General features: G+C 39.5%; 2 protein-coding genes across 2 annotated transcripts in view; both read right to left on the bottom strand.

The window, feature by feature from the left end:
• Nucleotides 1–12,179, bottom strand: part of LOC109842627 (plant intracellular Ras-group-related LRR protein 1-like) — a 15,149-nt gene extending 2,970 nt beyond the window's left edge. Inside the window, exons 1-4 of the mRNA XM_020411478.1 lie at nt 11,918–12,179; nt 7,558–7,727; nt 2,642–2,720; nt 1,543–1,694 (exon numbers count right to left, since the gene is read on the bottom strand). Coding sequence (XP_020267067.1) covers nt 1,543–1,694; nt 2,642–2,720; nt 7,558–7,727; nt 11,918–12,076 — 560 coding nt within the window. The 5' untranslated portion in view covers nt 12,077–12,179. The remainder of the gene's footprint in view (nt 1–1,542; nt 1,695–2,641; nt 2,721–7,557; nt 7,728–11,917) is intronic.
• LOC109841364 (calcium-transporting ATPase 8, plasma membrane-type-like) lies at nt 35,882–60,703 on the bottom strand. Its single transcript, XM_020410302.1, has 35 exons — nt 60,553–60,703; nt 60,236–60,465; nt 58,691–58,807; nt 58,565–58,607; nt 49,516–49,625; nt 49,300–49,431; nt 49,123–49,212; nt 48,185–48,254; nt 46,246–46,316; nt 46,059–46,149; nt 45,891–45,970; nt 45,743–45,814; nt 45,075–45,158; nt 44,901–44,983; nt 44,706–44,814; nt 44,573–44,628; nt 44,425–44,467; nt 44,253–44,336; nt 43,957–44,094; nt 43,129–43,194; nt 42,945–43,043; nt 42,020–42,130; nt 41,751–41,918; nt 41,536–41,595; nt 40,710–40,874; nt 40,418–40,534; nt 40,214–40,312; nt 39,985–40,122; nt 39,523–39,623; nt 38,491–38,536; nt 38,226–38,360; nt 37,869–37,976; nt 36,567–36,658; nt 36,198–36,289; nt 35,882–36,122 (listed from the first exon to the last, which is right to left on the bottom strand). Exons 2-35 carry the CDS (start codon nt 60,428–60,430, stop codon nt 36,082–36,084), a joined length of 3,306 nt encoding a protein of 1,101 aa, XP_020265891.1. The 5' UTR covers nt 60,431–60,465; nt 60,553–60,703; the 3' UTR covers nt 35,882–36,081.

Genomic DNA, 64,871 nt, shown 5'->3' on the forward strand with positions numbered 1-64,871 from the left:
AAGCATAGTTCTGAAGTGCTCTCCTTACATTTCGCGTAATGACTGTGACATCAGGACAATATCATAGTGATTGAACAGTCACATAGGCCTCAGCATAGACATGGCGTCAACTAAATCCTGCCTTGAGTTGAAGAATGCGGTTATATTATTTGCTTAGCATCATCTCCATCCTTGCGTGATTCTCCTGTTGCGAGCTTTTCAAGTCATCATTGACCTCATCCTCGAGCTCAAGCAGCCTCATCCCTAGAAAGACAGAAAAACCATCATCGCCAATAGAATTGCCTGAAAACATTCTTAATTGTACAAGTCGCTACAACTAATAAGTCTGTTTAAGGGAGAAACGGTCCTATACCAATGTTTCACTGAACGCATGAGAGCACAAAGTAACAATTGTTCTGCAGATAATCTAATAATACTCGAGAAGCCTCATAAACCAACGGACATAAGAACTATCCCAATATTCCAGATTTACTCTTAGATACAGTTATCATTGATAGTATGTGGTTTCCACCATGCCAGCCGTACACACACATGCCATCAATATTAGCCCAAAACTTCTAAATAAAGTGTATTTTTTTACAACAAAACCAACAATGTTCGCGATATTAAAAGATTTTCTTCAAAAGCTAAACACAAAATCAAACTCTACTGGCAAATGTATACTACATAAGTATTCTATGCACGTATATAGATTGCAGAGATTGAAAATGAAGTATCAAAATCATCTAAAAAAGAGTCCAACTACTATGACAGTATTCAAAATCATCTAAAAAGAGCCCAACTACTAAAGCTTATAGCTCATCCCATCAACTACGTTAGATGAGTAGGCCCCATTTCCTTCTATCTCCGGTTTTACATTGTTCATGATAGCTCACTGAATGCTCTTTGTTGTTGCCGTATGAATTAGCCTTTCATGTTATTTAACTTTCTCGTTAAGAAGCTTGCCATGCTTAGAAGCTACAATAAAGGTCGTTAGTCGTTTCTGCCACAAAGCGGCTATGCATAAGCACAACAACGGCAAGGAAAGCATATACTTTACTTTAATTTATCATAATTAAAAAGCCGTTCCAATTACATGTATTGATGCACAGTCATGTACATGCATCCTTACTGATTACTCCTGTATAATTGAATACAGCATGCATGCATGCCTTGCGAACAAGATAGGTTAATGAAATGCCCAAAACTTAGATAGAATATTGGCATCACAACCCAAAGTAAATGGTGCTATAAAAATCAAGACATGCCCCAGCACTAATGAAAGAGAAAAAAAATCTAGCCTATTGATGCAAAAAGGCAGCCGCGTTCCCTCTTACCTACCTGCTCTTCAGATGATTAGAAATCAATGAGATTCATCTGGTAGTGTTTGTGCAATGAGAAAACTGGTTACGGCTTGTGCCATTTAATCTCCTGGCTGTTCCTCCCTGAATTGCCTTATCTAGCTAGCATCTTTTGCAAAGCCTGACGAACATGACAGCCAACCAAATCTCCTAACTTCATCTCCGCTGTTGCACAGCCAAAGCCTAACACAAAGCACAATACCTCTCATACGAATCATTATCCAATTGGGGTGGGCGGAAGATAAGGATTGCCCTAACTGCAGCCACAGACACCATGATCAACAAAGCACCAGCAGCCCTGCTTGTTTCACTTCGGCCCTTCGATGGCTGAACCTCTTCCAGCCTCAAAACCAACTATGTCAGGGTGCAAGCAACAACAGCTCCTAAAAAGAAAGTCTCCACTCAGGATCAAAGATCTCAAGTCTCCCTGTGCAAGCCAAAGCATCCAGAAACAATAGGCAGGAGCTGAAATTGCACTTTCAGATGCAGACACTTTGGGTAGCATACAGTCCATCGCTGCGAGAACAGCGGCTTCGAAGAAGAAAACAGTGACTGTATGAGTTCAACTTGGTGAGGCCTCTTTGAAGCCATCATTCCGCCTCGCCTTCCTCAGCCTACAGAATAGAAGGAGAGATCGCCCAAGGCATTGCCTTAATGCGCCTTTGAGATCCCACTCTCCACTTCAAGACAAAGAAAAGGCAGTACTCCCAATGATCCATAGCAGCACTAGAACGAGACCCTCGCCAGCCCGAATACTGCATAGAAAGTATCCAGCCAGCCTGTAATGAATCGAAACCTAAGCTTCGGGTTGGTCTCAAATGACATCTCCTCGCCACAAGTAGCTACCACATCATATAGCCAGCAAGCCACGTTGCTAATACCTAAGAAATCCATCAAGAGATGAACGACGCGCTGCTCCTACCTCAGGGCAACTTCATGCGCACAGGTATGAATAGCGCTTGCACAAAGCATTCTGCCCTATACTCCCCGTTTCTTCTCCACTCGGTTCGCCACTCTGCCGCGTCTTTTGACAACCTCCTTCTGAGAGCCTAAGAAACAACCTCATCAATATTCCTCGGATGTGATCAAATCAAGCTACTGATAGCCAGAGTTTTGCACGGCGCGATAGTCAAGATTCGCCGCTTGACAGAGATCGAAGCACATTCCATGATCATCTCCATCATGACCTCCCCTATGGGAAGTCTTGCAGCCTCATTGAGCCGATCAAGCCACAATCAACTTCACATTCGCTTGTCGCCTCTGAGAGAGCAGAAGCTGCCAGTAAGTGGCTAGCAGCAGACCTGATCGCCGACGGAGCCAGTACGAGGGCTCGCAGAGAAACACGAGTGCAAGCCCCAATTCAAAACCACCGCACGATGGCTGCTAGTGAGAAAGAGAAACGATAATCTAATGGTACTTCCCCTTTTCACGCGGGTGTTGGATCTGCAAACTTTTTCTGATCAAATCAAGGAACCACCATCTGCAAAAGCCTCATTCATGGCGAACCTGGATCCACAAGCGGAGAGCAGTAAATTCACCGCCCGTGTCTCTGCGCCGCCAAGGCAACAGCATCAAGAAAGCGTTCCTCTTTGCCGACGGATCTTGCCCTCAGAACCAACGCTTTCTCGCACAATTTCAGGGGCATTCAGCAAGCAACTGCTCCCCTTGCGGCAACTTTGGTAGATCGACATAATCGCAATATCGCGTTCCTGCGGATAAACGGTGGCCGATGCTCGAGCATCTCGAGAGCACCGACGGAACAACGGCCCGCCATGACGCTCGGATTCCGCAGCATCTCGGCAAAGGAACCTGAGAGTAACTCCTCTGATGTACTCATTAGGATGCTCGGAGATTATTCTCAGTTCTGGCAGATCAGGCATCATCTCGGGGAGGCACCCGGCCTTTCCCGTCGCGTCTTATCCGATGCATCTCGACCGGTACAAAAAGAGCAGCCTTCTGAACGCGACTGTGATTCCCTCTGAGGGAGAACGTAGCCGGACGATGGTGTGATGAAAGAGCCTGGGGTAGCGGCTTTTCGCCCGTTGAGGAGGAGCATGATGCGCCTTCTCATGGCAGTCGACCTTCGCCTACGACGTCGTTCCCCTCGAGGACACGGCCTTGATCTCGTTGCCGAGCGGCGGGCAGTTCCCTGTCGAGTGGCACGAGGCAGCCGCCTGCAGAGATTTCTCCATCGCAATCGGGAGACGCGGACGCGATCTCTAGACCTGGATCTGAATTCTGGCGAGACGGAAACCCTAGAAAAGGATTTGGCAGGGTCGTTCGGTGCCCTGCCTAACTCAGATTCGCGCATCAGATCTGAACGATTATTGGCCGAATTGATTGCTGAAATTTTCAATGGAAAACGAAAATTACAAACCCCTAGATCAGAGCGGTACCTTTGAAGAGTCATAAAGCATTGCTGGCCGATCTGAGATCGCGAGACAACGACATCACGCCGACTCAGCGAGACGAGAGGAGCTTCAGAGCTTCCTCCTCACTGCTTATATGAGGGATGCCGACAAGGAACAGACTGAGGAGAGGCGAGCGGCGGAGTGGGTGGCGCGCACCACGTGGGCCCGCGGGTGAGCTGGGAAAGGCGGGAATGCCTTCGTAACGGGTTTGCGGGCTTGCCAAACGTCACTTGTGTCGGCGGTCGCCCATTCACCGCCAAGAGAATAACGAGCCTCCTTCGAAACACAGTTCAACTTAATGCTGACTATAATTCAAAAAAAGATAAAAATCAAACTCAAAGAGAAAAGGGGCGGATACCTGTGGGCAGGTTCTAAAATGCTCCCGATGGTCTTGGTTTCTATCCTATATTATACTATATATATATATATATATATATATTATATATATATATATATATTATATATATAGTATAATATATTATATTATATTATATATATAATAAAAAATAAAAAAGGAGGCCAGCCGCTGGTACTTTGCGTCATTCACTAGCTCATAAAACGATCGCATAGCAAAGACCCCAGAATTCATGGATATATAAAATTTAGAATAAACATAAAAAAATCGGTAACATAAAAAGCTTCACTAGGTAATAAAACAAGGCCAAAAGTACTAAACTAGCATTTCCGAAAAGAAACGATCTTCTCGTAATAAAAAGATTTTTCTAAAAACTCAGAAACTAAAACGAATTCAACTCAAAAATCTGCCGAACTGAAGAATCACCCTCTTTCTTGAACCGCCTCGGGCTCAACTACAGAGATTGGAGGGAGTTGGCAGCTGTTTGTGCCGTCCCAAAGTCATGCTACAAAGGCTAATAAAAAGTAAAGCCTACCGGCTTTCCTTTTTTTTTGGTTTTGTTTGCATTTCAGCTAGGTCTTGACTCTTCTTTTTTGCCACCGACATTTTCTAGCTAGTTGTTATATAAAAGCAGACGCTGGTTCACAAAACACTCCCGAGAAAGCGAATTCATGGACTCGTTTAAGTCATTTAACGCTTTACATAATCCCCTCATTGTCCAGAGGCCTACAAAATTGGATTTCTCAAAACATGACAAGACTTCACTTTACAAAACCATATTAAGCCCTTCAAAACACAGAAACGACGATATCAAGTATCAACTCAAAATTTTACGAAATTTCCACCTGAATTATCCGCTGCAGACAATAAACCAATCCAAATCTGGCATCAGCACAACTCCACACTTGCCAGAGTCTGCATTCCTGTTTACACGTTTTACCAGTCTCAACATTTTTCTTATTCTAATTAAATATTTTTGCCAAACCAACAATATCGTCTAACATTTTACAGCCCCGCGCTCGAATACTAAGCGGGGGTTGAAAAAAGAAACAGACATCTCTCAAACTGCATTACCTTCTGAAACGGAGTTCTCTTCGCCGACAAAATATTCCTTCTCGCGCGGAACAACATCCCTGCGTACCTTGCGACGTCGCAAGCCCGCTCGATGACCGCATAATCCGAAAAGCCAAGAATCCATCCATTCTCATCAATGAATCCCTCGGCTAGGAACAAAGCCTGCTAGAGTTGAACGTCCGAAACTTCACCAATTTCTTGAACCACGACTGTCTTCTTACTATTCGGCGCTCATCTTCAGCTCTCCAAGCGCCGTTCATCCTCGCGCTTCAGATACTACTCCTCACTGCATGGCACGCTCTCTCTACAACCTCCATCGGCCTGGGAACACAGCGGGTTTCCTTCTGCTTGAAACTTCATGAAGCTTCGTCAAACATCCAACAGAGTTTGGTAAGTGGTGATGATTTTTGTGGTAGGCTTAATGTTCAAGCTCCGGTAAGCGAGATGCAGGAGGCCGATGGAGTAAGCGAGCAGATTCAAGCCGTAGTGGAAGTTCTTGGCCTGATGTTGAGCGCACCTCGAGTGCGGATTGAGATTCTCGAGGTCTTCAGGAGTAGGCAGCGGATTGCAGCTTGAGTGCGCAGCCGTCGAGCGATTCTGGAGGCAGCGGTCATGTGGCGAGGTGAGTAGGCGGAGGAGGCGAGCCGTTGTTGCGAGTTCACGGAGAGTTTTGCGCAGGTGAAAGCTCGAAGCCCATTGCTGTCGGCAGTCTCGTGAGCTTGTTGAGTTTGCGTTTAGCCTCCTCTAATTGCCTCTGTAGAAGATCAAAGAAAGAACAGGCTTGTCAGCATCTCTATGTTTAAGAAACTTCAATTGATTTATCCCTATTTTCTATCATTTTTCTGATTGCCAAGCTTCTGAAAATAATCAATGAGAGAGATCTCTCAATTGGTTAAGAGGCTATATAATTATATATATATATATATATATATATTATATATATATATATATATAATATATATATATAATATATATATTATATATACTATATATATATATATATATATATTATATATATATACTATATATTCATCTTTTTTGCAAATTTGTCTACTTTATTTTGAAAGAACGGAATGCAATCTTCCATTAGGCTATTGTACATACATATCATCTTTTTTTGCAAATTTGTCTACTTTATTTGAAAGAACAAAGCCAAAACTCGTGGATATATCTCAGTAGAAAAATTAAAATTTTGACACTAATTAATTGAACAGGAGGTTCAATAATCAATAATAGCGAATATAACAGAATAAAACTGAGTCAAGTTATAAATCATACCATGTTTATTATTTTCATCTCTAGGGAAATCATAAATGCTTATCTTTCTCAGCCAATGATTACTATTATTTTTTTTATTTTTTTAGGAGAATTAATCTCAAGGTATTATAAATTCATAAAAGAATCTTACAGAAATATTATTCAACAATTATGCAAAATAAATTACATCTATCATCATCCAGAGATTCTTCAGCTGAAACCCAATTTTATTGCTTTGGTTTCTTTCCCAACATTTTCAGGACAAAGAACCCGGGCAATAAAATGGGGAAATGGATAAGCTGCTCGTTTCAGTTTCAGTGTGTCAGTAGGTTAGGATTGTAAATGAGAGCAATATGTCAACCAACAGTACAGTATGACTTAATCATAGCAAGTATCTGTATTTATAAAAGCAAAGCTCAAGCCACAGCTGCTCACAATTTATTAATAATCAGAACTCGAGCTGCGTAGAGCTTATTTGCTTTGCTGATCAAGGTGCATGTCAGTGTGCCGGGATATAGTTACAAACAGAAATATTTTATGTGTCTTCACATTGATTGATTTTCATGTTTCTATTCAGTTAAAGTTTACTAAAACTTAGACGAGCCAGATTAAAACGTATGAAGAAGATTCTACATGGGCATCTAGCAGCGATTTAGACCATTTCCTAGCCTGCTTGATCTTCGAATAATGTCAAAAAAAAAACCTTAGTTTATATTTATCAATATTTTATTGCTAACAATATTCAACCTTCCATGATATCAGATCAGTTTGATTTGTACTTTTGGAAACTCGTGGTATCATATTGAGGAAATGCTCCTGCAGATGTCTAAATTAAGAGCATAATTCATATATATATACACAAAAGTAGATTCATAAACATGAATCGCAAATGCTCAAACAGATGGTACATAACACTTTCCGAATCATTTTTTGCATCTGAAATTAGTGGGTGCACTAGCGCAAACAATACAGTCAGTTAAGCTAAGAAAAGTAAATTACCTTATGAATTTCTATGCCGGTTTAGTTTATTTAACTTGTTTATGTACACTATATTCATTTCTAAAAATAAAGACTAACATCTTAATTATTTCTATTAGGGAGGGAGCCATAAATAGCGTACCTGCAATCTTCAATGGTCTTAGGGAGGGACTCAATAAGGTTTCCAGATATATTGAGGACCTTCAGCTTTGACAGACACCCTATTGAGTTTGGTAGCACCCTTAGTTGGTTCGAGTGCACATCGAGCACCACCACATTCAGCAGCCGAGCTGTCAGTGACTCTGGGATCAGCTGTTCATTAGCACGTTAAACTCATAAGTAAGATTTCAGAAAAGGAGACACAGAAAAGTAAATTAAATACATGTAGATCGAATAGAAGACTCATGTCAGAAGCTATTCCCTATTTTTCTATTTAAGTGTTTACATATTGCAGCAATTTGCAATGCTAGCTATTTACTTTGAGCTATAAATTCATGAATTAGGGATCATAAGCAAAATATACATGGAGTTAACTAACAAAAATAATACACATAAATTCCTACTTGCTGTGAATAATTTTGAAATACAACATTTGTAGGATTTCTTAGAAAAAAGAAATTAAACATTTGCACTTGTTCGAGAGGATTCAGATCCTCTCGTCTCCAATCTAATCTCAAGGGATGAGATTAGACCATGTGGAATTTCCATTATTACGATAGCATTGGGTTTTCACCAGTGTTTTTCAAGATAATAGTGGTTTTCAAATCAATAGTTGATGTCCTCTATGACCTAGTTTCATCTCTTTAAAATTAGAAAGAATTAATCTGTATGTAGAAGAAACAAAAGGTCAACTATAACAAATCTTTGATTGTGAACACAAAGACCTGTAGGGTATCAACTCAAACTCCAAATTAGTATAATGTTTTTAATTCTTTGTAGAACTTCATGAGAATTAGATAGGGTTAGAGATCTATCATGATTTTAATTCTTTGTAGAACTTCATGAGAATTAGATAGGGTTAGAGATCTATCATGATTAGGAGTTTGAGTTCCATCATGATTAGGAGGAGATCTATCATGATTAGGAGTTTGAGTTCCATCATGATTAGGAGTTTGAATCTTATTCTAATTAGGAAGGTATGCTAGAGTTAGGGTTTTGGTTTTCCTATATATGTCCTTCTATTGTTAGAGGAAAAAAGAAGAAGAAGTGTAGAGAGAAAAAGAGAGATGCTTTGGCAGTTTTTGTCCGTGCAAAAGATTATAATTTGGAGGTGATAGTGGATTGATTTTGATCCTGTGGTTTTTCCTTGTCGAGGGTTTTTCACGTTAAATCTTGTGTAATTTTATTTGCTGCGTTTGGTGGTTTTTTGGGGGTTTTTACAAGATCTAGAAATCTCTACAAGTGGTATCAGAGCGGGGTTCAATGGTTCGTAGAGGTTTGATCGATGCACGATTCGTGAAGGCGTCAGTGGTCGACACCGAGGGGAAAAAGTTACTGTAGTGATGCCACTGTAGTGGGTACTGTTCACACAGATCCAACGATTGAGGTTGATTTGTCTTTTGATCGAGGATTTAGAGGCGGATTTTAGTGATCTAGGAGTCGTTCCTAGGGTTTTTTGACGCGCTGAGTTCGTTTTTGACGTCGGTTTTATCAAATTCAATCTCTGGCTGATTTGAATTTTGATTGTGGTTAGAGGATGATGACTTCTTCGGGTCCGAAGTTTGATATTCCGTTATTCAATGGAAAGACAAATTTTGTAGTATGGCAATGCACGGTTCAAGATATTCTTGTGCAGCAGGGTGTTGATCAAGCTTTAGAGGATAAGAAACTTGAAGGATTGAAGGATGCTGAATAAAGTTCTATGCAAAAGAGGACGGTTAGCACAATTCGTTTGGCACTCGCCCCCGAGATCAAGTACAATATTATGCAAAAGATCACACCAAGAGGGCTGTGGGAAAGGCTCGAGGGGATTTATACGTCAAAGTCGATGACCAACCGATTATGTTTGAGGATGGAGCTTTATTCATTGAAGATGGAAGAAGGTACGGCAATTCAAGATCACATCAATATCTTTAATCAGCTAGTTTACCAACTTATAAATATTGATGAGGAGATTAAAGAAGAAGAGCAGGCGTTACTCCTATTGTCTTCCTTACCGAAGTCATACAAACCGTTAGTTCAGACGATAATTGCAGGGAAACAGACGTTGAAGTTCGATGATGTGACAACACTCCTACGTGAGAATAAAAGAATGATGGGAAAGAAGAGCGCATCTAATGGTGGTGAGAGTGCACTAGCTTTTAAAGATTCTAATCGAGGGAGGAGTACGAGGAGATGTGATAGTTATCAAGGAAGGTCAAAATCTCGAGCCCGAGACGACATCAAAAAGGAGTGCTATTATTGCGGAGGGAATGGTCACATTCAGTTCAGATGTTCACAGATGCGTGATGATTTGAAGAGTATTAGACAGATGAAGCTTCAAGAAAATAGGAAGAAGGCGGACTCCTCGGTGGTTGTGTGTGATGAATATGTGATTTTATTGATGCAGAGTACAAGTACTGATACGAGTAACACTTGGGTGTTAGATTCTACAGCCTCTATGTACGTTTGCAAAAAAAAATTTATTTTAACACATTAAAGACAGATGAAGAATTTAACGACGTGATTGTTGGAAACAACATGAAGATGAAGGTTGAAGGTCTTGGAAGTGTCCACCTCAAGCTTCACACTGGGAAGGTCGGAATTCTTGATCATGTGAGATATGTGTCGTCATATGGTGCTCATTTAATTTCATTGGGTGAGATGACATCACGTGGGTACAAGTATGTAGGTGAAAAAGAGTGGTGCAATGTGTATAAAGATTGTGATTTTATCTTACGAGGGAGGAAGAATGGCAACCATATTTGCTATTTAGATGGACGATCCGTTAATAGTGTAGATTACTCTTCTCAGACTCTTATCCATAAGGGAGAGGTAAAGAACAAGAAGAAGAGAGTCAGTTTTTCTGAAGCCGTTGAGACACTTGGAGATTTTTCGTCGAGGGAAAATATGCTGGGTATCAACTCAAACTCCAAGTTAGTATAGTGTTTTTAATTCTTTATAGAACTTCATGAGAATTAGCTAGGGTTAGAGATCTATCATGATTAGGAGTTTGAGTTCCATCATGATTAGGAGTTTGAATCTTATTCTAATTAGGAAGTTAGGCTAGAGATATAGTTTTGATTTTCCTATATATGTCCTTCTATTGTTAGAGGAAAAAAAAGAAGAAGTGTAGAGAGAAAAAGAGAGAGATGGTTTGGCAGTCTTTGTCCGTGAAAAAGATTGTAATTTGGAGGTGATAGTGGATTGATTTTGATCCCGTGGTTTTTCCCTGTTGAGGGTTTTTCACGTTAAATTTTGTGTAATTTTATTTGTTGCGTTTAGTAGTTTTTTCGAGGTTTTTACGAGATCTAAAAATCCATAACAAAAGGTCAACTATAACAAATCTTTGATTGTGAACACAAAGACCAAGGGGAATATAGGAACTGTTAGAGAAAAGCTACTCTTCTTCTGAATTTTGAGTTGGTCAACTTAAAATTTGATAATTGAGTCAATGGGTCATTCGAGATGATGTGTATACAGTTCATCTCCTACCATTCTTCCCCTTACTCTTCACGTACAGTGTACATGTATTTTTTTTTCTAGTGAATAGATTCCTTCTTTGGGCATCTTGTCCCAGATTTCTTTTTAAAAAATGGTTCAGTTCATCTCTCTGTTATAACGCTTGATGTTAACTAAGAAGTAGGTAAAGCTGTTGAAACAAATTCATATGAGACATAAGGTCTTATCTAATATTATCTTAAGAAAATTCAAAAGCGATTCCCAAATTCCCTGCTTTCTGCGGAAATTTTTGCATGAACAAATGAAGGTACAGGGTATATTTTCTTTCTCTTTAATTAATAAGGAATGAGAATAAACCCAAATGCTTCCTTCTTACGTGTCCTACATTGAATTGGGAAAACAACAAAGATATTGTAAAATTTTTAATATATAAATATATACCCACATATTGTAGACAAACATATATTAAGAGACAAAATTAAGTTCCCGAAGCAAACTTGTAAACAGAGCAAGGACATGGAATTATTAACCAGAAGGAACAAAATTCGTCCATCTACATTCTTAATAGATACAGAATACAAATCTTGAAAAGCAAAGCAGACAATTGAATTTCTTCTCGCATTTTATCAATAAAAAATAACTAGAAAACAAAAGGAAAACATAACAGGGCTAGAAAACAAAAGAATTTTTATTTTTATAGGTGAACATAATTAAAGATAAGAACAGTTAACAAAGCCAATCAAAATTTACAAAACAATGATAAAAAATAAAAATAAAAAATCAACTTTTTAAAGTCGTTGTGCAAATTAAACAAAACCCATGACCAATCATTATTTGCACATATAGAGAATTGAGAAATATATGTTGGGAAAAAAAATTGCTGTAAAAAAAATTTGAAGTACCTCAAGATTGTTATTGGAGAGATCGAGCTTTGTAATGGCAGCAAGATTAAGGGAAGAATTAGGGAGAGAATCGAGATATAATCCGCTCAAATCAATCTTTTCGGCTTTCTGATGATCCTTCTGATCCATTTCCTCTCTCTTTGTCTCATTCATCCTCATCTACCACCCAACAATTCAAGCAAAAACAATTTGAACTGAATTAAAACCACAAAGAAAAAAATGTTAAAGAAAATAAAAGCGGAACCTTTGTTTGGGCTCTCTCTCTCTCTCGAAAAATAGGGAAAAATAGGAGGTGGGGCTGAAGAGAGAAACAGAGAGCTGCATTTATAGAGAGAGAGAGAGAGAGAGAGAGAGATGAGAGGGGCTTGGTTTGGCTTCCAGGTACGTACGGATGTACCGTGCGAAGAGACACGTGTGCATGACGACGGTGGCACGTTGGTGCCTATTGACAAGTCAACGCCCGTAACTTAACGGCCGTCCTCTCTCTCTCTCTAAAAATGGAGAATGTAATCTCGCCTAAAAAGCTATAATTAGTTAATTACTCCCTCTCCCTCTCTCTCTCGCGAACGCTAACTCCTTTTTCTCCGTAGCTATTTACGATGGTGCCCTCCATCCAGTGCCAGTGACTCAGTCCACAGTTTCTATTTTTGGGAAGCTTTTCTTGGAAAATTCTGTTTTTGGAAAACTGTCTGCATTCACCCTGCTGCTGCTCACCCGTGTGGGCCTTGCTTTGTAGTGAGATGTGGGATTTTTGGGACCCATGTTGTGCTTTGGAGAAGGTACATCCAATTTAAACTCATTTTAAGCGCTTGGAGTATTTCATTCAATACTTTTGGCCATGCGCTGGAGGTGCCCCCACAGCGTATGGTGTCCGAAGGATCATGGTGAAGTTTTCTCGCTAAACCTAAAAAATAATTCTAGAAGCAGAACATTGGCTAAACTACAATATTTTATATATTTTATTGATCCGTTGTACCAACTTAGTGTATTATCTTACTTTGGTATTGACAAGGTAAATATAGCGGGACACGGTGACAACAAGATCTAGAGTTTTCGTCCAGAACGCTATTTTAGCCACTAAACGTCACGTGGCTTGTCACGTGATACTGATGCGTGGCTTCCTACAGATTGTCGCGCTCATTCATTTGAGTGTTTTTTTCTCCTGCAAATTAAAGCTCAAAGAAGTAAGGATTAAGTTAGGATATTCTTCTTGCTCCTAGGATTAAAATAAGGTCAAGATAATTGAAAGAAGAGGGAAATTTTGGGTTTTTCATAAAGGTTAGTTAAAATCCCGCTTAACATTCGTCACATATATATATATGCTCAAATAAGCCACGTAAGACACACGTGACGAATCACGTGAGGTGATCTTGTTGAACTCTTGCTCTAGCCAAAAAATAGGCATTGTTGTCACCATGTCCCGCTTTATGTATCTTATCGTTGTCGGAGTATGAAAATAGACCAAGTTGGTAGTTAGGATCAAAAAAATATACTAATCTAGTCATTTAGTCTATGAACATATATACAACTTACTTAAGTAAAAACAAAATGGAGAGAAAAGATCATTATCTCATCAAATTAGTCTATAGGTGACGCAACGCGGAAGTGATAACCTCAGAATCCACCAAGGGTGTTCTCTGAATTAACAAAGAACGATCTCTGAATCCACAAAGAGAATATTGAAAGAGTAATTTTATTGATGAAAATATGTTATTCTCCTTTGGGGTTACATGACTCTTCTTAAATAGAAAAACAAATAAGACTCCTAGTAAGACTAGAATTACAAAGAAATAAAAAGTATCAAATTCTATCCTAAAAAGACTTCTTATAATAGAGGAAACAAATCATGAATCAAAATTGAATTTGTTTCCCAATCTAATTGGAGTTCAATATTAAATTTATTTCCTAATCTAAATAGACTCCAATTTTATTACTAAAAATAAACTAGAAGCTGATTATTTTCGGATTCAACCAAAACTAGGTATTACTGATAAGATTTTAAAAATCTAACAATCTGGTTGGCTCCGTCTCATCGAGATAGGCGATTTACATATATAATATGTCAGAATTCGTCCTTCGGATTGAAAAATATGATTGTTTCTTTGCGGAAGTTAATAATACGTGTAGCTCGTGATTCTCCGAATTCTTCATGAAATTGTCTGTTAAGCGTTCTACATCAGTCTCCCCTTGTTGAAAGAAACTCGACCTGAGCTTATATTTGTTAGAATAGTAGCTTTATTGATAAATAATTTTTTTATTTTGTAATGATTAGCATCCGTCTTGTATTTAGTATTTATTTTCTTCATTTGTTCTTTTACCTCCTCTGCTAGGACTTCTTTTGTATCAAACTTGTGTATGAATCTTTTCCATTATATGTGTATGTCACTGGCAGCATGTGGCACTGTAGTCGACATGAAAAATTCCTCCAAATATTTTCCTTGCTGCTTTTCATATTCTAGTGTCAACGGTATCATCTCACCATTGTTGAAATTGTTGATGACTATTGCTCCCAAAAAATAATTTTCTTCCTCATACTCCATACACAATTCTTTCTTCTCCTTTATCTCAAGCTCTCCACCAAGCAATGCACACATACCATCAATTGCTCTGCTCTCTATTTTATCATTCTCCTCCATCAGGACAATATCAATATATGTAACATCACTCACGATATCATGTAGAATATTCATCTTCATTAACATATCATCATCAACATCAGAAACCTTAGAATGAATCTTGATGGTGGCAAAATCTTCCTTTTTAGGGGTGAGCGTCTTGTTGTTTGCCACTAGAGAAGCCTTCTCCTTAGCAATCTCTGTCTTAAATGTCTTAGGTTCTATGATTGACATAATTGATGAAGTCTTTATTGGTGCTTCCTCGGTGCTCTTCACAAATCCAGACTCTTTCTCAGAGATGAATTGAGGTTTCTTAATTTTCTTATAATCATAACTAGTTTGATAACTCTCTAAAAACATCCATGATAAAGGTCGCATGTCGTTCTGCTCAAGTTCTCGCTCCACCTTCTTTGCTAGACGGACTGTAGCGGCTAAGGTAAAAGAATCTTTTAAAGACATTTGACATTTCTTGTAGTTAGAAGGTAAGAAACGGTCTCTCAATAAATTTCTTCATCTTTGCCCACGTTCAAACCGGATCCTTCCCTTGATGGTATCAATTTATTAGTACTTCATCCCACCATGCAGATGTTTTTTCTTTAAGGCTGTAGACCACTAGTTTAACTTTACAATCTTCTGAGATTATCTTATACTTAAAATACTTATCCACTTTATCAATCCAATCAAGGAAATCATCAGCATGAAGCTTTCCATTGAAGGATGGCATTTTTAATCTTCTAGCGTCATAATTGTCATGTCTTTGGTGGTCTCTGCGATCATAACCGTAGTGTGAGGCTTCATAGTCATCACTATTGAATTCATCACGTGGAGTCGGATCACGTCGTTGGCGACCATCAACGCGATTTCGAACTCCTCCCATGTTCAGACGCTCCACTGTCGACGCAAGTCATTCTATGACAGTCTTCATCTGATTAACATCGGTCTTCAGCGCGTCGAACTCAGTTCGAGAAAAAGGGGCTTCATCACCTGCCATCGACTCGAAGAGACAAGGCTCTGATACCAATTGACACTATGCGCAAGTGATAACTTCGGAATCCACCAAGGGTGTTCTCTGAATCCACAAAGAGCAATCTCCAAATCCACGAAGAACTTCGAATCCACGAAAAGAATATTAAAAGAGTAATTTTATTGATAAAAATATGTTATTCTCCTTTGGGGTTAGAAAAACAAATAAGACTTCTAGTAAGACTAGAATTATAAAGAAATAAAAAGTATTAAATTCTATCCTAAAAAAGACTCCCTATAATAGAGAAAACAAATCATGAATCAAAATTGAATTTGTTTCCTAATCTAATTGGACTCTAATATTAAATTTATTTCTTAATCTAAATAGACTCTAATTTTATTACTAAAAATAAACTAGAAGTTGATTATTTTTGGATTTCAATCAAAACTAGGTATTACTGATGAGATTTTAAAAATTTGACAATCTGGTTGACTACGTTTCGTCGAGATAGGCTATTTACATATATAATATGTCAGAATTCGCCTTCCGGATTGAAAAATATAATTGTTTTTTTACGGAAGTTAATAATACATGTGGCTCGTGATTCTCTGAATTCTTCATGAAATTTTCCGTTAAGCATCCTACATAGAGTTCATTGCATCCAAAGAGATTAATGTATTTGTCGTGGACTAGGCCCTTCAAATCTGGAAAGACATAAATGCGATCATCACATTAGTAATTCCAAGTCCAAATTCGATGAGCTTTAGATATGTTTTTTATATAAAAAACACCTAATATATCTAGTGGACCTAAAATTATTATTCAAATTCAATTATTCGGATCAGATTCTCGGCGGGATAATGAGTTAATGACCTCCATAGAGGTATCAACATTCTAAATGATAAACATAGCTTTAAGCTAATGAATGGATGGTATATTATCTTCTTTTGCAATTTTCTATTAGATTAATTCTGGCAGTAGAGAATCAGCACATTACTAATCCGATTAGTAATTTTAATGTCATAATCAAGTTCTTTTTAATCTTTTTCTCAAAGATCAGTTCTTCATTTTTGTTTCTCTCTTCTTCTTCGTCTGGATATTTATCCTACAAAACAAAATATCGAACTTTTTCTTCTCTAAGGAGAAATACAAATGACATGTTGATTAAATATTCTAAGCTCATTTCTAACTAAAGAAATGAAACATTCTTTTCCTTTTGCTTTCTCAAATTATAATCATACATGACACAGTTTTTAACTTTAATTTTTTCTCCTTTCCCCTCTTTGTTTTGATTTCATGCTATTATGCCTCTTCATTTGTATGAGTAGACATCTTGTATATTTCCCAGCAATATTTGCTACTTTCATTCAAAAAAATAAACACGAATTTTGAAGAAACCGCGAGAAGTTTTGATGAAGAACTGGCTTTTGGGATGCAGGTGTCACTTTGGAAGTTGCACGGTCGACCGCGGCGCAAGGTCAGTCGACCACGATCGTGCATGGATCCAGGATTTGTGCCTGGACTTGGCGCGATCGACCGTCAGACCTTGTAAGTGATTTTAGGCTCTATCGTTGGTCGCGGTGATGTTTGTATAAATACCAATACACGTTCTAGGGTTTCTTAAGGCAAGAGTTTGGGATATTTGGAGCACAGAAAAGATGTATTTTCTGAGCTATTTGATTAGGGTTTAATTGGAGAGATTAATAGCTTTGTTGGTGAGATTAGTTTGTTCCTTCGAGTGATTTGTAATCTCAAGTTGTACTCTTCTTCTCTATTAGTGGAAACTCCATCCCCTTCTTGCCCCGTGGACGTAGGCAATTGCCGAACCACGTTAAAATTGGTGTTTTATTTGTGCATTAATTTTGGTTGGTTTTGGCCCTCTTTGATTGGCGTTTGGTTTGGTTCCTCGACACGGTTTTCAACAACAATTAGTATCAGATCCTAACAATTGATATCAGAGCTCGGGCTACGCTTGGGCTATTTGGAGGAGTAGATCGATTTGGGAAGCTCGTCTAGGGTTTCAGTTGGTAAGAAAGGTGGAATATTTTTGGTAAAGCTTCTTTCTTTTCTCAGTTTTGGATCTATTCTTTGTTTGTTTCCGCAGTGGTTGTTGGTGTGTTGAGGATTATGGCCGAGAAAGAGGGAGTTGAGGGTGGTTCTTCAAGTGTGAAGACTGTCCAAAGTTTGAGTATCCGCTCAATGAAGATTAACGTGGAGAAGTTCAATGGCACTAACAATTTTGGACTTTGGTGATGCGAAGTCTTGGATGCGCTCAATGCGTAGAATTTGGAAGATACGTTAAAGTTGGGCGGGAAACCGGACGACATTGATGAGAAAGTTTGGAAAAAGATGAATCGGACAACGTGTGGTGTGATTAGGTCTTGTCTCACTCAAGATCTAAAATATGATGTGATGAATGAGACTTCTGCGAAGAAGATTTGGGAGGTCCTAGAGAGCAAGTACTTGACGAAGAGCGTTGAAAACCGCTTGCATTTGAAGAGAAGGCTTTATCGCTTCTAATTGAAGAAGGGGACATCCATTAGTGATCACATGAACCACTATACGAAGCTTCTTGCAGATTTGACGAATGTAGATGTCATTGTTGAAGATGAGGACAAGACGTTGCTATTGTTGAGTTCCTTGCCCGACAAGGAATATGAGACGTTTGTCCTTACTATTATTAATGGGAAGACATCTCTTTCATATAGTGAGGTCACCGCTGCATTAGTAAATTACCAACTCGGGAAGAAGGACAAGGAGACTTCTATTGAGCCGGTAGCGGGGGCATTGGTTGCAAGAGCAAATGGTCCAAACCGAGGTAGAAGGTCACATTCTAGAGGAGCACATCTTAGAATTCGTAGGAATTATTGTGCTTTTTGTAAAGAAGATGGACATTGAAAAGCTGAATGTCCAAAGTTGAATGATCAAGCCGGGAAGAATAAGGGGAAAGCTGTACAAGCTTCAGAGGTGAATATTGTCAAGACTAATGACAACAATTCAGATTCGGATTCTTCATGCTACTCATTATCTGCACTGCTGTCAGTTTGTGTTGCCTACTCTACAGAGTGGATGTTGGATTCGGGCGCTACCATATTTGCCCTAGGAGGGATTGGTTCTCCAGCTTTCAGGAGTTGGAGAGGGGATTTTGTGCTCATGAGAAAAGATCACAAATGCTCTATTGGTGATATCGGTACCGTTCGGATTAGGATGAGTGACGAGGTGATTTGGGAGTTGGTTGGAGTGAGGTTCGTTCCTCAGTTGAAGAAGAACATCATTTTACTTGGAGCTTTGGAGGCAGCAGGCTATAGGGTGACCTTGGCGGATGCACGTTTGAAGGTTACATTTGGGTCCATGATTGTGATGAAGGGCGTCAGAAAGAGTAACTTATACTATTTGCTTGGGAGCACTGTGATTGATAGAGCTCTGACGACTTCATTGGATTTGGCTAGATTGTGGCGTTGTTTGGTGCTGGGGTATTTGATTGGTAATACCGTGTATAGGTTGTTGAGGAGTGCTTTGACCTGCGATGGAAGTCCTTTGAGCACATTGGGATGAGCAAGACCGATGTGGAGTTTGGCACTCCTATCCATCGAGCGAGGGGTCTTTTAGGAGATGTTCACTTAGGCATTTGGGGGTCTTCCAAGGAGCCATCATTGAGAGGTAATCGTTTTGTAGTTTCCGCAGTTAGTGATTGTTCTAGACATTATTGGGTCGCGACCAGTTCCCCTTGGTGTAAAGTCCTAGAAGTCAACAACAATTGGAAGAAGTGTATTGGCAGCAAGGTAACTGTTTGCGTAAAAAGTTGCTGTATTCATTGCTGCATTCATTACAACTTTGATCGTTACAATGAAACAAAAAGATAGTCTTTTTATAAGACCGGTACACAATGAAAACAAAAGAAATGCAACTCCTTTCAAACAAACGCAAGAGCTGTTTGTCATCTCTTGCTTGCGTGGGTCTTTTGCCTGTGACGGGGATGTTGATATCCGTGGACCACCGGGGCACTCAGATCTGGTCCGGATAAATCGGACAGAGTTTCGTTGATCCGCGTGAGATCTAGAAACTTCTGATCCAGAAATATCGGACAGAGCTTCGTCGATCCGCGTGAGATCTAGAAGCTATCAGCGTATACCTCGGCTAAAGCGAGGTAATAGCTCTTCTTAGTATTAACGCTAAAGGCTAATACTAAGGCTCGGACGGGTGATGAAGGCTCTGATCAAGAACTTTCCTCCTCTTGTTGAAGCACACGGGCACTCTTCACTGCAGCAGGGCTTCGCCAAGCTCTCCAAAAATCATCCCCCTCTCTCTCTAGCCTTGCTCCAAGACAAAAGAATTCCAGCCCTTTGAATGAGGACCCAAGGGGTCTATTTATAGTGTTTAGGGGTGAGTGGGGGTAGGTAGGGGGTGTGGACACCCCTGGTGTCTCGGCCATGGCCGAGACACCCTAGGGTGTCTCGGCTTGGCCGAGACACCCCTGGGGTGTCTAGGCTTTTCCTAGACACCCCCGGGGTATTTCGTCATGCTGGGACTCCGTTTAGGTGTTTTAGTTGTTTCCCCTGTAGATTCTTCGTCCGTACTCGGATTTGAGTGATTCCGGGTGCGTTGGATGCGCGACGAAGAGTTTGACCCGCTCTGGTGATTGGATTATCTGTAGAGTGGTCGAGGCATGAAGGGCGTTGTCCTTTTTGTGAACAGTGCCGGGCTTCCCGATTGGTCCGGGTCTTCGTGATTCCGAAGTCCTATCCGCTCATGTAACTCGTCGATTCACTTCAGTCGTTCGTCGACGTCGATTAGGCTCATGTGGATTGGATGGTGACGTTCATCGTCGCTCGTTAACACTGAACCGGTTGTGGAGAACTATAGGCAATTTTTGATGCCTACAGATACCCCCTCCAAAGTGTTCCTGACTCGTTTCTTTTATAGAAGAGGCTGGAATACTTTGGATGTGATTGATCTGGCCTTCAGTCGGCGTAGTTAGCTTCAACTCTTGACTCTTTCGATTTTCGATCTATCCGATGCTTTGACGAATAGCCGAGGTTCTTCCGGCGCTGCGTTTATCGCTTGGCCGTCGTCGGAGTCTCGAGTGTGCAGCTGATGAATTGAGTTTGGCTCGTGTCATTGAGTTGACTTTGAACTACCTCCGCCACATCGTGCTGGCTTAGGGTTTCGGATCATCGTGTGTTGACTTTGATTGCAACGCGTTGACTGGCGTTGACCTAGGGTTACGCGTTGACCGGCGTTGACCATTAGGGTTTCGAATTGTCGAACGTTGACTTTTGTTGTAACGCGTTGACTGGCGTTGACCTAGGGTTACGCGTTGACCGGCGTTGACCCTTAGGGTTTCGAATTGTCAAACGTTGACTTTCGTTGCAACGCGTTGACTGGCGTTGACCTAGGGTTACGCGTTGACCGGCGTTGACCCTTAGGGTTTTGAATCGTCAATAACACAGTTTATACTCGTACGTTTGCCCTAGGGTTTGAATCGTCGAACGTTGACTTTTGTTGCAACGCGTTGCTTGGCGTTGACCTAGGGTTACGCGTTGACCGACGTTGACCCTAGGGTTTACGGATCGCCATTAACACAGTTTATACTCGTACGTTTGCTGGAGTATACACAGTTTAAGCTCTTAAGGTATTGGAGCATCGCGGTCCCGAATGTTGGGGCTGCAGGACCAACTGTTAAAGCTGATTCATCTGCATGTGTGGATTTTGTCCCGAATTTGTTGGGTGCTCGAGTCACGAGACCAACTAGGGGAGTTGATGCGTCAATGACTCGCAGTTATAGAATTTTTGGCAAATCCTCAGCCATCAACGGATTTGATGAGCCTTTACCGACTACCGTTTGAGTCGGGCTAGCATGCGGATTGTTTAAGTCCGTTCCGCATGTGACGTCGTGCTAAGAGAGTTAACGCTCTTAGTGCTACGATATTGAATACGTAGACTTCGTCTTTCTCACGGGAATAGACTACCCGGCAACGCGTGTTAGGCGTTGACTTTAGGATTTTTGGCTAATCCCCAGCCTTCAACGGATTTGATTAGCCTTTACCGACTACCGTTTGAGTCGGGCTAGCATGCGGATTGTTTAAGTCCGTTCCGCATGTGACGTTGTGCTAAGAGAGTTAACGCTCTTAGTGCTACGATATTGAATACGTAGACTTCGTCTTTCTCACGGGAATAGACTACCCGGCGACGCGTGTTAGGCGTTGACTTTAGGATTTTTGGCTAATCCCCAGCCTTCAACGGATTTGATTAGCCTTTACCGACTACCGTTTGAGTCGGGCTAGCATGCGGATTGTTTAAGTCCGCTCCTATGTGACGTTTAAGCTAAAAGAGTTAACCCTTTTAGTGCTACGATATTGAATACGTAGACTTCGTCTTTCTCACGGGAATAGACTACCCGGCAACGCGTGTTAGGCGCTGACTTATCCTTACTTAGGATTCAGGATAAAATTCCCCGTGCGTGTGAGGCACGGATTATGGTGTTATTAATAACAACCTGCCACAATGTTGAATATGTGGTCTTTTGTCCTTTTTACGGTCAAAGACTAACCGGCCATGTGTGTTAGACATAGGCTTTGGGATTTTTGGCAAACCCCCAGCCATCAACGGGTTTGATGTGCCTTTACCGATTACCGTTTGAATCGGGCTAGCATGTGAATTATTAAACCCGTTTCACATGTGACGTTGTGCTAAGAGAATTGCTTCCCTTAGACTTAATGCTATGATTTTGATTACATAGACTTCGTCTTTCTTACGGGAATAGGCTACCCGGCAACGTGTATTAGACGTTGACTTATCCCTACTTAGGCTTCGGGATGAAATTCCCCGTGCACCGAGTGCCCGGATTGGACAATCGTGTCTTTTCTAAAAGCAAAGACAGATTGAGAAACGGGAGAGGAAGAATTTTATATTCTATCTCCCGGTGCTGAAGATGAAGAATTTTATATTCTATCTACAGCTGGAAAGGAAACTTGAGGTGGGATCCCCCAGAATCCGGAATGATGAACTGGGAGTGGGTTCTCCACTCCGAGCATCGGAAAGGTCCGAGGAGAGGAAGAATTTTATATTCTATCTCCCGGTGCTGAAGAGGAAGAATTTTATATTCTATCTACAGCTGGAAAGGAAACTCGAGGTGGGATCTCCACCCCCAGAATCCGGAAGGATGAAACTAAGAGTGGGATCTCCACTCCGAGAATCGTAACAATTCGGATAACCCTAACTGTCGGAAGGTTTGATTACTCGATTTGAAAGTGGACCTCTCGTTCATTGGGGGAATCGAGAGGAGATTGGATTCTGGCTGTAGTCCTAACTGTACGAAGGTTTGACCCAGCAGGAGTTTGAGATGACCCTAACTGTAGGAAGGTTTGATCACTCGATTTGAAAGTGGACCTCTCGTTCATTGGAGGAATCGAGAGGGGATTTTGGCTTTGGCCCTAACTTTTATAGGTTTGACCAGAACGCAAAGAGAGTGGAATACGGGTAGCAAATAAAGTGTCAACTCGTATCATCACTCAAAGGGAGACTTTAACGCTAGGCGTTTAGGACCTAGCACGTTAAATCTGAGACATGCCAACGACGGGCAAATGAGAATGTTGGTGGATCCACTGTCGTTTAATTTGATCAGCGGGTGGTTTGGTGAGGAAAGATTAACCTATCAGAGGATTGGATCTCATCTCACAAAAATAACTCATAAGAGTTAGAGAATAAGAAGAGACATTCTGACATTCAGGGTTCGAACGTGAATTTCTTATTCACCAATTCCACAATGATTGGGTTATCCCTAAGAATACCCCTGTGGTATTCTTCCGGGAACTTCCCGATACATTGGATTATCCACCCCCAGCTTCTTTCTTGGAACTGGGTTTGACTTTGTTATCCGACCGGGTTATCCTTAAGAATATTAGCGTAATATCCTCCAGGAACTTCCCGTAAATGGTAGGAAATAGTTTAGACTCATATACCTCTTGGAGTATCGGAGAACAGTTTAACCTCTTATACCGGTCGGAGGATTGAGAAACAGTTTATACTCGTATACTCTTCGGAGTATTGAGAAGCAGTTTATACTCGTATACTCGTCGGAGTGGTAAGAAGCAGTTTATACTCTTATACTTATCGGAGTTTTGCCGTTTTCAATTGGCTTACCCTAGCGTTATAACGCCGGCTTCAACCAAGGTCTGGATGCTATTCTTGAGAGCAAAGCAATCCTTGGTGGGATGGAGGATCCTCCTGTGGTACTCGCAGTACGTTGGATCCGTAGAATCTTCATCTTCCTCCTGATGCGTGATAGGCGGGAGCTTGATTTTGTTGTTTTCGAGAAGGGTCTCGAAGATAGCTGGAACGTCTTCGTCATAACCGTTGCAGGTACGTCCTCTTCATCATGAGGTACGAGATCCGAATCCGGAGGATTAACCATCGGTTGGTTTCTCTCGATCTTCCGCCTTCTGATGAAGCGTTCAGCTTGTTCTCCTCGAGCCTTCAACTCTTTCCAGGTATTGAGCGGCTCTATTCCCATCACGTCCAAGATGTTAATGGACAAGTTGTTCTGACAAGTCTGCAAGAGGAATTCCTCCGTGACGGGATCCCTGCAGTTCATTGCCTGATTGCGGAAGCGTTTGATGAAGGTATCCACCGACTCTCCGCCTTTTTGTTTCTCGTCGAAGAGTGTCCTGATCGACACCTCGGTGTCATCATCGAAGAAATGGGCGAGAAACATGCTTTCCAAGTCCTCCCAGCTGTTGATGCTTCCGGGCTTGAGACGGCGGTACCAATCGAAGGCAGGCCCGCGAAGGGTGCCAACGAATGACCGAACCATCAAAGGCTCGTTGCCCGAAATCACCCCCAAGTGAGACTTGAAGTAAATCAGGTGCTGAGTGGGCGAGCCCTTCCCGTTGAACGGCGTGAAGTTGATTAGGTTGAACTTTGCCGGATATGGGATTGAATCCCACTCTTTCGGGTAAGGACACAGAATGCCGGTCTTCTTCACTTCCCGAGCAGACATCAGGGCTTCAATTTTTCTTTCGAGCTCCTTCATCTTTTCGGCCTCATCCATACCCTGTTTTGGACGATTTTCAATAAGACGACCACCCCCAGTGTTGTCATCACTGGAGGGTCTACCCCCAGCGTTGTTATTTTTAGTGGGGCTACCCCAGTGCTTTTGGGCGGTGCGTCGGCCATGACGACTTTGTCCACTTCCGGATCGCTGTCAATTGCGGCGTTCTGGGTATGACGGTTGGACTCGACTAGCTGGGTCGACAAAGCTCGGATTTGTTGGTCGTGCATTTGTCTCATCTCTTGCATAGCCATTTCCATTTCGAACTTGAAGATTTCCTTCTGCTTAGCCAGGGCCTCTTCAATGATTTTGGCTATCTGCTCGGTGTTGGCCATGCACACCTCTCGAGCTTGCCCTATGCTAGACGTTGTATCGTCAGAGGCGAATCAGAATGTACTCCCTCATGGACCCCACAGTAATCGTCACATCTGACGGCTTCTAGCTGAAGCTGAGCTGTTCCCGAATTGACCCTGCTTCCTGGAGAGGAATTAGGGTCGGAATCACTTGAAATGATTGGGGATTTTCCCTTGTTGACCATGTTGATGGTAACTTCTAGGGGTTCATCCTCCCGAGCAATCGATCCTCTTTGGTGGGAACGCCTTGATTTGGGTTTTGTCGTTCCATCGGAGATTCTCTCGGATATCGAGACCCTCTGTGGAGCGGTCTTGGGGCAGCTACAGGCTGATAATACTGCCCTGATGATTTTGGTACACGGACAGTGAGAATCCGCTTCCCGGGTGTTTCTCTTTCGAGATTCATTCGCGCCCCCAGCCTGATAGTACAACTCACTGACTTTGCAGTCGGAGTAACCTATCGGCTGCTCACAGGGGGTCTCAGGGATAACGCGTTCGTCTGTCCGACGCGTCTTCTTCTGAGTAATCGTTGCCTTGTTGGCTCTTACAGGAGTCATACGTTTGGGATCACACCTTTGTGAGGGTGAGACCTTAACGGGCTCCTGATTTTTTGCACGCACCGCCAAGCCGGCCGTTGTAGGAATCCGTTTGTTAGGAGATCGTGTACGACCCCCAGTCTGGATGTTGGCTCGCAGCTCGTTCAATGATCTCCGGCTCTCCTTGACAAGCGCTTTTCCTCGATTCTCGGGTAGAGCACCGATACGATCCTTCGGAGGATTCTTGAACTTGGGGAAATCCGCGCTGCGGTGGGGCTTTTCCAGAGGTTCGGGATCTGAAATTGATGAAGGTTGGAGAGCAATATTACCTGCTTTTACCTTAGGCGTTGATTCGGCCTTTGGCATCCAAACTCGTTCGGCCCTCGGCGATCTCTTAACGGCCTCTCTCTTTAGCATTTCTCGTGCTTTTTGGACCAGGGCTCGGGCATGCGCACGCAAGGCGCGGCGCTTCTGGATTCGCTCCTCGAGAGTAGAACGGGTCCTTTTGACGTGAACCCATTTGTTCGTTTCTGCTTTGGAGGAGGGGCTGGTCATTTGCCGTTGTTGCTCTTGGCGATGTCTGAACTTGAGATCTTCATTGTAGCAGATCCCGTCCATCGGTTCCAAAGCTTTGGCCAGCTGACGAGCAAGGCTTTGACGCCGTCTTTGTCGCGCTCTCTTTGACAATGTTGGAGCGTCTTCGGAAGCCATCTCCTCGGCAGAAGAGGAGTCCGGCTCTGCGATCTCGACCATGTTGAACGACGCGGGGACGTTACGTGGTGCAAGTGCAGAGGAGGAGTCCGGACCTGCGATCTCGACCACGTTGGACGACGCGGGGACATCACGTGGCACAAGTGCAGCGGTGGCAACGGGGTCTTGGATTTTTGAGCCGAAGGACCTGCAAACATTTATGAAAGAGGTTACCTTTCTGTACCCGTTTGGAGAGGCGGATCTGGAGGAGGAGGAAGAGAAGCCTCTTTGAACTAGTTTTGATCAGAGTCTCGTTCTCATTCACCTCCGGATCTTGATGCCTGGCTGCGTCACGACGTCCGGTAGCGATGTCGTTTGGCTCCCACTAGTGGGATCTGCCCAGCTGTATGTTGCGGAAAAAGTTGTTGTATAATATTGCTGCATTCATTACAACTTTGATCGTTACAATGAAACAAAAAGATGTCTTTTATAGACCGTACACAATAAAAACAAAAGAAATGCCAACTCTTCAAACAAACCCAAGAGCTTTTCTTATCATCTTCTTGCTTTGCGTGGGTCTTTTGTCTCTTGACCGGGGATGTGATATCCGTGGACACACCGGGGCCACTCAGATCTGGTCGCATAAATCGGACAGAGTTTCGTTGATCCGCTGAGATCTAGAACTTTCTGATCCAGAAATATCGGCCAGAGCTTCGTCGATCCGCGTGAGATCTAAAGCTATCAGCGTATACCTCGGCTAAAGCGAGGTAATAGCTTTCTTAGTATTAACGCTAAAGGCTAATTCTAAGGCTCAGACGGGTGATTGAAGGCTCTGATCAAACTCTCCTCCTCTTGTTGAACACACGGCACTCCTCACGCAGCAGGGCTTCGCAAGCTCTCCAAAAATCATCCCCCTCTCTCTCTAGCTTGCTCACAAGACAAAAGAATTCCAGCCCTTTGAATGAGGACGCCAAGGGGTCTATTTATAGTGTTTAGGGGTGAGTGGGGTGTAAGTAGGGTTGTGGACACCCTGCGTGTCTCGGCCAGGCCGAGACACCCCTGGGGTGTCTAGGCTTTTCCTAGACACCCCCGGGGTATTCCGACATGCCGGGACTCCGTTTGAGGTGTTTGAGTTGTTTTCCCCGTAGATTCTTCGTTCGAACTCGGATTTGAGTGATTCCGGGTGCGTTGGATGCTTGACGAAGAGTTCGATCCACTCCGGTGGTTGGATTATCTATAGAGTGGTCGAGGCATGAGGGGCGTTGTCCTTTTTGTGAACAGTGCCGGGTTCCCGATTGGTCCGGGTCTTGGTTGTTCCGAAACCCTATCAGCTTACTAGCTCGTCGATTCGCTTCAGTCGTTCGTCGACGTCAATTAGACTCATGTGGCTCGGATAGTGATGTTCATCGTCACTCTTTAACGTTGAACCGTTCGTGGAGACCTATAGGCAATTTTCGATGCCTACAGTAACAATTGGAAGAAGTTTGTAATTCTTCTTCCTTAGGGCCTGTTTGTTTGCACGGAAGTAAATGTGAAATAGCAGAAGTAGAGGAAGTAGAAACTACTTCTGCTAATTCTAGACAAAAATATATATTTGTTTCTCTTGAAAATCTATTTCCACTACTTTCTTAAATTATGATGTGGCATCTACGTGGCATCTCCATTTCCTTAAATTTTTTTCCATCTAAAAATCTTGGAAATACGACGGAAGTCACGTAGGATGGGTCCACCAGGAAAAAAAACGAATCAGTTCTTATCTATATCCTCACAACCAACCGACTCTTCCCCTTCTAATATATCCTCACAACCGACTTCATGCGGTTCCCTCAATTCCTTGGTGTAACTATAATATATGCTCTTGGTGTTGCTCGGCTTTTGGCTTCCTAGGTCCAACCGACATGATGAATGTGGTCATTCTGATGGGTTTCTGAAATTCCTACCAAGGAGTTTTGAGTCCAGGATGATATTGTGGTGGCAGATATGCATATTGGCGTCTGTTTTGTGCTCCCCACTAGGTGGGAGTCGTGGGACCTTTTTGTAGCTGCTTCATGTGCAGCAGATAGTTTGGCTCCAGTTTCTTTTAGTTTTGTTCAGGGGCTTTATGTTCATAGCTCAATAGTCTTTTGTAATAGGTTCTTATGTGTTTTTGTAACCTTAAAGTGAGAGATGTCTTACTTGATAATGTAGTTGCTTCAAAGTTCATGGAAGCATTATGTAACTTTTAAATATATCAATGAAATTTTCCCTTTAGAAAAAATCCCGATCGGTGCATGTGCACAGATTGTATTTGCTCCTATAGATGAGTCTTTTGCTGATGATGCTCCCTTGCTATCCTCAGGGTTTCGTGTCATACCCCTTGACCCGAAAATGGTAAGATTACATTTATTATATATCAAGCAAATCAACTATGAATATTGGTCTCTTCAATTGATGGCACCAACAACTTTATTTCTATGTCAATGACAATCCAAACAAGAATAAAATGGAAGCAACATGTATTAGTTACTTCCTAGTAATATTTCCAAATATTATCCAAACAAAAAAAGTAAATGAAGATGAAGAAGTTCTACTTCCATTAGTTCTAAAAATATATGAAACAAACAAAAAAAAATCATTTCCGCTACTTCCTATTTCATAGTTTTAGAAGTTACTTCCGTAACATACTTCTTACTTCCAATACTTCTATTATCCAAACGGGCCCTTAGTTGCCTTGTTGGTTCTCTAAATTGGACGAGATTCTCAAATCTTTATTTTCAGTTCAAAAGTTAAAAATTGATAAAGCAACAACAAATATAATTTAAAAAAAATCTCAAAATAGTTCACAACTTCTGTATATATAGTCAAACATTTTATAATGTAAAAGCTCTAGATATTTTTCGAAATACATCTTATGGTGAAAGCCATCAGGAGCCGAATTTATATGGTTTGTAAACTACGTGTCAGATGGCATCTAAAGAACTCATTAGATTTTCATATCATATATAACAGTGTATATTAAATAAGAAGAGAGGATATTATAATTGACATCATCTCATAAATTAACGCAAATTAATAAAAATCTATACAAATTTTGTCAATGGAATGACACACAGAAGAATTGACTGTTATTTATCAATAAAGAAGAATAAGCAAATTCATTTGAACCTGTTGAGACAAACTCGGGGCCCAATAGAACAAGGTCCCAGTGAATAGTAGAGCAGAAATAATAAAATGAACACACAGATTTACATGGAAAACCCCCAAAATGAATTTTAGATAAAAACCACGGGCAATGATAGAAGAATCCACTATAAGAAAAATTTAAAAGGTACAATCTCTCTTCTTAAAGAGAAACTCTTTCTATTTTTCTCTCTTTCTCTCTCCCTCTTTTTCTTTTCACTCTTAATTGGAGACACTGTGGATGATCTAAACTTAACGCTGGGGAGAGCTATATATAGGTGAGTTTGTGGTAGGTGTGCACTGTTGCTACAGTGTTGCTATAGTAATATTTAATGGGTATGTGGTTGGTGATTACTGTAGCGGGTAGGTATTTAGCGTAGACACGATAACTTTCCATCAATCCCCACTTGAAGATTTGATTGAGTACCAATCATATCTTCACACCATTCTTTCTATCTTATCACCTTCATGTTGCTCACGTATCCGACAGACCACAAGAGGATCGACACCAAATAAATTTGTCAGTATTGATTGCTTTTGTTAAAAAGTCTGCTAGGTCGCCTTTGGTGTGAATTTTCTACATATCCATTGTTCCTTCTTCCACTTTCTCATGAATGAAATGGTACTGAACTCGAATGTGTTTTGTCTTTGAATAAAAAGTTGAATTTCTTGCTAAATGCAAAGCACTTTGACTGTCACAAAATAGAAAAATCTTCTTTTTTTCATACCCGAATTCCTTCAGTACCATCTTCAACCATATTGCCTCTTTACTAGCTTATGTAACTGCTACATATTCTACTTATGTTGTTAAAATAGCCACAACTGACTGTAGTTTCTCCAGCTTACAGCTCCGCCAGCAAGTGCAAACACATAGCATGTGGTGGATTTGCTATTATCACGATCACCTGCATAATCAGAATCAACATATCCATTGATAATAAAATCTGATCCCCATAACATAATACAATATTTGAGGTTCCCTTAATGTATCTTATGATCCTCTTTACAGCATTTCAATACTCTTTATCAGGATTCGTCATGTATCGACTGATCACTCCTACTGCTTGTGCTATGTCTAGTCTTATACAAATCATAGCGAACATTAGACTTTCCACTGCTGATGCATACTGTACTCGAGACATCTTCATCCTCTCTTCTTCACTGCTAGGACTTATACTGGAGGATAACTTAAAATTAACAGGAAGTTGGGTAGAAATTGTCTTACAATATTGCATGTTAAAGCGCCGTAAGATTTTCTTCTAATAATTATTCTGAGAAAGCCAAATCTTCCTATTAATTTTGTCTCGGTAAATTTGTATCCCTAAAATCTTGTTTGTAGATCCTAAATTTTTCATTTTAAATTCCCTAGCCAACTGTGCCTTTAATTCTTTGATCTGATCTTTGTTGGGACCTGCAACCTACATGTCGTCAACATACACCTATAAGATAACAAAGTTATTTTCACCAAACATCTTGAAATATGTACAAGGGTCTGAATTAAGTATGTTGTATCCAAAATTCATAATGAATGAATCAAATCTCTTGTACTAACACCTAGGCATCTGCTTTAGACCGTACAGAGATTTTGTTCAATCTGCAAACTAAGTTCTCTTTTTCTTTTTCTTCAAAACATTCTGGTTGGAGCATGTAAATTTTTTCTTCAAGATTTCTATGAAGAACTATTTTCACATCTAGCTGCTCTAGATATAAGTCAAATATAACGCTCATAGCAAGGACTATTCAAACTATTATTAGTCGAACTACAAAAAAATATTTTATTAAAGTCATATATTCTTTTTGAACATATCCTTTTACCATCAATCTAGCACGATATCGCTCCACTTGATCATCGTCATTTCACTTGATCTTATAGACCTATTTATTTCCAATGGTTTTTTTCCCTTGTGGTAATGACACAAGTGTCCAAGTCTTATTCTTATGGAGAGCTTCAATTTATTCCTACATTGCTGCCATCCATAAAGATGCATATGTGCTATTTATAGCTTCATAAAATATTGATGGCTCTCCATCCTCTGTTAAAAGATAATATGCAACATTACTTTTCGTAATATACTCCGAGTGCCAAGTTGGTAGTCTTCTCTCACGAGTTGACCTTCGAACTTCTGGAGCCTCAGACTCGACTGGTTTTTGTACATCATGCTCCAATATTGCTTTAGAAGAATTTAAATTATTTTCTACTTGAACAACTACAATCTCTGAGTCCTTCCTTGAACAGTTTTCTTTTTCTTCACTTTGTAATTAGTTATCTACAAAGATAGCATCTCTGTTGATAATAACCTTGCGGGCAGTAGGATTCCACAAGCGATACCCTTTTACTCCGTCAGCATACCCTAAGAATATACATTTTCTAGGTTTTAAATCTAGTTTTGTAATTTTTTGAGCATTGTACATTACGTACACTGGACTTCTAAATATATAGAGGTTAGCATAATCAGCTGGCTTACCGGTCCACATCTCTATCGGTGTCTTTAACTGTATTGTAGTTAATGAAGATCGATTCACCACATAATAAACAGTTTTTACTGCTTTCACCTAAAAGATTTTATCCATATTTGCAGTTGTCAGCACTACTCTTATTCTTTCCAACAGAGTTCTGTTCATTCGCTCCGCCACTCCATTTTGTTGAGGAGTATAAGCAGTACTGAATTATCTTTTGATGCCTTCTTGCTTACAGAATACAAGAAATTTATCATCTGTGTATTCCCCTCCATTATCTGACCTCAATCACTTAATATTCTTTTCAGATTCAAGCTCAACTCGCGCTTTGTAGGCTTGAAAGATTGAGAACACATTCACCTTCTTCTTGATAGGATATACCCAACATCTCTTGGAGTAATCATCAATAAATGACACAAAGTACTTTACTCCTTCCATGAGTGTAACTGGTGCTTGCCATACATCAGAATGAACTAGTTCTAGAATAGTCTTGCTTCTAGAACTCGATGTGTTGAACTTCAACCGATACTGCTTACTTGTAACACAATGCTCGCAGAATAGAAGAGTTGTCACATTAAGTCTAGGAAGCAGCTTCTGATCTGAGAGAATCTTCAAGCCTCGTTTTGACATGTGGCCTAATTCGTAATGCCAAATCATGGTTTGTTATTCTCCATATCTAGTTGATGTTATACATGAATCAGCTTCCGACATGGTTTCTCCCTTGAACATATATAGATTTACAGCTATATTTTCCCCTTTTATCAAAACAAGTGCCCCTTTAACAATCTTCATGATCCCGTTTTTTATATGGGTCTTTCACCCGAGCTCATCTAATTGTCCTAAAGATAATAAATTCTTCTTTAAGTTATTCACATGTCACACATCTTGAATGGTACGTATTGTACCATCAAACATTTTTAATTTTGATAGTGTCAATACCAGAAATCTCTAAGATATGATCATTACCTATGAATATAGATCCTACTGAGATAGGTTCATATTTGTGAAATCATTCTCTCCGGGAGGTCATGTGCCAGGAGGCTGCTGAATCTAGAAGTCAGACATTAGCAAACCTCTTTCTGCCGTCATCAACAGTGGTTGTTCCACTGTATAAAATTTCACCATTGTCTGATGTGCTGACAACGCATCCTTAAGATGTTGATGGCTCTAAAGGCTTTTTATCACCACTCTTATTATTGTGCCAACACTCCGATTTCACGTGCCCCCTTTTGCCATAGTTGTAACATTTGATATTCTTCTTACTTCTTAATTATGATCTACAATGGATATGACTTTCACTGGAGCCACATTCCGTTAATCTTCCTCTCGTCACCGGCAAGGTCTCCGCTTGTTGTGAACTTGCCTGCTTGTCTTCCTTATTTTTACGCCGACTTTCTTCCTCAAGAATAGCGGCTGCAACGTTATCGAAGACTAGATTTTCCGTAAGGACGTTGTTTGTGAGATTGATGATGAGCTGATCATACAAGTCAAGTAGATTTTGAAGTAGAAACTCTGCATGTTCATTCACACCGATTGCATGCCCCAACGTTGTGAGTTGGGAGAACAGTGTGTTTAGGGTGTTGATGTGGTTGGTCATTAATGTAGATTTTGTCATCCTCGGAGTGTAAAGTCTTCTTTTTAAGAAGATTTTATTATGCATGCATTTTGCCTCATATAGTTTCGTTAGAGTATCACAGATCTCCTTTGCTATCTTCTCCTCTGTGCTTGACAACAATCCATCTGCTAATGCTAGATAGAGATTAGCAATAGCATTCCCATCAATCTCGTTCCACTTCTTATTATCTGTGATGTCATCTGGCCATGCACCGATGGTCGCTAGGCAATTATCTTTTCTCAAGATAGCATTTATCTTCAACTTTCACGGTGAGAAATTACTTCCATTGAATTTCTCGATCTCGAACTTCACAGCCATTGTCTCTACCACGAACAGTAGCTTCTTACTATTTCACGTAAATAGTAACTGTATTTATGAACAGTAATCGTATCCGTGAATAATATTGTACTTGTGAATAGTACTATATTTATGAACAGTGTTGTACTCGTAAATAGTACTATATTTATGAACAGTGTTGTACTCGTAAATAGTACTCGTCGTCTTCAAAAGGTAAATGATAATCTAACTTATTTTCTGATATGGAGGATCCACCTTTGGTGGGCAGCCACAGAGCATATGATAAGTAGATACACACACTCTAAATCAGGCTCTACTACCACTTGTTGGGACAAACCCAGGGCCCAATAGAGCAATGTCCCAGCGAATAGTAGAACAGAAATAATGAAATGAATACACATATTTACGTGAGAACCCTCATAGATGAATTTGGGGTAAAAACCACGGGTAAGGATAAAAAAAATCCACTATGAGAAAAATTTAGGAGTTACAATCTCTCTTTTTAAGGAGAAACTCTCTCTAGTTGTCTCTCTCTCTCTCTCTCTCTCTCTCTCTCTCTCTCTTCACTCGTAATTGGAGACACTTGGGATGATCTAAACTTAGCTGGGGAGAGCTATATATATGGGAGTTTGTGGTAGGTACACACTCTTGCTACAGTTTAGTGGGTCTCCAGTTGGTGATAACTGTAGCGAATAGGTGTTTACTGTAGACACGATAACTTTGCATCAGGATCTTCTCCTAGTCTTCTTTGTGACCGAAGAAACTTCCTAAATTACATCAGTCTATTTATGTCTACGTATATATGACTTATTTTACATATAGCTATTATTGTACCTCTTAGAAAATTGCACTCAATCGTACTTTTTTCCAATCATCAATTAAATAATTAGCAGAAATGATGGAAAGAGAAAACTTAAGAGCTGAGTTGACGTCATCAAATAATGCTTGCGTTGGTTACAATCCTTATGATATGTGACAAATGAATCAACTTGTCTATAAACTTGGTGGAGAATAAATCTTTAATATAATTGCTCAAATTGCAATGTAGCATATAATTTAGGCATCTAGTAAGTTTGACTATTTTGATCAAGACATCCGCTTGCATATATTATTTTCTTCTTGCGTTCCCGTACAGTACAAGATAAGTACCGTTGACATAATAATATTATCACAGATACATATATAACTCGGATATTTAAGGTGGTGTTAATCTACATATAATATCACCGTTAACTTTAGTGGTTGAACTTTTGAGCATATCACCTCAGTGTTGGGTAGTACTGTAAATTCTATTGGTGGGAGTTTCCGTCTCTTACAAAAAGAATGAACTTCATTATACTCACGCCAAAATTTCATGGATTCCTACCGTATTCATACAAGTTAATTAACTATTCTTGAGAACTCTTTCATGGCATCAAAAGTCTAGAGCTCTAGTAAAGGTTGAACGTGTGAGAATATGAGATTGTAACCCTCAGTTTATTGTTTGTGTCAGGAACAAGTTTTGTTGTAGAATTCAATGAATACAAAAAAACAAATTTCGTGCTTTGTAATTGTAAAACTACTCTTTACAACAAACAAAACAAAAAATCAAATTACAATGCTCCTTAGAAACACACGCAGAATCGTTTTGGATCGCTGCTTGCGTATGATCTTACCTATATCGGGGGTGCGTTAGCCCGTGGACCACCGAATCACAGATTCATATTGAACCGTGAAGACTATTTCTCATTGAAAATATTCTTCCAACAATTAACTGTCAATTTTTCTATAATAAGTGGACTAAAGTGTATGGAGGGCGGCAGTTAGGTCTCATGTGCAAAGATCCCAAAAAATAGTTTTATCGAATAATTGGCACATGCTGCGAACACTTGTTGGTTTGAGGAATGTATAGTCCCATCAAATATATACGCACATGTAGCATGCGAATGTCAGATGCTCGATCAGCTTGATGCTTGAAACTTTTTTCACTAATCAAAAGCATAATTATTATGTCTTGCCTAATAAAGAGAGGAGGAATTTACTGATATCTAAAGTTCGAAAGTGAATTTCTTTGGACACACAGAACAGCGCCTCGCCTCACGATGCAAACCGAACTTAATAAATCAATCATAGTAGATTCGGCACTACAACCGAGACTTCCAATCAAAAGTACAGTCATATGCAACCAAGAAAAGAGCCACAGAAATAAATAATGGCAAACAGAATACATAAAAAAAAAACCCAAGCAGGAAGGCGAATCGTAAACAAAAACTATATATTTGACATTTCTAAAATATATAGGGGGTTGGTGGGCCATGGTCAAAAGAAAATGCACGCGAGTTAGAAAAACAAATTACATCACTTGTTCACTATTTCTAAGTATCAAACAGCGAAATCTACATGTATCCAGCCAGGTTTATGGTACGAGTTCTTCATGTTTTCACCGGGTATTAAACAGCCGTATCGCCCTGCTTCTCCGTTTCCTCATCATCTGCAACACGGGAAAACAAATTAGGAGTGCAGGAAAATTAGTTATAAAGCAAGTGAAAGTTGAATGAAGCAGAACCTTTTTGTTTTGTTCCACAACACCTCTTGAAGTAATCCTGGATCGGGATCTTGGGTACGGGGATAAGCTTACCAACAAATGCCAAAGGCCAGCTGTGAAGAGAGAAGAAATAGGGTATCAACAAGATCCTAATGTTAAGAATGGATATGACATGGGCCAGGCAAAAGCGCAAACATTTGACAAACCAATTTTAGTTATAACACAAAAATGTTGCGGATAAATACTATTATTTCATAAGTTCATGAATAAAATCTACTTAGTTTTTGGGTTGTCTTCAAGTAGTTTGATTTTTAGAGAATAGCTCATGAACAAATAAAAGCTACAGATGGCAACCACTACCGAATTTGAGAAGGAATGATCGTGGCATACCTAAGGAAGGCAATACCAAGTGAAACCAGCCACAGTTTCCAACTCAGTCTGACTGTTGTGACAAACTTACCGAGGAACTCGATAATGAGAATCTGCATACAAAACACATACAAAGTTAGTAGGCTGAGATAAGAAAAAGAAAAGGATAATATCACTTGCATTTATTCATAACTAGTACTCTACTGCATGCTATGTGTGCATGACACATTACACACTTTTGCATAAAAAGTACAGACACCTTATAATTGATGATTGATATAAATGTGTATAAAAAAATGTTGTAAGTGTACAGACAAGTATACGGTAACTGATACATAGTTCTCAATTTTCACGGAAGATGTTTATCCACAAAGGTAAATTAGAGATGTAGGAAAGCACATAAATTTGAAAACTTTCAGCCTCTTTCTTATGACGAACTTCATTATTTTGGTTCCTAAACACATTTACAATTTCCATAGGCTCTAAAAGTAATCTTTTACAGATCTCTTATAATTGATGATTGATATAAATGTGTATAAAAAAATGTTGCAAGTGTACAGACAAGTATACGGTAACTGATACATAGTTCTCAATTTTCACGGAAGATGTTTATCCACAAAGGTAAATTAGAGATGTAGGAAAGCACATAAATTTGAAAACTTTCAGCCTCTTTCTTATGACGAACTTCATTATTTTGGTTCCTAAACACATTTACAATTTCCATAGGCTCTAAAAGTAATCTTTTACAGATCTCTTAATCACTATTGTACTGAAATCTTTTTATATATTTGTTACTAACAAAAAGCTTTAAATCAATCTAGCATGGAATTAGAGACTCACCTTGTTGCAAAATAGGAGAGAGAGAGAGATGAAGAACACTATGTGATTAGCCAGGCAAGAGAGGTAAAGACCCACAAAAGCAAGAGGACTAAACTAGATGCAACTTTGCTTCACTTGGGATTTGTAGTTATCATATACATATATATATATATGGACAGTAATGGGCTGGTGGATTATGAAAATAACTATTTGAGATTGAATTTGAAATATGAGATGGTTACGAATTAGTTGAGAGTCTTAAGACGTGGGAAAGTGCTGACAATTTTGAATTATTATTATTTTGTATTATAATTTCCAAAATTTCCCTTCTTTTAAATTGTAAATCATCGGTGGTTATGAGGACATTAAGTGGAATTTTGCTTAACTGTGACACATTAGGGATAGAAACACCAAATTTAGCGACCGGCGTCCGGCTTTCTTTAAATTCTTTAAATAGAGTAATAGAGTAATAGATAGATAGATAATATATAGATCTACACTCACTTGAAAGACAACAGTTACTCCTATTATTCCCAGAAATAGATGACTCTTTGTCACTCCACTTAGCATGTTCAGTTGATCTGGTTTCCTAGAATTGAATTCATTGAATACCTGAAAAAGAGATACAGAGTCAGTATCTGATGAAGTCATGATTCTAATGGAATGAAGAAAGCAGAAGAGGAGCATCCTTTAAGTAACTACAATTAAAGCATTCAGTTTCATCCAATAAAGAAAGCAAAAAAGGTTTGTGCAGACGAACAATTGAACATTTGTTGAAAAATGACAGAATATAACTGGTCTTGAAAAGAAAAAAAAATCATTGTAATCTAGCTCAAGAGAGAGAGCATAGTTGAAGCTTACTTGACAAAAGACAAAAGTATTGAATATGAAAGTATTTGTCACACGATCTGCCTCTTGCGGAGTGTCATGCTTTAAATGCATAACACTCCTACCAGCAAAATTAACGATAAGGAGAACCGTCACTTGATATACAGCCTGCAGTAATAATCCACAAACTATTGTCACAAGTAAAGAAAAGCAACCAAAGTTTAACTATATATACGTTATATGTATATGTATGCACGTATAATATGATATATGTTATGTTATGCACCAGCAGTATTACCTGAATGAACAAATTTCTCCACATGATATTTGTGATAAGAGGTTCCCTGATCAAGCATTCATAAACATCAGTAAACAGAAAACTAGGAGAATAACTTACCTGCACAGCAAGAAGGAAGCAAGAATATCCCATTGACCAGACTCCAAATCCCCAGAAAGGATCTGGAGACTCTATTTAAACAGTAATAAAAATCAGGCAATTTATCAGTATGGAAACCATTAGAGTGGTTTCATCCAAAACATGATTTATTCTATGTACAAACATAACTAAAAAGAAAGCCTCTACTAGTATGGAAACCATATCCCCAGAAATGATTCGGCGATTCTATTTAAACAAGGATTCTGAGATTCTATTTAAACAGCCATAACAATCAAGCAATTTATTTGCAGAAACCATTAGAGTGATTTCGTCCATTTAAACATCATTTGTTCTGTACAAACATAACTAAAAAGAAAGCCTCTGTTAACCCAATCTTAAGTGTATTGAAGGTAAAGAAAATTACCAACAATACTCCTATGAGAAAAGAACCAAATCAAACTGCTCCGCAATCTTCACTAGTCCATATGCAACTGTAGCTATTCTTTATATATTAATTACCTGAGTATATGTCACTGCACCGATTTGGACTTCTACATATCATGTTTGATGACAAGCCTAAATGTTTCTGACATCTATGTATAATAAAACGTATCAGAAGGAAGTTTAAATACGATCTTGTTTGGACAAGATAGTTTAGTATGCCATCTAGGTGAAAGGATGTCGATGTTTGACATCTTCCATTAAAAGGTCCATACATACATACATACATACATATTTTTAATATTATACACACATAAATAAGCATATTCTCTGTGTTTCAGAAATAACATATAAAAACAAGACCAAGCACAGAAAATATCAGCAAAAAGGACTCCAATAACCATATACATAGAGCACAAATACTGATAAACTCAATATAGATGAAGAAATCAGCTGGAGGAAATGCAATTTGCCGAACTATTCTCGTAAAAAATGAATTAGAACAATTCTAACCTTCTACCAACAGGAGGTCTCATCATAAGGTGATCAGTCGGTGGTTCAGTAGCCAATGCAAGTGCTCCAAGAGTATCCATGATAAGATTAACCCAAAGAAGCTGGATAGGCAAGAGAAGTGGTGATTCAGTAATAAATGAGGATCTAAAAGAGCTAAAAATTACTGGTATTTGCTCAGGAAATAGATATCACAGTGCTGTTCTGTTATTTCAGTTACAACTGCATAGTTTTTCCACATCACAGCTAAATATGTTTGAATATTCTTAAGAAAAAGTCTAATATGGATCGCAGTGGCCATCATAAATTGATTTGAAAGGAAAATATACTACCATAGACCAAACTCGTAAGCTGTTAGTGGCTTGAAACACTAGTGTATGCTTTTTATTAACTATAATAATGGTAGTGGGATGAATTTTTTATATGAGAAAGGAAGAAACCTAAGAAAGTAGTATCATAACAAACCTGCACGGTGTTCAAAGGAACTGCACCAGATGTAACAGCAGCAACAACATTAATGACAATTGCTGCAACGTTCACAGTTAGCTGGAACTGGATAAATTTCTGGATATTTGCATACACCGATCGACCCCAGCGAACAACCTAAATGAAAGCCATAAATCATCATGTTGTTTCCTCACATCTATATGTATCAGATCTGACTATAGTACAGTTAAGTGACATATAGACAGACCTTTACAACTGATGCAAAATTGTCATCAAGGATGATAATGTCTGAGCTTTCCTTTGCAACCTCTGTTCCCTGAATTCCCATTGAGAGACCAATATCTGCCTAAAAAACAGAAAACAAGTGGATAAGTAATAACATGAAATATAACGCAGTACCTGAGAAATACAGCTATTCATGGACTTAAGTACACCACAAAATATAGCACACCTCATGCAAGGCAGGAGCATCATTAGTGCCATCACCAGTGACAGCAACCACATTACCTCTTTTCTTCAATGCTTGGACAAACAAAAGTTTGTCATTAGGAGACGACCTTCCCATCACCTATACATTCATACCTGAGTTAGTTTCATTTACTATGCTGAATGCAACAACTGCAAGAAGTTTTATGCTCCTTTTTAATTCAAGTCCACACGATGAGGACAAGTAAGCCTGCAACTCAATATTTCATGCCAGAAATGTACTGAAATTAGAAGGGCATAGGTTCTATAAATCATACGGAAATCTTTTCAGCAATTGCTTCTCGTTCTTTTTCAGACTTCGCACGGAAAACTCTTCCCTCTATCAAAGTTGGCTCTGTTGCATCAGCTTCAGAATTGAGAATCCCACACTCCAAAGCAATGGCTTTAGCAGTCTGAAGATTGTCTCCAGTGACCATCCGCACCTGCTTACATAACAAATTACTGGTGTAAGAATGCCCTCTTTCAGAGTTGATGGAAGCAAAACTGCACTTCTGACTTGAATAACAATGACTAAAACAAAGAGCTTAATATATACAATTCTAGTCAAATAAGGCCACTTTGAACATTTAAGTTGCAGAAGTTTGCTAATGCAATCAAACAGTAATATGTATTTGATGCTTAGATGTTGGCAAGATATTTATCAAAACACTTACGCAATAAAAGAGTGTATACAAATTCTCTTTGCAAGAGCTAAGTGTTCAATCATAAATGGGTCTGATGCTTATCAACTGGCTGCCCATTTAACAAAATGAGCTACCAAGAGATAAAAGTGTGAGGTCCACACCTTTCGATGTGACTTTTAGGGTGGGCCTCATCACATGACTTGGTAGATCGCTTAGCAAAATGAGCCGTCACCTCGTATAAATTATTTCCATCATAAATAAGATTAACACCCACTGTAAACATCTAATTCTGATATTGTAGAACAGCAACTATCCGAAAAGGGAGATAAATATAACATGGTATGCAATCAAATATTGAACTTCAAGCAACAAAAACGAAGAAGGGCATTATTCTATTCAATATTAGGAACATATAAATAACATATGATAATACATTTTGCTAGACAAGATTCAAAAGTACCTTCACACCAGCATTTGTGCACAACCTTACTGCATCTCTGACCCCAGGTCGACAAGGATCCTACAGTCACATAGTTTAAGCAAAGCATAAAACACAAGATTGAGAATAAAAGCTACAAAAATGATGTGAATAAAATCAATGTCTATCAACTCAAGAGGCAATATAAATGTGTCAATCAGGTAAAGTTGTGCACATCTGTCAACAAGGTAAACTACCTTTATTCCCACAATACCAAGCAGAATCAGGTCATCTTCAGGCAACACCCAATTAATTCGTTCTTCCTCTCTAGGAACTTTTCCCAAGTCATATAGTCTGTAAGCAAATGCGATGCAGCGAAGGCTAGCTTCTGCCATAGCTTCAATAAATTTCTTAAATTCATCCATCTGAAATTCCATAAGAAACTCAGAATGTTGTAAAAGTTTTAATTAAGAAAAAGGGAAAGAAGAAATCAAAAAATTTCCAGAAGAAATAAAAACAATCTTACCTGATTGGGAGTCATTCGCTCCACTGAACCACTGGCATCTAGCCAGCCTGTACATGAGGCAAGGACTATTTCAGCAGCTCCTTTCCAGTGAATATGAACTTCAGAGTCTCCCTGAAATTATATGAAGAACAGAAGCACTTCATTCAAGAGCTTGTTTTCCAAGACAACAAAAAAATTACACGTTTGTCACACCAGATTCTTGGGCAATGTGCAAAGGGTTGGACAAATTTACATTGTTCCCTGAATTTTCAAGTTTAAATCTGTGTTCCCTACCCTTTAGGATAAATAGAGCCTTAGGCGAGACATGTTAGACTGTGCCTTAGGCAAGGCATGCTAGCTTGTGCAATGTCCAGCATACAACCTAGTATAAACTGATGAAAGAAAAGAGAGCGTGTACACGTTCATTATGCCCTGAGATGAAACTAATAAGGAAAGAGAGCATGTACACATCCATTATGTAGCTTAAAAAGAAGGAAAGAGAGCATGTACACGTTCATTATGCCCTGAGATGAAACTAATAAGAAGGAAAGAGAGCATGTACACATCCATTATGTAGCTTAAAAAGAAGGAAAGACAACACATACACGCCCATTATGCCCTGAGATGAAACTAAAAGAGACCAGCAAATGACATAGAACATTCTCAGTAAATAACACTAAAAATGAATCTTATCAGAAAAATTATGTCTGATGTGAAAGCCACTATATGATAACAAATGTCAAACACTTTCAGCTCCAGAATGAATTACAGCTAATATCAGAAGCTTTAAACTCCACAATGAGTTACAGAAAGGTAATGTTATACTTTTTTTTATAACATGCTGTGTGCACATGCAGTAGTGATGCATTCCTATACTGCAGCAATGTTAAAATAAGTCTGTCGTGTCAAATTAACATTATAGTTCCCGAATATGAAATGTGATTACCACATTTAGTGCAACACCTCCACGTTTCTTTTCAGAGTTGAAAGGGAACACATGAAGGATAGATGATTTGGATCTTGCATCATTGAACTTCATCCCTAACTGCAGACAAGGGCAGTAAACTGCAATCAACAATAGATAAGAAACAAAACAAAAGGAAGTGATAAAACCGAGAAGAAAAACGTACCTTGACCCCCCAAGAAAGGATTGCCTTTTCAGTTGGTGAACCAGTAACCTCAATAGCTCCACCATCCTGTTAGTATGGGAGTCTTAGTCCATAACAAGTAACTGCATATGTCAAAACAGTCCTACTCTATGACTAACATAGAAATATAGAAACAACTTGGCAGAATTGTGAGAAATTACACACATTTATGCACAAGTAGAGGCATCCATTTGCACCAAAAAAATAGTCTTCTCAGAAAGGAAAGTAATCAGATGTTACATAATAAATTAAAGAAATATAGTTAAATATAGAATGTGAGACAGATAAATAAGTCTTGCTCCATAAGAATTGAATTTGACGCTCATATATGGGCATTCTACAACTGTTGACTAAGCAATCATTTGTGCAGTTATAAATCAGGTAACTTCTTCATAATAAGGGTAAGATTGTATAGCTGATATCTTGGTTGTCTCCGCCAGTATAGTCAAGCAAATTACATGACCGCAGATTATTAAAGCAAGAAATATCCAGTCCTCAGGAGAAAGACACTGAATAATAATGGTAACAATAACAAGAATTAATAATATTACAAATAACAGTAAGAATGACATGGACTTAGAAATAGTTATAGTAGCAGTAATAAGTAAACATGCTGAGATTGCAAAATAACAAAGTTTCTGTGTATGTTGTAGTCAATTCCTATGCACGCATGCACGCACAAGAAGAAGACAGACAAAATGCCCAACAGCAGCACCAGTAACATTCCATGCCATTATTTTTCATACAAAAAAGAGGAGAACTATCAAAGGACAAGTTGAACAGGAAAAAGGATTACGGGGAAAGTTTTACCTCAGGCTCAAAGACATTGCCAGTTGTATTCTGTGCAATACCTTCAATTAATAGATGTGATGCAGTGGAAGACGTCATCTCAACATTCTCTGGGGGATCTATCTTCTTTCCACAAACATAAGCCTCCACAACAGTCATCTTAAAACATAACAACAAAAGCAAATGCAACAGCATGAGGAGAAACATATAGGATGGCGAACTTCAAACAATGGGAACTTTTCTCTTTGAATTCGCAATAACTAGAAAAATGGAAGAAGAAAACCATATTGCACCAAGAAGATATCAAAATGACTTACTTGATTCATTGTGAGAGTACCGGTTTTATCACTGCAAATTGTTGTAGCCGATCCCATGGTTTCACAGGCTGAAAGCCTTCTCACCTGTAACACAATCATTTATATTACCAAAAGATTCAAAACATGCACATCGAAGAAAGGATAACCCCTTCAATTTTATGAAGGTGCACACCAGAGCCTTATCCCTCATCATCTTTCGCATAGAATAAGCAAGGCTGAAAACATAAAGGATAGAAATAAGTATATCTTGAAGCAAAGGAAATAACAGAAATCTTCACATTCCTGGAAGATAATAGATTTTTCAGTTCTCAGGTAATTACGTCAAAGTCACGGCAAGCGGAAGCCCTTCAGGCACAGCAACAACTACGATGGTCACCTAGTTATAGTTCAATGGATCAGTAATATTGCAAGAGAAACAGAATATGAAAGCAATATTTAAATATCAATACATACTGCAACAGTCAAAATCTTGACAGCTCCATTAATTGCTTCCTTAAGACTTGTGTGTCCCTTAACAAACTGGATTGTCCCATCAGGATTTTTGGAATGTCCAGTAAAATACCTGGAATATTACCATCAAAATATTGTTAATGTTGCATCTTCATAAACTGCTGCTTCGAAGAAAAAAAGATGCAAAAGGATAAATACCTGACCAGAAGGACAACAAGAACTAAAGAAGCAACAGTTAGGCCGACTATGCCAATGAAGGTAGCAACACCATTCAGGCGCACCTTTTCAAAAACAATACATAAATATGGATTGACACGGAAAGCTTAAAAATAAATGGCCGGGAAAAATGTTATGATCAATAAGAACGCAAACCTGCAAAGGAGTTTCTTCACCATTATCTTCTGATATACTAGCCATTAATAAACCCCACTCAGTATTGATTCCAACTGCAGTAACCTGAATAGGTAACCCACACAAGAATTAAATTAATAATCCTGCACAACTCAACCCACATGAAGCTGCAGTGAACAAGCAAAAGTTTCTAGTTGAAGAGAATTCTGATGCTAATTTGCCATCAGAATTCTCTTTCTATATCAGTTTTACCTAGGTAGTGGTGCAAAGAGTATCATAGTGGCACACATCAGTGGGAGTGCATTTTAAACAAATTTATGTTCACACAGATTATACATCATACGCATCTGCTCTCGTTTTCAATGAATCATTTGATCCGTTCTGATCAAATATTTTTAATATTTGATTATTATTTCGTAACTTGTTAGATTGTCCCATTATCTTCCTGAACAGTTATCCCTAATCATACTCCTTTTTAGTAGCAAAAAAGATGTTGGCACAATAATACAATATCATATCAGATAAACAAAAGTTTCCTTTCTCTCACTTCTTCCTGGGAATCCCTTAGTAGTAATTACTAATTAGTATCCAAAACAAAGTTGATACAGATAAAACTAGGCTATGCATTATAGAATGGTCATTTAAACAAATAGCTACAGGAATCCATCAAATATAGTGTAATATCTCACCAACATAGTACCATAACCATCAGCAACCTTGCACCCAGCCATCAAAAATGGTGACTTTTGATCCTTGTGGGCCTGCGTAAAGCATTATAGTGTGATAATAAGAAATTATACACACAATAATGATGCCCAAAAAAAGAGAGTTACTCACAATTTTGCTCTCTCCTGTCATGCTAGATTCATCAATTGCAAGAGACTGACCAGAAATCAAAATGCCATGCAGCAGGAAGCCTGGAAAACACGTATCAGTTATTCAATAAGGTACACAAATATACAACTGCTGTGTAAAACTTAAAGCTAAACAAGATCATTATTTGACAACCTACCTGGTCACCAATTTTGAGAGGAACGATATCACCAACAACGAGATCAAAAATTGAAACTTCAACTCTTCTGCCACCTCTCGTCACCTGAAATATGTATGCCACAAAAAGTTGTAAACACGTGTGTAAGATTAAGGAAAAAAACTCAACATCTAATAGAAAAAGTTTTGTGGCAGCACAAACCTCAAGATGTATATTCCGCTTCTCCTCATTCAAGTTTTGGAATTGAAGTGACTGTTTATAATCACTGATGGCTGGACAAGGTAGACAGAAGGAGCTAGATGTTATAAATTAATTGCGAGAAGCATATAATTTTTTTCAATAAGTAACTGAGTCTATGTTTAATCACTGATAGCTAGACCCACATCACAGAGTAGCCAAAAATCTACATAACCTTCCAACTAAAAGATCTTTGGGGCTGTACAAAATACAAATAAATAAGAACACTAAAATATTATTCTAAGTAACTAGGAAAAGAAGAAAAATAAACAATAATAGACTTAATGAGGTTGCTTTTGTTGTTATTTTGTTGAGTGCCTCTACTGTAATTAAGTGTTTTAATAGAACAGATGGGAGTACTCTGAAAAATTGTGGTAACTAGGCATAATGAAGCAAGTTAATGATAGTTTTAAAAAAAATTAAAAAGAATAGGGTCTTCTACTATTGATTTGACTGATATCACGTCTGACTATATATAATATACATACTATTAGATCTACTCAGAAAAACTATAAACACGATATTTATCCTGGACCCCTGGTTCAACCCAACCAGAAGTCTGATTTGGTTAAGGCAGGTGACATCCCAGCCAATGGTAAGTTTCAAATGTCCTGTGAGGTCGGGTTAGGGTTAACGGTGAATATGAAAAAATTGGTGCAGTTTGCAACCTTTAAGAGAAAAAATAGACTAACATGTTAGATGTCACCAGAATAAATATGCAATCTGAAGCATCCAAAACTAACTCAAAAAAACACATCCACATTTCATAAGTTGACTGACAGAGATAGGTTTGGATATTAATCAAGGTCAAAATCTTCTAAAGCTTTCATTATATTAATGATTCATCAAGTTACCTGCCAATGTGTTTGGGTTAATGGTGATGATTATAGATTACTACATGTTGAAAGAAGTAATCAAAGAGGATACTTAGTTCCCTCTCTTGGATGTTATTTATTATCATAAATACAAATAGACTTGTCCCTAACCAATGTGGGACTAAACATACATAAAGAAACAACTCTCGACACTACAAAACTAAGTTGGTCTCCAAAATTAAAACACTTTATTTAGGAGAACAAGATAACTAGAAAACAGCTTAATTTGTAAGTCGAATCCCAATTGGAATTACAAATTTCTTATGTCATGTTACAACAGTTGGCTCAATTAACAGACACGACTTCGAATTCAGTGCCTTCTAGGTTACTTATGACAAAGCTAGACATGTTTAAAACTAATGTGGCCACCAAAGTTGACAGATATATTAAAAACTGAATCCTAACTTCGAATCTCATATGTATGTTTATATAATAGTTGATTCAAGTAGCTTTCCTAGTTATTTGGATCTTCAGTAAGTGATCAAATCCAAATTGTCAAAAAAAAAAGAGTTAATGCATTTGGATGTATTAGCCTATTAGTTGGGAGTTATGTCTTATAGGTGACATAGCAGATGACTAAATTACTGATTCTTATAAAGGATTTTTGCTTGGTTCGTTGTTCAAGCTTGTCAATTTGTTCATGTGAGAATCGAGCAAATAAGATCCACCTGCATCAAAATCTTACATGTGGAAGTATCAAAATCTTACATGTGGAAGTTCGCTAAGTTCATTTGTTAAATCTTATTCAATAGGGTTATGGTACATTCAAGTCTGGGAGGCCTTTGTTCCTCTTTAATAGTTCAGTTTTCAATCTTCCAGTCATGTCGTAATATTCTGAGGATCACTCCATACTTCAGTCGTCATAATAAGATTTTGAAAATACAACAAAAATAACTTTAAAATGGAAAGCATGTGATGAAAATGTGAAAATGCACCCCAAAGGTATGCAATAGTGTTTTTGATTAAAAGGAAACAGCCAACTAAATCCGAGGATTATATGCCTAAGAATTATTTTAATAAACGAATACCTGTAACAAGTATAACAAGAATAACAGCGAAAGCAATGCTCCCTCCATCATACCATCCTTCTTTCAGACCCTAACACAAAATACCAAAAGAAACGGGAACCTTAGATATACAAGAAGAAGTAATATACAGTACAGGCAAAATCTAAGTTAATAGGATTAGTTTCTAACAGTTATGGAATCTGAAAGCAAACTGCTGCTTGAAGGGCTTAGAACTGAATTAAGTACAAGTAGTGTTTGAAGCCCTAGCAAAAGCTCAGTATCAATTCCTTTTTTAATGAAAAGAACTTATCATAAAAAAGTTCTGATATCACGAAAGATATGCAAAAGTCAGGTCAAATTTACAAAAATTAAAAGGGTGCAATCCTACTTATACAGCAACGACCAATTCCTATAAAATAATTCTCTTCTTTTAACAGTGTTTATAAGCATATCTCCACCATGCTAATATATGTCTACCATATTCTGCTTTTTAGAAGAAGTTTTCAGATTCCACTGATTATACTTAATGTTACAAATTTAGACACCCAAATATACTTGCTATGAATTCATTCCTCATAACTGACATGTTTATTGTTTCATTTATCAAAAGGAAACGAGTCACTGAAACATGCTGACATATGATAAAAGGCTAATTAAACATGCTGAGACGTTTATTGTATATTATTAGCTTTAGTTTGAGAGATCCAAATTGACATATGAAGCTTGAGGATTAACTTGTGCCTGACAGATAAAATTAAATTCACAATCACAAGAAAGAATGTCCATATAGTCCGTCTATGTGGCATCACAATGCAAAATAGTGAAGAAGAACTAGGAAAAATGGTTATATCAGATAATCAATAGTATAAAGAAATGAGATAATAATAATAGAAAATGATGTTAATCATACACAATTGAAAATAGTAATATTAGATAGATAGTGACTAATTCAAACTCACTTCAGTCTTTATGCCCAACACCAAAGATACAGCAGCTGCTATCATAAGTATGATTAAAGTCAAATCTTGCCAAGCTTCCCATAGGAAAACCTAACGAAAAGAATATAATGTCAGTCACTGTTAGGGACTGACGACTGAAAATGGGAAAATAAGAACCAAGTTAAAGGCAGGGCATACCCAAAAGGTTCTGCCTTTCTTTTGGGGATAAGTATTAGCCCCAAATGCATTCCTTCTACGCAATACATCAGCATCATCCCCAGTAATCCCCTTATCCAAGTTGGTCTTTACCATGTTTGCTATGCCTTTAACCTGAGATGCAGGTGGCAGATAATAAGTTAAGCAAGCAACAAACCCAAATAGTCTAGTTTATAATTCAACAATCAGACTACTTGCCCCTCCATAGCCTTGTAATGCAGAAAAATCATGATCTCGGGTCATAGCAGTAAGCTGCTCCATTCCGATCCCATAACCACCACTAGGAAGAGCTGGCACTACAGGAGTACCTGTTTTGAAGATGCATAGAACATTCAGATATAAGTAACAGTGACATTAGGTAGCAGTATAAGAGTAGACCAAATAGGAACATTTAGAATAATGATGGTCAGTGAAATAAAACCTAAAAGACTAAATATGATGAGTTTAAATGCATAAACAGGAATTAAATTAGACTGTCCCGCTCACTAACAGGCAAATAAGAAGAAACAATAACTTCATGCTGAAACTTATGTAAGCGTTGAAAATTGCCTATAAGTCTCCGTGAGCAGCTCAGAGCTAAGATGAGGAACGTCACTATCCAAGTTACAGAAGCTTGATTGACGTCGATGAACGCTTGAAGTGAATCGACGAACTACGTGAAGTAACGGAATTTCAGAATAACGAAGACACGAACTGATCGGGAGTTCCGCGTCGCTTACAAAAGACGAAACGACGCTCCTATCCCAGCTTAATCCACAATGATCTAATCATCAGAGCTTATAGAATTCCTCGTCAGCTTTCCAACACACTTTGAATCACTCAATTCCGAGTTCGGATGAAGAAATTACGGCGAGTACGAACGAATATACAAAAAGAAACGTATCAGCCTGAGTTGAGACACCCCGAGGTATCTCGGCACAAGCGAGACACCCCAGAGTGTATCGGCCTCGCTGAGACACCCTGGGGTGTCTCCAGCCCCAAAAATGGGTTGTTACGCGGTTTTAACCGCCCGGGTGTCCTTGGAACCTATAAATACAGCCTCAGGACCCTTATTTTTTCAGATCTGAAATTTTGGAGATTAGACGAAGCCCTGTCGGATTGAAGACTGAAGGTGCTCGAATTTCAGAGAGGAGGATGAGAGATTGATCGAGTTCGTCGGCATAAAGAAGAGGAGCATGTCAGATCTGCAGTTCCCCGGGTCCGTTCCTTAAGATTATCCCGTTGCGATAATCTTAAGAAGAGCAATTATCTCGCCGTAGCCGAGATAAGCGCTACGGTTTCTTGATTCCTCCGCGAATCAACGAAGCTCTGCTCGATTTTTCAGCAATCAGATCTGATCGACGGTGGTCCACGGATATCAACATCCCCGTCACAGGCCAAGATCCCACGCTCCCACGCAAGCAGCGGGCGATAAACACCCGTTGCGTTTGTTTGAAGAGAGTTGTATTTTTTATTTTTTTTTTATTTTTTTTATTGTGTAAGAAAGTCTTATAAAAAGACTAATTTTACTTTGAATCTGTAATCGATAAACGTGTAATAGATTCAGCAATGAAGAAATCAACTTTCACCGCAAATAAACTGGCGATCACAGTGGGAGCCAACAGCTTCGCTGCCGAAGCTGTCGTGCCGCAGCCGACGATCAAGATCCCGGTGTTCGAAGAGGTCGAGTACGAATTCGACCAGCAGAAATTTAAAGAATACATCTCCTCCTCCTCCTCCTCCAGATCTGCTCCTCCTCATAAGCGCAGAAAGATATCCTCCTCTCAGAAGATCCGCCGGTCTCCAGATATGAAGACCCGAGAAGTCGATCTCCCCGTAGTCAATGCTACAGTTGCACCTTGCAACGATCCGCCGACATCCAATGAGACCAGATCTGCAGATCTGAACTCCTTCGCGATCAAGGAGCCGACTGCTAAAGGTGCGCTAACTCTATCAAAGAGAGCTCGTCAAAGGAAACGCCAACGCCTTGCGAGCCAATTCGCCAAGGTTTTGGATCAGGTGGATGGACTCCGTTGCCAAGCAGATCGGGAGTTCAGAAAGCGCCAAGTGGCTAATCTATCGCTACGACCAGCATCGGGATCCTCCTCCCGACCTCCGATTAACGAATGGGTTCGTGTCAAACGAACCCATCCTACTCTCGAGGAGCGAATCCAGAAGCGTCGCGCCTTGCTTGCGCATGCCCGGATCCTTGTGCGAAAAGCACAGGAAATGCAAAAGGACGAGGCAGTTAAGAGATCGCCGAGATCCAAACAAGTTTGGATGCCAAAAACCAAATCAGCGCCTAAGGCAAAAGCAGGCGACGTTGCTCTCCGGCCTTCGTCAACTCCAGATCCTGCTCCCGCACTTCCGATAAAGCCCTATGACAGCGTGGGTCTCTCCAAATCTAGAATCTCATTAAAGGATCGCATTGGCCTGCTACCCGAGGATCGAGGCAAAACACTTATTAAGGAACGTTTGGGACCATTGAAGGAACCCCGAGCAAACATCCAGACTGGGGGTAGTATGCGACCTCCTAATGAGTTGATTTCTGCAACACGATTGGGGGTGCGTGCAGAAAACCAGGAGCCCGTTAAGGTTTCACCCTCACAAAGGTGTGATTCCAAACGTGTGACTCCTGCAGGCGCCAACAAGACGATGTTTACTCAGATGAAAACGCGTCAGACAGAAGAATGCGTTATACCTGAGAATTCATGTAAACAGCCAATAGGTTGCTCTGACTGCAACGTCGATGAGTTGTACTATCGGGCTGGGGGTACGAATAAATCTCGAAAAAGAAGTACCCGGAAAGCGGACTCTTACTGTCCGTGTACCAAAATTATCAGGCTAGTATTATCAGCGTGTAGCTGCCCCAAGACCGCTCCACAGAGGATCTCGGTATTTGAGAGGATCTCTACTGAAGCATCAAAGCCCAAATCAATGCGTTTTTGTAAAAGACGATCGGTTGCTCGAGATGACGAACTCCCAACAGTTACTATCAACGTGGTCAATAAGGGGAAGTCTCCGATTAGTTCAAATAACTCCAACCCTAATTTTTCTTCAGGAAGAGAAGTTAGTTCGGGAATAACCTAACGAATATCTCAACTTCAGCTAGATACCGTTGGATATAATGATTACCAGGGAGTCCGTGAAGAAATCCGTTCCGATGACGAACTCTCAGATTCTTGTTCCGCAATCGCCTCTGACAATACAACGTCTAGCATAGGACAAGCTCGGGAAGTGTTCATGATCAACACCTCGCCTCTGACAATACAACGTCTAGCATAGGACAAGCTCGGGAAGTGTTCATGATCAACACCGAGCAAATAGCCAAAATCATTGAGGATGCTCTAGCCAAGCAGAAAGAAGCATTCAAAAACGAAATGGAAATGGCTATGCAGGAGATTAGACAAATGCACGACCAACAAATCCGAACTTTGTCGAATCAGCTAGGTGAGTCCAGCCGTCGCAGCACTGCTAACCAAACAGGTAGCGATTCAGATGTAGATGAACACAACGTTGGGGATGATCCCACTAAAAATAACGACGTTGGGGGTAGACCCACCAATGATGATAACACTGGGGATGGCCGCATTATTCCTCTCGAAAATTATCCAAGATCTGATACAGACGAGGACGAGAAAAAAAGGACCTCGAGAGTAAAATCAACGCGCTGATGTCTGCTCAGGAGATAAAAAGGATCGATATTTTATCTCCCTACCCAAGAAAGTGGGATTCAATTCCGTATCCAGCAAAGTTCAACCTGATCAACTTCACGTCGTTCGACAGGAAGGGCTCGCCCACTCAGCATCCGATCTACTTTAGGTCCCACTTAGGTATGATCTCCGATAATGAAGCCTTGATGGTTCGGTCATTCGTTGGCACCCTTCGCGGGCCTGCCTTCGATTGGTACCGGCGTCTCAAACCCGGAAGCATCACTAGCTGGGAGGACCTGGAGAGCATGTTCCTCGGTCATTTCTTCGATGATGACGCTGAAGTGTCAATCAGAACACTCTTCGATGATTTCTTCGATGATGACGCTGAAGTGTCAATCAGAACACTCTTCGATGAGAAACAGAAAGACGGAGAGTCAGTGGATACCTTCATCAAACGCTTCCGTAATCAGGCAATGAACTGCAAGGATCCCGTCACGGAAGAATTCGTCTTACAGACCTGTCATAACAACTTGTCCATTAACATCTTGGACGTTATGAGAGTAGAGCCGCTTAATATTTGGAAAGAGTTGAAGGAGCGCGGAGAGCAGGCCGAATGCTTCCTCAGAAGGAGGAAGGTCGAAAAAAGCCAACCGATGGCTAACCTTCTGAATCCGAGTCTCATTTTCTATGATGAAGGGAAGGCACCTACAACAGTTATTGACGTTAATCAGACATCGTAACAGCAACCCCGAAGACAGCAGAAGACTTTGGATCCGATGCTCCAAAAAAAATACTCATTCAAGGACGAAGACGTTCCAACCATCTTCGAGACCCTTCTCGAAAACAACAAGATCAAGCTGTCACCCATCACGAATCAGGAGGAAGCTGACAATACTGCGGATCCGAAGTACTGCGCGTACCACAAGAGGATCCTTCATCCCACTAAGGCTTGCTTTATTTTAAAGAATAGCATCCAGACCTTGGTTGAAGATGGCGTCATAACGTTAGGATAAACCAAATGAGAACGGCAATACTCTGACAAGTATAAGAGTATAAACTGCTTCTCAACACTCCGAAGAGTATACGAGTATAAACTGCTTCTCAATCCTCCAATTGGTATATGAGGTTAAACTGCTCCCTGATACTCCAATAGGTATACGAGTCTAAACTGTTTCTCACACTTAACGGGAAGTTCCTGGAGAATTTTTACATGTAATATTCTTAAGGATAACCTGATCATGTAACTCACTATGATGTTAGACCCAGTTTCACGAAGGAAGCTGAGGATGGATGATTCATATAACGGAAAGTTTTCGGAAGAATTTTTACATGTAATTTTCTTAGGGATAACCCGATCATTACAAATAAAGTAATAAACACTAAACCCACAGTGATTTCCGAATACTCTTTTGCTGAGACAAAATTCGATCACTTTTTTGGATCAATCATCCCACACAAAACTCTCATTGGTATTTGACAACTCACAGTCTTCCACCATAAAATCCCCCACCGATCAGACTAATTGACGGTGGGACCACCAAAAATTTTTTCGGTTGAATCCACTCAAACTTCTATGTGTTTGTGCACTCAACATTCCCATTATTAATTCCGGACATAATGCTTGGAATTTTGATCTGTCAATCTTTGACGAATTGTCAAACCCCTTCGTGTTAGGTCCTTATCACTTGACACTAAGAACCCCTACTGAGTGATTTGTATAAGTCAACACTCCTGTTATGATTTGTACTCCCACACTCACTATTTACCTGGTCAAACCTTCTTACAGTTAGGACCACAACCAAAATCTCCTCTCGGTTCCTCCAATGAACGAGAGATCCACAAATCGAGAGATCAAACCTCCCTATAGTTAGGATCGTCTCAAACATCCCACTCGGTCAAACCTTCCTACAGTTAGGGCCAAAATCAAAATTCTCTCTCGATTTCTCCAATGAACGAGAGGTCCACTTTCAAATCGAGTGATCAAATATTCCTACAGTTAGGGTCATCTCAAACTCCTGCTTGGTCAAACCTTCCTACAGTTAAGACCAAAACCACAATTCACTCTCGATAAACAAAAAATTCATCTTTAGTTCGGTAATCAAACCTTCCGACAGTTAGGGTTATCCGAATCTTTTCGATTCTCGGAGTGGAGATCCCACTCTTAGTTTCACCTTTCCGGATTCTAGGGGTGAAGATCCCACCTCGAGTCTCTTTTCCAACTGGAGATAGAATATAAAATTCTTCCTCTTCAGTGTTGGAAGATAGAATATAAAATTCTTCCAGATAGAATATAAAATTCTTCCTCTTCAGTGTTGGAAGATAGAATATAAAATTCTTCCTCTCTCATTTCGGGTTCGTCTTTGCCCCAAGAGAAGACACCACTTTTTTCAACTCCCAAAATCCGTGCCTCACAGGTACGGGGAATTTTATCCCGAATCCTAAGCAGGGATAAGTCAACATCTGACACGTGTTGTCGGTTTAGTCTTTCACCGATTGAAGAAGACACCAGAATTTTAGTCTGGGGAATTTTATCCCAAAGCCTAAGAAGAGATAATAAGTCAGCGCCTAACAGGCGTTGTCGGTTAGTCTTTAACCGTAAAAAAAGAACAAAAACCCACATATTCGACATTGTGACAGGTTGTTATTCATAACACCAAAATCCGTGCTTCACACGCACGGGGAATTTTATCCTGAATCCTAAGTAGGGATAAGTCAACGGTTAACATGCGTTACCGGTTTAGTCTTTCTCTGATTGAAGAAGACATCAGAATTCCAGTCTGAGGACTTTTATCCTGAAGCCTAAGTAGTGATAAGTAAGCGTCTAACACACGTATTCCCGTAACAATGGTAAAATCTACGTATTCAAAGTCGTAGCATCAAATCTAAAGGAGTTCATTCCTTTAGCACAACGTCACATGCGGAACGGACTTTAAATAATCCGCATGTAAGCCCGATTCAAACGGTAATCGGTAAGAGCACGTCAAATCCGTTGAGGGCTGAGGATTTGCCAAAAAATCCTAAGTCAACGTCTGATACACGTCGCTATTTAGTCTTTTCACAGGAGAAAGACGAAATCTACGTATTCAATATCGTATCACTAAAAGGGTTAACTCTTTTAGCTTAACATCACATGTGGAACGAACTTAAACAATCTGCATGCTAGTCCGACTCAAACGGTAGTCGGTAAAGGCTCATTAAACCCGTTGATGGCTGAGAATTTGCTAAAAATTATATAAATACGAGTCATTGACGTACCAGCTCCGTTAGTTGGTCTCGTGACTCGAGTATTCAACAACACCAAGATAAGATCCACACATGCAGATGAATCAGCTTTAACAGTTGGTCCTGCAGCCCTAATATTTGGAACCGTCATGCTCCAATATCTTAAGAGCTTAAACTGTATATACTCCGGCAGACGTACTTGTATAAACTGTGTTAACGGCAATCGATCCAAAACCCTAAGGTCAACGTCGGTCAACGTGTAACCCTAGGTCAACGGCAGTCAACGCGTTGCAACCAAAAAGTCGACGTGCGACGTTCAAAACCCTAAGATCAACGCCGGTCAACGCGTAACCCTAGGTCAACGTCAGTCAACAGGTTGCAATTAAAAGTCAATGTGCGACGTTCAAAACCCTAGGTCAACGCCAGTCAACACGTTGCGATCAAAAGTCAATGTCAGACGATCTGAAAACCTAGGTCAACGCTGTTCAATGCGTAACCCTAGGTCAATGCCAATCAATGTGTTGCAATGAAAGAGTCGATGCGACGGAGATAGTCGGTTCTAAGTCAATTCAATAACACGAGCCAAACTCAACTCACCGGTTGTAGACTCGAGACTTCGACGACGGCCAGGCGATAAACGCAGCGCCGGAAGGACTTCAGCTATTCTTCAAAGCATCGAATAGACTAAAAATCGAATGAGCCAAGAGTTGAAACTAATTAAAGGTCCTTTACACCGATCGAATGCTGGACCAATCACATCCAAAGTATTTCAGCCTCTTCTATAAAAGAAGCGAGTCTGGAACGCTTTGGAGGGGGTATCTGTAGACGTTAAAAATTACCTATAGGTCTCCGTGAGCAGCTCAGAGCTAAGATGAGGAACATCGCTATCCAAGTTACAAAAGCTTGATTGACGTCGATGAACGATTGAAGTGAATCGACGAACTACGTGAAGTAACGGAATTTCAGAATAACGAAGACACGAACTGATCGGGAGTCCCGCGTCGCTTACAAAAGACGAAACGACGCTCCTATCCCAGCTTAATCCACAATGAGAGTCCCGCGTCGCTTACAAAAGACGAAACGACGCTCCTATCCCAGCTTAATCCACAATGATCTAATCATTAGAGCTTATAGAATTCCTCGTCAGCTTTCCAACGCATTTTGAATCACTCAAATCCGAGTTCGGATGAAGAAATTACGACGAGTACGGACGAATATACAAAAAGAAGCGTCTCAGCCTGAGTTGAGACACCCCGAGGTGTCTCGGCACAAGCGAAACACCCCAGAGTGTCTCGGCCAAGGCCGAGATGCCCAAGGGTGTCTCAGCTCATGGTGTCTCGGCCTTGGCCGAGACATTCAAGGGTGTCTCGACCTCGCTGAGACACCCTTGGGTGTCCTCCAGCCCCAAAAATGGGTCGTTACGCGGTTTTAACCGCCCGGATATCTTTAGAGCCTATTAATATAGCCCGAGGACCCTTATTTTTTCAGATCTGGAATTTTGGAGATTAGACGAAGTCCTGCCGGATTGAAGACTGAAGGTGCACGAATTTCAGAGAGGAGGAGAGATTGATCGAGTTCGTCGGCATAAAGAAGAGGAGCTCGTCAAATCTGCAGTTCCCCAGCTCCGTTCCTTAAGATTATCCCGTTGCGATAATCTTAAGAAGAGCAATTATCTCGCCGTCGTCGAGATAAGCGCTACGGTTTCTTGATTCCTCCGCGAATCAACGAAGCTCTGTCCGATTTTTCAGCAATCAGATCTGATCGACGGTGGCCCACGGATATCAACATCCCCGTCACAGGCCAAGATCCCACGCAAGCAGCGGGCGATAAACACCCGTTGCGTTTGTTTGAAGAGAGTTGTATTTTTTATTTTTTTTTATTTTTTTCATTGTGTAAGAAAGTCTTATAAAAAGACTAATTTTATTTTGAATCTGTAATCGATAAACGTGTAATAGATTCAGCAATGAAGAAATCAACTTTCACCGCAAACAACTTATACACGCTTGTGAGCAAGTATATGTGCGCATAATACAAATATACCTGAACATGCTGTCAGACCCTTACATCTTCACAGGTATACATTTAGACAGTCTGCTAGTGATGAAGGGTGTTTATTGGCAGAGGGACAGATTAGCTTAGAGGCACCCAGATGGATACCAGGAATAAAAACGCTTTCAATGGTTCAGAGAACTTCCAAATGAACAAAGACACTAATGGCATGCTTATAGAAAATAAAGGAAATATGACTTCCAAAGGTTACATATAAACCAACGGACTAGGCATGGTTCTTTTCCCACTTAAAAGCTCCCAATATAGAATAGTGACAAAATAAAGAAACTCAAATCAAAGCCAGCAGATCTTATAGCGGAAAAAAGAACTTGACACTTCTCTACCTGGTGCCTCTCTATCCCCAGCCTCCTTAAACAGGAATGCTGCCTGCGGAAGTCAAACAAGCATATGAGCAAACTATTGGACAAACAATGCAATTTGAAACAAAGTTGACATGGGTAAGAATTTACCCTTATAACTTGAGCATGAGATCGAATCTTCCTCCGTATCTGTTCCTTCTCTTCCTCTTTTTTTAGATCCAAAGTATATCTAAACCTACGTGATGCATTTAATACAAGCGCTGCTTGCTGTAAAAATTAACAGAGCAGAATGTTTGGGTCATTGCTATCAACAGGAGCGTTGAAACTGAACTTGCATTTGAAAATACAGTAGATCTTAACGTTAGAAAATTGCATATAATGATGCTTAGGCTCAAGAATATTTTCAATCTCTATGCATTACCAATTGTCCTGCAATTGACCATAGTATTTGAATAATTGGAAACTGTGAATGATACTCTTGATATAGAGTGATTCTTGTAACCCCTGGAGCTACATAGCACAGAACTACAACGGGTCAATGGCAAAAGTATATTCTGCTCAGCACACTTTTTGAGGTAGTTGAATCATTGCATTATTTGGATGTATAAAGTGGTTATATCAATTGTCCAAGTGCCCCCAAAATGTTTGAGGGATGCGCCTCGATTTCTAGGATGTAGTGAACCATGCTAACTGGTTCACAATTTAGTACAGAAATCTAGTAAGCTTTGGAATGAGCCTGAAAATAAAAACTCTAGTGAAGGTATTAACTTGTGAACATGTATTCAAATTATGGAGAGAAAAAAAACCTAAAGGAGGCATCACAAATCTATAAAAGCTACTTCAGGTTAGGATGTGACCAAAAAGAGAATGTAGCGGTTCATCAAGGATAAGATCATGGTGCCACCTCCCAGTTGTGCAGTTCATGCAAGAAAAGAAAATATACTAAAATGTCACTAAATCAGCTATTAATTTCTTTTTCCCTTCAAGTGATAAAATCAGGCTACAGTTGAACAAGCCCTGGATATATTTTTAATTACACACTCTTTTAAAGTGGTGAACCATAATTCCTTTAGACACTTTCTACAGCATGAACCAAGACTTCAGCTGCAAAGACAAGGCCTCTTCGATATGTAGTTATATCCTAGTGTCTTCTTATATTTCCATAACAAAAATATAAAACCAAAACCGGCAAGAAAATGCCTAACAGCCAGTGATCCTGACATCCTCCCTTCCCAAGTTTTATTATATTTATAAAATAAAAAATCTATGAACATTACATTTGCAACTACAGCATTGAGTAAATAGATACACCAACCCTTCTTTGTAGCAAGACTGCATGTATTTGATTCTTAAATCTTAATACCTAAATATCCAGTTATTATTTAAAAAAAGGTCAATAGATACGCTCCTTTCCTTTCTTTCTTTTTTCCTTTTTCCCCCTTTTTTATTTTTTTCCCTTACCTTCAAAAATCGAAACTGGTGCACAAATTAAACAAAACAAAACTACCAAAAACCAAAAAAAAAAAAAAAAAATGACTCACACTGGACGCAAACTAAGTCAGAATGCAGATAAATCAACAAATCCAACAACAATAAGCCCTGACATCAAACCTCCCAATCAACAACCAGTCCACATTTCACTCAAACTAAGCAAAAAACGCCAAATCTCAACATAAAGATCAAAGGTATACTCACCCTCCATCGCTTCAGCCTCTCGATCGGAGCATTCTTCGGCGGGATATCGAACTTATCAATGGACGAGCAGATCTTATCCCCTTGCCCCTCGCTCGACTCCTCGTCTCGACGCCGGCGGTAACTGTTCGGCGACATCGGACATCCTGCAGACTGCCTAAACGGCTCGCGCGATCGCGCCGTCCCACCCCTATCCATCGCTGTGTCGCAGGAGAGATGATGATGAAGCCGCCCTAAACATCAAGAAATGGATCCTTTAATCGACAAGAAAAGAATCGTGCAGTGATTTTTTAGGGCTTACTACAAAAAAAAAAAAAAACCTTTTTCGTTGCATAAAATAGTAGGAAAAAACCGAGGGCGGTGGAGTGAAAATGAACTACACTCGCTCTTTCACTGCAGCAGCTAACGCTTCGGTGCGAACCTTACTTATTAAGGCGGGCGAATAATTCGCGAACTTTTTCTAGTGGCGAATTATCTGAGAACGTTACGGGTCGCGAAAGTTCCCGGCAACTTCCGCGGTGCCGTGACCTGACCCCACGGAATTCTGCACGGAAATTTTGAGAATATAACGACTGTTTTTCTTGTTTGTTGTTTCAAACTCAGGCGTTGTTGGATAGTAGGCCCCAGCGGACGCAACGGTTCGCTCTGTGAGTACGGGAAACATATCAAAGTGAATCTCACGCCTAACTTTAATATCAATTCTCGTTAGGTTATTAAATTTTAAGATTTATGCTGAAATCTAATAGTAAATAACTTTTGAAAAATTCTTCAAGCACCCAAAATATGGGACCAATAGAGGGGACAAGTGAGGTGTCTCCCTCCTATTGGATAATGAGTTGACCATCATTAATGATAGTCAACTCATTATCGTGGGGCCCCTACACTGTAGCAGGTGAGGGGGGTGGCTGAGAGTGTGCCCAAGGGTGCACGTCTAGTACCTCCCAATCGCATAATACATCCACTTATTACCAACACTATGTTAAGCTAATATATATTAAGGGAAAACCAGAGGCGTAGCCAGTAAGGGCACACAGGGCACTAATATATATTATGGGAAAACCAGAGGCGTAGCGAGTAAGGGCTTGCCATGTGCAGCTGCCCAGGGCAAGAATTGCATCTTGCATCTTGACGTTTTAAGCTTTAGATAATCATTTAAGGACGCGGTCTAAAATCACATGATTGAGCTATATTGTGGATGATCCGCTCCGTTTAACTTGATCTGCATATTCTATAACCCCGACACACCAAGTTTGGGGTGAACCCATCGTTGTTTGACCATGCGTCGAGCCATGTGAAAAAGTTCTGTTCATTCGAAACCGTTAAAATTGATACGAGTGGATGAAGGGTCAAACGACGACGGGTTCACCCCAAACTTGGTGTGTTGGGGTTTTAGAATATGTAGATCAAGTAAAACGGAACGGATCATCCATAATATAGCTCAATCATGTGATTTTAGACCGCGCCCTTAGATAATTATCTAATGCGTCACCTTAGGAACATTTTCCCATATATATGGGAAGAAGACAGCCCGGTTAGGCCCGGGTTGGGCCTGAACTTCACGAAGACAGCACGGTTAGGCCCGGGTCTTAGGCCCGAATGGACATCCCTAATCGAGTATGCCATATATAAATCTCAGCCGTTTAAAGGAGTTTGCGGGTTAGTTGTGAAAACACACAAAGAGAAAACCAGAAAGTGTCAGTTGCGTGAGGAGCGGTCATGGGAAAGTGCACTGCGGACACGACTGTTACCTGCCAGCTGTGGGGTCAAAGATGTCAGTTATCGGGAACATTGCTTAATCACTTTTTTTTTAAAAGTTTTTTGCAAAATATCTTTAGCTTAATCAGAGGAGGGTACAACTGTCTTTTCCTCTCCTGTATAGAAAAAACTTTGTTTGTAGCTTGTGCTGAAGCCTGAAGAGATTCTCAACAACACTGTACTTCAGATCGCATTTTGATTGTGACGCTTCCTGTGGCTGAATCAAATTTTAATATTTGAGCAATATTTCCTACCTAATTATCGTTTGATTGCAACCATTTAATTTAAAAGGCTAAGGATATACAAGGCCGAAGAACTTGACTTAAGCATATTCCAAATGGATAGGCATCGAAATATTACAAAATAGAATGTGTTCTGATATGATTTGCATATTTTTAGATACAAGTAATCTCCATTAATTATATACAGACGCTATATAGAAAATCCTATAGTATTATTACAAGTTTTAAAAATACGATGTAAGAAGACATATAAAATCAGTACAACTATTTAACCATATTAGTACAAGCAATACAAATATATTTACACGTCACCACCAACTTAAAATTTATCACGCGACCAGTTGTTGAATTGTTCGCGACTATAGAAATAAAAGCAAGGAAAATGATAGGGACACACTCCCAACCACACTTCCAACCACACACCCTCTCTCATTTTAAATCTCATGTGGGGTCCGGTGCACTGTAACAAATGAGAGAGGGGGTGTGGTTGGAAGTGTGGTTGGGGGTGTCTCCTTAGTGCCACCCTAAAAGCAATTGGCCGCGTGGCGATTTTTCTTTGGGTACTTGAGCATATTCCTAAATATATATATTTAATTAAGAGAACAAAGGGGGTTTGAGTATATTATATTTGATTATTTGGATACGGTCGCGGAAAAAAGATGATATGATCTCCTTTAATTGTGAGTAACTGACACGCGTCACGAAAAGATAACAAGCGGAAAGATTTTTATACAGCAAAGGTGGTGTCGTTTGGTTGAGAACAAGAATAAAATAATAAAATATCCTCGTCGGTCACAAATTAATTGACTACGTACGTGCTAGGTTCTTCGAAATCTTAAAAATATCAAGAAGAAGGCGCCATCTGGGCTCTTGAGGACCAACACGTTAACTTGTAACTAAAAGTGTAGATTTCTAGTATTTTAATTCCTCCCTTATTACTCCGTATTCATATTTACTATCTTTATTTTCGATACAATAATTTTGTATTTAAATATTATAATAATATTTTTTAAATGTTATAGTTTCTATCTGAGCTACAATAATATTACTATAGTAATTTTTTTAAACATCTGCACTACAGTAATTATTATAACATGAATGGTGGGCCTTGAATCATCCTGGCTGTGCCAAAGTAATAATACTACAGTAATTTATTATAGTATTTACTGTGACATGAATAGTAAATTTTTGTTCCTCCAATTATTACATAGGAATAGATTCAAATTGAATAATATTTCTAATTATCAAATTAGTTTTACGCCAATACTTTTCTAATAATACATTTATTCCTATATCCTGATCAACTTTCTGTTTTGGACAGTTTTTAGGCCAAGCCTTTTAAAAAAATATATATTTTGTAATTATCATATTATCTTCGATTTAAGTAATTGTTTCAAGATAGTCATTTCTCGCTCGTTGTCTGTTATCTCACTTATTGAAGCAAAATAAAAGCATACTTTATGAGAGTTAAAAAATAATTAACATAGTTCAATTGGGAAAGAAGTCACAAAAAGGACTAATTACAATTTACAACCAAGCAAGCAAGCATAATTGCTGGTTCTTGGCCACCAACTTATTTGCTTTTTCCAGACCTCTACGTTATCATAACATCCAACAAACAGAAAGAAACATAGGTTATGCTATTAATTAAATTCCATGGGAGGACCCCGATAGAGAAATTAATAGCAATTAATGAACTCCTATACTAAACCCAATATATAGCTAATTATAGCAACAAGTCTGGTTTATAATCAACGGTTTTTCTATAGAGTGCCCTTGGGCACTCTATAAGAGAGGAGAGAGAGAGAGAGAAATGAATGAAGAGAGGATCCCAATGCAAATCAGGGGGCCCCCCTCCTCATTCATTTCTCTCTATCTCTCTCCTCTCTTATAGAGTGCCCAAGGGCACTCTATAGAAAAACCGTATAATCAAAGGTAGGTAGACAATTATTGACCGCTAACTTTTCTCTAAAATTTTATTGACCACCAATGACTATATATTATTAGGGTTTAAACTGTCGAGCTTGTTTTATCTCTCAAAGCAAATATTCTTATATATTGATATATCGTGTGGCACAAATAGATCATAAACTCATTTGCAAATCATAAATGGTTTCATATATTTATTTATAGATATTAATTAACTCGAATCAATCAGTACGTACCATGCCCATTCATATTAATTAACTACTAACATCCATATTGATATTTAGCAAGCAAGGAAAATAGTCTAAAAAATTTCTATTCGCTGAAGAATACTAATAACTACAAAATCAAGGGCGATCAACCAAAAAAAAAAAAGGAATCTACTTTTTGCATGATCAATTTCAATAATTACGGATAATTATTGTAACTTTCTGTGTCCGCAACAGTACTAACTGCACGTGTCTCTATCTATATATATGCATCATTCATCATTATGAAAAATAAATTATGATCTTTAAGCTAGCTAGATCACAAATATTATCGATAACATAAGTGTAAATCACAGGTAAATCTTAATTAGTCGCGGCTGAAATTGGTATATATAATTTGAGGGCAACAAATTGTATGAGTCGAAGGTTAGTCTGCTAAACGAACGGACAGATGAGGGGCCTTAACTAAAATATTATTTTACCAAAAAAAAAAAAAAAGTGGGCCTA

The sequence above is a fragment of the Asparagus officinalis genome, chromosome 5, assembly GCF_001876935.1.
Source record: "Asparagus officinalis chromosome 5, Aspof.V1, whole genome shotgun sequence".
In the NCBI taxonomy this organism is placed as follows: Eukaryota; Viridiplantae; Streptophyta; class Magnoliopsida; order Asparagales; family Asparagaceae; genus Asparagus; species Asparagus officinalis.

Bases quoted from the DNA above. Each gene is read 5' to 3' on its own strand.
- LOC109841364 (XM_020410302.1), bottom strand. From the start codon at position 60,430: ATGGATAGGGGTGGGACGGCGCGATCGCGCGAGCCGTTTAGGCAGTCT. The intron at 45,159-45,742 runs GTGAGATATTAC...TTACCTATTCAG, and splicing joins ATGGTTATGGTACTATGTTG to GTTACTGCAGTTGGAATCAA. The intron at 38,361-38,490 runs GTAATACTGCTG...TTATTACTGCAG, and splicing joins GGAGAAATTTGTTCATTCAG to GCTGTATATCAAGTGACGGT.